This window comes from Canis lupus, chromosome 27, assembly GCF_011100685.1.
Source record: "Canis lupus familiaris isolate Mischka breed German Shepherd chromosome 27, alternate assembly UU_Cfam_GSD_1.0, whole genome shotgun sequence".
Lineage (NCBI taxonomy): Eukaryota > Metazoa > Chordata > Mammalia > Carnivora > Canidae > Canis > Canis lupus.
Window position 1 is genome coordinate 46,484,779 of NC_049248.1, and position 72,089 is coordinate 46,556,867.

The following is a 72,089-nucleotide window of genomic DNA, read 5'->3' on the forward strand; positions in this document are numbered from 1 at the left end:
AAAAAGCATAAAGGACTCAAGAGACTTCATGACTGCAGAATTTAGATCCAATCAGGCAGAAATTAAAAATCAATTGAATGAGATGCAATCCAAACTAGAAGTCCTAACGACGAGGGTTAACAAGGTGGAAGAATGAGTGAGTGACATAGAAGACAAGTTGATGCCAAAGAGGGAAACTGAGGAAAAAAAGAGACAGACAATTAAAAGACCATGAAGACAGATTAAGGGAAATAAACGACGGCCTGAGGAAGAAAAACCTACGTTTAATTGGGGTTCCCAAGGGCGCCGAAAGAGACAGAGGGCCAGAATACATATTTGAACAAATCCTAGCTAAAAACTTTCCTAATCTGGGAAGGGAAACAGGCATTCAGATCCAGGAAATAGAGAGATCCCCCCCCTAAAATCAATAAAAACCCTTCAACACCTCGACATTTAATAGTGAAACTTGCAAATTCCAAAGATAAAGAGAAGATCCTTAAAGCAGCAAGAGATAAGATATCACTAACATTTATGGAGAGAAGTATTAGGGTAACAGCAGACCTCTCCACAGAGACCTGGCAGGCCAGAAAGGGCTGGCAGGATATATTCAGGGTCCTAAATGAGAAGAACATGCAACCAAGAATACTTTATCCAGCAAGGCTCTCATTCAAAATGGAAGGAGAGATAAAGAGCTTCCAAGACAGGCAGGAACTGAAAGAATATGTGACCTCCAAACCAGCTCTGCAAGAAATTTTAAGGGGGACTCTTAAAATTCCCCTTTAAGAAGAAGTTCAGTGGAACAATCCACAAAAAGAAGGACTGAATAGATATCATGATGACACTAAACTCATATCTCATAATAGTAACTCTGAACGTGAACGGGCTTAATGACCCCATCAAAAGGCGCAGGGTTTCAGACTGGATAAAAAAGCAGGACCCATCTATTTGCTGTCTACAAGAGACGCATTTTAGACAGAAGGACACCTACAGCCTGAAAATAAAAGGTTGTAGAACCATTTACCATTCAAATGGTCCTCAAAAGAAAGCAAGGGTAGCCATACTTATATCAGATAAACTAAAATTTACCCCGAAAACTGTAGTGAGAGATGAAGAGGGACACTATATCATACTTAAAGGATCTATCCAGCAAGAGGACTTAACAATCCTCAATATATACGCCCCGAATGTGGGAGTTGCCAAATATATAAATCAATTAATAACCAAAGTGAAGAAATACTTAGATAATAATACACTTATAATTGGTGACTTCAATCTAGCTCTTTCTATACTCGATAGGTCTTCTAAGCACAACATCTCCAAAGAAACGAGAGCTTTAAATGATAGACTGGACCAGATGGATTTCACAGATATCTATAGAACTTTACATCCAAACTCTACTGTATACACATTCTTCTCAAATGCACATGGAACTTTCTCCAGAATAGACCACATACTGGGTAACAAATCGGGTCTGAACTGATACCAAAAGATTGGGATCGTCCCCTGCATATTCTCAGACCATAATGCCTTGAAATTAGAACTAAATCACAACAAGAAGTTTGGAAGGACCTCAAACACGTGGAGGTTAAGGACCATCCTGCTAAAAGATGAAAGGGTCAACCAGGAAATTAAGGAAGAATTAAAGAGATTCATGGAAACTAATGAGAATGAAGATACAAACGTTCAAAATCTTTGGCATGCAGCAAAAGCAGTCCTAAGGGGGAAATACATCGCAATACATGCATCCATTCAAAAACTGGAAAGAACTCAAATACAAAAGCTAACCTTACACATAAAGGAGCTAGAGAAAAAACAGCAAATAGATCCTACACCCAGGAGAAGAAGAGAGTTAATAAAGATTCGAGCAGAACTCAATGAAATCGAGACCAGAAGAACTGTGGAACAGATCAACAGAACCAGGAGTTGGTTCTTTGAAAGAATTAATAAGATAGATAAACCATTAGCCAGCCTTATTAAAAACAGGAGAGAGAGAACACTCAAATTAATAAAATCATGAATGAGAAAGGAGAGCTCACTACCAACAACAAGGAAATACAAACGATTTTAAAAACATGTTATGAGCAGCTATACGCCAATAAATTAGGCAATCTAGAAGAAATGGACGCATTCCTGGAAAGCCACAAACTACCAAAACTGGAACTAGAAAAGAAATAGAAAAGAAAGAAATAGAAAACCTGAACAGGCCAATAACCAGGGAGGAAATTGAAGCAGTCACCAAAAACCTCTCAAGACACAAGAGTCCAGGGCCAGATGGCTTCCCAGAGGAATTCTATCAAACGTTTAAAGAGGAAACCATACCTATTCTCCTAAAGCTGTTTGGAAAGATAGAAAGAGATGGAGTACTTCCAAATTCGTTCTATGAGGCCAGCATTACCTTAATTACAAAACCAGACAAAGACCCAACTAAAAAGGAGAATTACAGGCCAATATCCCTGATGAACATGGATGCAAAAATTCTCAACAAGATACTGGCCAATAGGATCCAACAATACATTAAGAAAATTATTCACCATGACCAAGTAGGATTTATCCCCGGGACACAAGGCTGGTTCAACACCCATAAAACAATCAATGTGATTCATCATATCAGCAAGAGAAAAACCAAGAACCATATGATCCTCTCATTAGATGCAGAGAAAGCATTTGACAAAATACAGCATCCATTTCTGATCAAAACTCTTCAGAGTATAAGGATAGAGGGAACATTCCTCAACATCTTAAAAGCCATTTACGAAAAGCCCACAGCAAATATCATCTCAATGGGGAAGCACTGGGAGCCTTTCCCCTAAGATCAGGAACACGACAGGGATGTCCACTCTCACCACTGCTGTTCAACATAGTACTGGAAGTCCTAGCCTCAGCAATCAGACAACAAAAAGACATTAAAGGCATTCAAATTGGCAAAGAAGAAGTCAAACTCTCCCTCTTCGCCGATGACATGATACTCTACATATTAAACCCAAAAGTCTCCTCCCCAAGATTGCTAGAACTCATACGGCAATTTGGTAGCATGGCAGGATATAAAATCAATGCCCAGAAATCAGTGGCATTTCTATACACTAACAATGAGACTGAAGAAAGAGAAATTAAGGAGTCAATCCCATTTACAATTGCACCCAAAAGCATAAGATACCTAGGAATAAACCTAACCAAGGAGGTAAAGGATCTATACTCTAAAAACTACAGAACACTTCTGAAAGAAATTGAGGAAGACACAAAGAGATGGAAAAATATTCCATGCTCATGGATTGGCAGAATTAATATTGTGAAAATGTCAACGTTTCCCAGGGCAATGTACACGTTTAATGCAATCCCTATCAAAATACCATGGACTTTCTTCAGAGAGTTAGAACAAATTATTTTAAGATTTGTGTGGAATCAGAAAAGACCCCGAAAAGCCAGGGGAATTTTAAAAAAGAAAACCATATCTGGGGGCATAACAATGCCAGATTTCAGGATGTACTACAAAGCTGTGGTCATCAAGACAGTGTGGTACTGGCACAAAAACAGACACATAGATCAATGGAACAGAATAGAGAACCCAGAAGTGGACCCTGAACTTTATGGTCAACTAATATTCAACAAAGGAGGAAAGACTATCCATTGGAAGAAAGACAGTCTCTTCAATAAATGGTGCTGGGAAAATTGGGCAGCCACATGCAGAAGAATGAAACTAGACCACTCTCTTTCACCATACACAAAGATAAACTCAAAATGGATGAAAGATCTAAATGTGAGACAAGATTCCATCAAAATCCTAGAGAAGAATACAGGCAACACCTTTTTGAACTCAGCCACAGTAACTTCTTGCAAGATACATCCATGAAGGCAAAAGAAACAAAAGCAAAAATGAACTATTGGGACTTCATCAAGATAAGACGCTTTTGCACAGCAAAGGATACAGTCAACAAAACTAAAAGACAACCTACAGAATGGGAGAAGATATTTGCAAATGACATATCAGATAAAGGGCTAGTTTCCAAGATCTATAAAGAACTTCTTAAACTCAACACCAAAGAGACAAACACTCCAATCATGAAATGGGCAAAAGACATGAAGAGAAATCTCACAGACGAAGACATAGACATGGCCAACAAGCACATGAGAAAATGCTCCGCATCACTTGCCATCAGGGAAATACAAATCAAAACCGCAATGAGATCCCACCTCACACCAGTGAGAATGGGGAAAATTAACAAGGCAGGAAACCACAAATGTTGGAGAGGATGTGGAGAAAGGGGAACCCTCTTAAACTGTCGGTGGGAATGTGAACTGGTGCAGCTACTCTGGAAAACTGTGTGGAGGTTCCTCAAAAGAGTTAAGAATAGACCTGCCCTACGACCCAGCAATTGCACTGTTGGGGATTTACCCCACAGATACAGATGCAGTGAAACGCAAGGACACCTGCACCCTGAAGTTTCTAGCAGCAATGTCCACAATAGCCAAACTGTGGAAGGAGCCTCGGTGTCCATCGAAAGATGATGGATAGAGAAGATGTGGTCTACGTATACAATGGAATATTCCTCAGCCATTAGAAACGACAAATACCCAGCATTTGCTTCAACGTGGATGGAACTGGAGGGTATTATGCTGAGTGAAGTATGTCAATCGGAGAAGGAAACATTATATGTTCTCATTCATTTGGGGAATATAAATAATAGTGAAAGGGAATAGAAGGGAAGGGAGAAGAAATGTGTGGGAAATATCAGAAAGGGAGACAGAACATAATGACTCCTAACTCTGCGAAATGAACTAGGGGTGGTAGAAGGGGAGGAGGGCGGGGGGTGGGAGTGAATGGGTGATGGGCACTGGGGGTTATTTTGTATGTTGTTAAATTGAACACCAATAAAAAATAAATTTTAAAAAAATAGAAAAAAAATGTTAAAAGTGGCAAAAAAAAAAAGATTAGTGCTACTGAGCATCTATTCATGTGATTCTCATTTGCATATTATCATTTGTATATGTCTTTGAACTCTTTGCCCATTTTTGAGGCATGTTTTTTGCTTTTGTTGTTGAATTTTAGGAGTTCTCTTTATAATCTGAGTACTAATCACTTATCAGATATGTAATTGGTTTTTTTTAATATTTTATTTATTTCTTCATGAGAGACACACAGAGAGAGACAGAGGCAGAGACATAGGCCGAGGGAGAAGCAGGCTCCATGCAGGGAGCCCGATGCGGGACTTGTCCCGGGACCCCAGGATCAGGCCCTTCGCTGAAGGCAGCGCTAAACCACTGAGCCACCCGGCTGCCCTGTAATTTGAAAATTTATTCAGCCACTTGGGGAACTGCCTTTTTATTCTGCTGATAATGTTTTTTGAAGCAAAAGATTTAAAAATTTTTATAAAGGTCATTTTGCCTATATTTACTTTTGCTCTCTATGCTTTTGGTATCATATCAATAAATATCAATAAATCATTGACAAATTCAATATACCTTTAGCTTCATCTCTGTTATCTTGAAGTTTTTTTCCCCAGTATCATTTAGTGTAAAAACATTCAGTTAATTTTTTTCTTTTTTTAAATTCTCACATTGATTCATGGATTTTTAGATGTTATTAACTCCGACTATTTGGAGATTTTCTAGATGTATTATTGTTGTGGATTTCTAACTGAATTACTACTTTCCTATTGTGAATTGAATCAAGAAATAGTGTGAAGAAGTAAACTATGGCAATTATTGAAGATTCACTTAAAATAATATGCCTTAGCATTATGCAGTAATGCTAACTTAGAAAATAGGATTGTGAAATTAAAATGAATAATTTAAAAGAATTAATGAATCTCTTATTTTAGATGTTTGTTTTATTTCCTCTAAAATATGATAGGTATCTGATGTTTTAAGTTGAATATAGTTCATCCTGGGAACAGGAAATGATGTATGCATTGTTTGCCTGAAGTTTTTAAATCAGTCTTTAAAAGAATCTGTGACAAAATAAATAAATAAAATATAAAATAAAATAAATAAAATAAATAAAATAAAATTAGTCTGTGACATAAGGCTGGAATTCTTATGGATTTTAACTAAGAAATATCCACAATGTAAAATGATAAGCCCATGTGCACACTTCTTTTTTGTCCCAATTACTACTAGAATCCAATTCCGTTTATTCCAAATTCTCAATTTTTTCCACAATACTTTACCTACATTTAGATTAGCTATTAGATAAGAGAAAAATAATTCTGGATACTAGATTCCCATCCTCCTGAGGGGGGAATTTCCTCAGGAAATTGGGGAATTGATGGGGAAATTTCCTGTTTGTTTGTTTATTTATTGTCCCATCTTAATTATGAGAGAAGACAAAATCCCTTTAAGGTACCCTTTTCACCTGAAGTGTTTAATGCACCTTCTGGGGTTTATAGTCAAAAGAAATTTACATCTTTGGAGCAGCAAACCCCAGAGACCAATCAGAAACTCACATAGCACTCCTCTATTGTTGCCATTAATCATCTTTGTCCTTGGTGAATATTTACGTAAATATTTTAAATTCAAGATGAAGTCATCCTCAGGATAGCGTGTTTGAAGCCAGCTCTGACGGTTTCTGAACAGCGTGATTCCCACTGGATGTCTAAAATAATACTCCATTTTCACAGTTAAGTGTACCAGTTAGAGGGATACCTATGAGAGGAAGATTGATGCCTTTAAGTTTAATGAGAAGATGGGACCCCACTGGTCTCAAGATACAATCGCGGTGTAGAGTAGATAATTCCTCAAACTTCCTCATACAAACTGATCTTGTTTTGGCATAATTAGCTATAGGTTACACCAGGGCAACCAGATGATTCCCACTGGTGGAATGAAGCTTTTATATCCTGCTATGAATTATTTTAACTAAAGTCCAGGCAAAATAACTCTTGATTTTAATCAGTCTCATTGGGCCCCATTAAAAAGTGCACTTAGTCAAAGAGCTAAATTAGAAAGAACCTTAGGAAATCCCTGAGTAGGTGATTACAGAGTAAGTCAAGCTTGAAATAGTTTTAAGTGATACATTAAATGTCAAAAAATAGAGCCAGAGACAAGTGTTTTCTTAAATGTTCATACTTGTCACACACACAGACACGACACACACAGGCATCGCAAGAATCTCTTGAGGAGATGCTGATGTTATTAGAGTAGTTCCCAAATAGTCTACATGTTAAAAATGACATATATATGTAAGCACTATTTTCTGACTCTTTCCATGAAAAATTACCTCTGCCCTTGACCACATATCTTTTTTTAAAGAAATCTATTTGAAGATCCAATTTATAGCGTTCGGTTTAAAATTATTTTACATTCTAAAAAAAAATTATTTTACATTCTTTAATCCCTGGAAGTCAGTTTAGAATTTTATATTTATTATCCCTTCAGTGGAAATATTGATCTTACGTTATTCATAATGTTTAATAAACATAACCTAGATAAATGTGAAAAAAAGAAATCTTTTTCTAAAACTGTTTCCTTTATTTATACACAAATTTGAACGTATTTCTCTCACTTCTAGTACACACATGTAAAATGATATTTTACTTAATTTTCCAAGAGTTAAAATATATTTTTCTTCTTTTAAGATCAGTTTGAATGACAAGATACAATTAAACAATTTCTCTTTAGATGCTGCAAAATTTTATGGGAGAGTTCAAAGAAGATATTTCTATTAGTCAAACATGTTACAATCTTTACTTTCCTTAATTAATATACTATTATTATTTGTAATTCCTCTAAGCTTTTATATACATATATCATATATATAACCTTTATATAATGTATAGATTCTTTATCTACATATTGCATATATATGATATATACTATATATATAACACCTCAGGGCTGTTGTTTGATTGATTAGATTGAATAGTTGTTTTGACCTACATTAGAAACTATGTGAGAATGATGCATTATTTTAACCTAACCCCTTTAACCAGAGCAGCCACAAAACAGAATGATGTTGAATTGATTTCCACATTAATGCTCCTAAGACTTGATATTACTTAAATATCAAAACCACATCACAAACAACCTGTAATAACATGTATACACGGAATTTTGAGGAATGGTATCAAAAACATCCTTATTCAAGTCTTCTCAAAGAGGTCTTATTATACTTGGTCATCTTAAAAGAGTTTTCCATTTGCCCCCGACCAGGAGTCGGGGATAACGCTGGGAAGATAATTATATGGAGGAATTCCATGACGGTAGTGACTGAAATTGGTAGATATGAAAGAAGAGAATGAAATGATGAGAATGATGAGTCTGTAATTTACCTAAAACAATGCAAAATGGACTGTCTCCAAAAATACAAAATTATCATTTGTTGAAACCGATCAAGTGTATCCTAACTGGCTATTGATTTAGGAAGTAACAACACACTCTGTTAACTGGTGGTGAAAAACAAAATATTTTATACCTTCTTTTTTAAAAAATTTATTATTTTTTTATTTTATACCTTCTGATTGACGCTAATCCCAGACACTAAATAATTAAGCTATAATTTAAATGTTTCTTTTACATTTCCTAGAATGTTCTATTACATAGAGACAGGAGATTTCTTATTCTACATAAGAGATATAGTTTCTAAAGCCTTAAAAACTTAGAGCTTTTGGGGCAGCTGGGTGGCACAGTCAGTTAGTGTGGGACTCTTGGATTCAGCGTGGCTCATGATCTCAGGGTCCTGAGATCGAGCCCTGACACCAGCTTGTGGTGGATGCCCAGGCATCCCTTTAAAAAAAAAAAAATTAAAGCTTTTCTCTAAAAGTGGATAGATATTCTTGTTATTGTTTTTAGTTAAATAAGAATTTGATGATAAGTTATCAGATGATTGTAGAACAAGAATTATTCTTAAAGAAACGTTTAATTTTAGGGACACCTGGGTGGCTCAGTGGTTGAGCATCTGCTTTCTGCTCAGGTGGTGACCCCAGGGTCCTTGGATCGAGACCCACATCGGGCTCCCCCGCAGTGAGCCTGCTTCTCCCTCTGCTTGGGTCTCTGGCTCTCTGTGTCTCTCATGAATAAATAAAATCTTTTAAAAAAAGTAATTTTTAATTTTACTTGTCTATCTTATAGTATTCATGCATATAAATAATTCTTCAAAAGATTAGAAACCATCTTCTACCTAAAGATAGAGGATAGAGGTCAGGAAGGAGGAAGACAATGGAGATTTAAATTTTAGGCACCCTCTTTTAGTATTTAATACTTTTAAATGCAAAATGTGTTATGCTTTGTTATGTCATAGTAGTGCCTTAAATAATTTAAACAGAATTCAAAGCAATTTTTTTCTATGCACTTCCTAAACCAATTACAAATTAAGATACACTTGAATATTTTTGTCGAGAATTTCACATTTTTGAAGGCAATCAATTTCATGTTCAAAAAGCTCTGCTTCTTGGAAAGATTTTCTTTATACTGAGCAGAAAGGTGCTTTCCTACAACTTCTTCCTATTGTTTTAAATTCTATGTTTTCTATCTTTAAGAATAAATCAAACCTCTTGTAAAAGTCCTTTAAATGTGTAGCAATGACTTTGTCTTGTTTAATATTCAGCTTCCCTAACGACTTCCAAAAGACCTTGTCATGGCAAAATGTGACATTTCTGTCCACCCCTAGGAACTTGCTCTATTACTTCATCTGGGTCTTTCAAATGTGAGAACAGTTAGAATTGAATAAAACACTCAATCATTTATTTATTTAAAATATTTATTTAGTGCTTTCCAGGTCCTCCTTGAAGGATGGAGATATAATCTTTGAACTTCTTGGATTGAAAATTATGAAAATAATTGCCATGACAATAGTCATCTCTCCTCTCAAGCAGCTTATAAGTTACTGTGGAGAGAGATGCCAGGGAAACAAATGCTTTTGAGAATAATAAGATTAGGTAACAAAAAAATGAGTCATTTGTGACAGGTTCTTTGGTATATACAAAAAACAGAGTGAAGGAACAAAAGATCAATGATCATATTTCTGTGGGTAAATTTTAAATAATTGTAACCAACCTAATAATTTTAATAAAATTGCATATATCTTGAGCTAAAATGTCACAAAGTATCAGATTTTTTTAAGTGTAAAAATGTTCAGGCAGGACATACATTCAGACACAATCAGTACAAATTATGGCCATCAGATGGCACTACTTGGGAGCTTTTCAAATGGCAGTCACTGTCCAAGTCCTACACCGGAAGGTAAACTGCCTCTGAGTGGATTCCTTTAACTTGTAGAGTGTGATAAAGTTATATGTAATTTCTTTTTGAATAGGAATTTATTCAACCGTTGTACCTTGAATTGATTGTATTGTTTATACTGAAGATGTATAACTTGATGAAAATTTATAAGTATATAAAATCGTATTCTGGGTTATTATTCTTGTTATCAGATTAATCAATGTTGTCAAATCAATCAATAATTATTAACAAATACTTGGCATCTGCTTCTCCCTAGTGGCAACCGTATATAGAAATTGAGAAGACATTTTTTTGTCTTACTCAAGCGTTATTTTTAAAAATTCAAAAATTAAAACATAATCACAATGGTGTGTATTTTTATTTTTGGAAAAAGCCAAAATTCTCTTGAGTCAGTTGATTTGGTCACAAAGATTACGTGTGCATTATCTAATTTGTTCAGCCCTTTCCTTTGAGGAAAATTGAAAAACCTCATAAAATTAAAATCCTCAGGATTCCTGCCAAACAAATGGCTAACTCTGAATTATTTATTCCATAATATTTGAATGATATTTATTGAATAAAATTGCACCATTCTGGAATTACTCAAAGGATATGTGAGTGCTAGATTTGTTTGAATAAATAATGGAATTATTAAAGGTATTTTAATTCATGAAATTTGTAGGGAAAACCATTGGACATTTTAACCACATAAAGAAATGCCAACCTAGAATGGATAGCAATAACTAATCTTTTCTAGAAGAGTGAAAAGATGGATTTAAAAAAATGGCTGTGTCTTAAGTTTCTAGAACATGAGTTAAAAGGATTTTTGACTTGTTGAGGATTTTTCAGTTGCTAGTAAGGAAATACCTGATCTCAGAATAATGTAAGAAATGATTTTTTAAAAAGGAGGAGGGCATTATTGTCTCATGCAACAGAAAAGTGCATTATTAAAACTGGCCTTGTAAGTGGTCCTGACTCAAGATTTATGCAGCTCTAGGCAGTGCTTTCCTTTCATTGACATTACAATCAAGTTCTCTTTCCTTGTGCTACAATCCCCAGAAATCCCAGAGTTTTGTATTTCCAAGCTCAAGTCCAATAGGAAAGATAGCACTTTCTTGTTTGCTTAAGTAAAACCTCAAAAGTCGGTTTGGATGGACCTTCCTGAGACCTCAGACTTGGAGCCACCGTCTTCCGTGAGGCTTGGGTCACAGGCCCACCCGTGTTCTGTGGTGCTGACGTGTAGTTTGAGAGTTGGGAAGACACGTTTCTGCAAAGAGAAACAAGGCAAAGGGACAATGGTTGCTAAGGAGGTGAAAAATTTAAAAAACATCACCTACGCATTAGGATTAATAAAAGATGTAAGAACAAAAGCATAAGGAAATGTATTTAGAATAGATTCCTTTCCTCCCACCACATTTTCGCAGAGTGTGCCCGCCTGTTTTGCCTTTCTACCCATTTTCCATTGCTTTGAAATGGCAGATTCTTCCAACAGAGATGTTTCCTGACCCATGCTCCCAGCATGACAAACACCTCCTTCTAAAAAGTGACGTTCGGGTTTAATATTTCTTTTTTTGGGGGGGGGTTAATATTTCTTGTATGCATTTGAGACTTTCCTACTAAAAGACTTTCTTACAAAAATTGTAAAAGAGTAGTGAAAGAGGAAGAACTCAAAGTGAATAAGTTCTATGTACCTTTTATTTGATTACTTTGTAGATCAGCATATTAGCTACCAAAGAGATGATCAATTTAATATTCACAAGGCGTTCATTGCTTTTGGTAAGTTCTCCCGCTTGGGAAATGGTGGGAGGATGGATGGTTCCAGTCATTCCACTCCACTTAGGCCGGAGCACCACATGCCTACCATGTGCCACTGACCTTCAGGCCATGAAATAAAACATCCGCAGCAGAAAGCTCGAGTCTCTAGGACACCACTGGCCATACCTTTGCCCAATGGCTCTTTGATCTTGCTGTTTTGACTTCCTCTTTTGTGATCCTGAAGTATCTCTGTCGGTTTCTACAACTTTCAGAGGTTGCCTTTCTTGTTATCAACGTTCAGTTAATTGGAATTCTCAATCTTTCATCTCCTGTCATTCCAAATCCAGCCAAAGCCTAACAGCGTGGAGATCCTGGGTTGACAAGACCCTGGGAGGAGAGAGAAGAAAAGGGCAGACGCCGTCACTGGGTGAGGCCCACTCAGGGATCCGAGGCAGTTGACAAGGTGGTTCTGTTGCTGATGCATACAAGGCAATTATCTTTCCATTTTTTTTTTAGTTCTTCTTTGATTTCTTCCATCAGGGTCTCGTCGTTGTCTTCACACAGACCTTACACACTTTCTGTTAGGTTGGTACCTGAGCTCTTTATTTTTTTTTTCCAACAAACTTCATTCCTGTCAAACCCTGCCTTGAAAGATTCCTATGGTGAACCTGCAAATTACACTATTGATTGGACACGAATGGTTCTCACCTTTATGAGCCCACCATCCCCCAAACTCCAGCAAATATAAACAGAATTTATGCATTTAGTCTGAAATATTTCATCAATTGAGGCTTCACTCGGATGCACAGGTGCCGCATTTCAGCAAGCGTCCAAACAGGGAACTATAGTCCGATTTCACCTTTTAAGAGGCATGCTGTTTTCTACAAATAATTCTCTATGAGGCCCCCAAATATAATTAGGGATACTTGCTGTTCCCCACGTCCCATGTGATATGTAGAGTAGAAGAAAAATCTCATGAACCTGACAGTTTTGCAAGTATAATAGTTCCAACTGCCTCATGTCCTCCTCTGCCTTCCTTACACACAGGGAGGTGGCTGGGGTGACTTTCTACCTTTTTATTAAACCCAATTATTATTGTTTCATTGGTACTTTATTTTTTTTTCTCATTAAACTTTTGTTTTAATGGGTCTCAACATTCTGTGACAGATTTTTGGTCAAGTTGTTTCCATTAAAAAGTGCTGATTTTAAAAACTCATAACTTAAAACTTTAGAATTTAAAGTTCCTCTTGCCTTCAGTTTTGTCTCCATCTGAAATTGCTAAACAGATGGAAAAATCTCCACTCATGTCAATCACATATTGAAAACAATAGTTCCAGTGAATATAATATGAAGTCTCTCACATGGTTTTAAAAATGCTTTAATATCTTAAAGACACAGAATAATAATTGTAGTGTCAGCTTTTATCATTTTGGACATCTCTTTACTACTGACTAAAGATCTTTGGTACTTAAAATCAGTTTGGGCTGCGGAAGCGACATCAGGCTGTCTTTACATGGGGGAGCTGGGTGTTGGGCAAGTCTCAGTGAAGAAGGCATGTGCGGGAAAGCATCGCTTTTATGTCCATAGCTTTTTATTACTTAAATTCAGAATCTATACATTTTACAATACGGTAATTTGTGAGGTTGTTTTTAGAATGTCTCCTCATTTTTCTTTCTTTTTTTTTAAATTTATTTATTCATGAGAGACAGAGAGAGGCAGAGACCCAGGCAGAGGGAGAAGCAGGCTCCCTGCAGGGAGCCCGACGCAGGACTCGATCCCAGGACCCCGGGATCATGCCCTGGACCCAAGGCACATGCTCAACCGCCGAGCCACCCAGGCGCCCCTCATTTTTCTAGACCAACAGTCAGTATTGATTTATCTTTCGTGGTATGCATGAAATACATTCTTTAAACTTTCAACTTGAGGATAAGCTGCTTTGCATTCAAGAAATAGAATGCCGCACAAGTTTACTAAAGAAATTTCTTTCACCTCTTTTTTTTCTGCAAGTTCAGCATCATTCTGAAATTCTAGGAAACTGGAGGTTGGGATATATCACTTCCAGGGAAAACATGGATGGATTTCCTAATAGTTTGGGAATCGGCAGCAAGAGCAATGCCTCTGTAAGTGGCCCTGCAGGGCAGGGAGTATTTGAAAATGAGAGATCAGAGCCGGGGCTGGGGGATGCACCTGTCAGGTACAGGTGAGCGCCTCGGGCACAACTAGGAGGCTGCTGGGAAGGGGGAGGCTCTGCTGCTGCGGGTCCGCTCGGCCTCCAGGCTCACCCCCCTTCTGACCCTTCCCTCCGGCTCACCACGGCATCCCTTGCACAACCACGACCACCCGCCACAGGGCAGAGCACACGTTCACGCTGTTCACACACGGGCCACACGTAGGTCTGGTCAGCTTCTACTTGCAGTCATGTCTCATTTCTGGCTGAAAATACCCCGCCGAATCCTTTCCAGTTGTAATTCGATTGATAAACCTCCAGGCTCTGATCATCATTATTCTAAAACTTAGGACCTGGGTGATAAAGTGACTACGGTGACAAGTCTGAGCAAGAGTGTATTGTGTGTTCAGTACAAAGGAAGACAGGAAAATGGGGGAGAAAGACGTTCACAATTTAAAAAAAAGTAGGAAACAGCTGGCCTGACAGTGCCACATTTTTATCATCCGCCCAACAAACACACACACGCACACACGCATTATATAATCTTTTTTTCCCAAAATAGTGAATGGAAGGTAACTGGGAGGACCAGTGACTGATGATGTAAGTGTCAGTTTTTCTCACATCCTGCAACGTGAAGTGAATTCTTGGTGGCTAAATATAGAGGCTTCGCTTTCTGTCCCCTCAACGTATTTCCTTACTGCTTGGCCTTTCTTGAACTCTTAATGGTAAGAGTAACGGAGAATTGCTCTTAAAAAAGAGTAGGATTGAATAATCAAAATAACTATTAAAACAAGAAAACACCATTGCTCAGTATGTGAAAGCCGAAACTAAGTATTTATGTCCACAGGACCTAACTTACTTCACAATGTTATTTTAATTAATTGATTTACCGGAGCTTGAGAAGCCAGAGCATGTGGAACAGTAAATGACGCCTGGAAGTAGACTCACAAACACAGTAAAATGTCTTGCAGAAAAATCAATTTCCGGGTGCAGAAGAATGTCTTAAAATAATTTACAATACAGTGATTTTCATAAAAGCTTATCAATTATTAATAAAGTTAACAGGAAGTATTAACAAAATGCCATATTATTGTATGGCTACTCAGTGTTGGGACATGAGCTAGGTGATTTTTTTTTTTTAAGATTTTACCCATTTAACCACCACAAACTATAAACACTACCAAAAAGGAGATAATTTGTTCTTTTGTTATTGCATTATGATAAACATATTAACAGGTGCAGTGTATTCACACGGAGTTCCATAGGCAAAAATCTCAATCCTATTTATGTTTATCATAAGGGGATGTTTTGTCCTGGGAGACACAGGAAGGAGTATTCGCGGCCCTCTAGCCAATGAGCCTGAGACCTAAAACAGTAGTGGAAGGGTCCACGAGGGGCCTGAGAGTATCCTTCAGCCTGCTAAAAAGGTGGATTTTGTTTTTATTTTTAACATAACTGGAGTATTTAAACCTAAATACAAACCAAGTGGTGTCACATTACCTTGTATAAAACATTATAAAATATTTATAATGGTGGATGCTCTGATGAACAAACTTAAATAATGGCTTCTTGCCTGTTTTGTTTTCCACTCATAGCACTAAGTGGATGCACATACAGAAAGAAATAGTAAAAATGACTAATTATATTCAGTTTAAGTAACGACCCTTGGAAATGTTTCTTTGGGTGATCGTGTGTTTGGGTCGCCTCACTCCTCCAAAGTTGCTATAAGAAACCAGCATGTGTTTAAAGGTTATTTAATCTCTTAAGGAAGTCTTATTCTTCATTATTTGGGGGCCAAAAATATAACAGTTAATTAGAATAAAGTGCAGTCCCTAAAAGAAGTTATATTCAAACCCATACATTCAGACAAGTTTTGCAGGGGGAGAAGCGAGGGTGAATGTCATATAGGAAAAGCTTTCTCTAAAACGTCATTCATATGAAAAACCAAAAACTAAGTAAATAAGAGCAAAGGAAGAGTGTAGTTTTGGGTAAAGAATCAGGGTTCCACGGGATTTCCAAGTTAGACGCACCTCAGCTCTTAGGTGGTTTCGGCCCTAAGGCTGCCTTAGATGTGCACCACGCAGCAGTGCGTGTTGACAGTGGGTTCTTCCAGACGCGTGGTTCTGCAGTGTAGACAGCTAAGGCACCAAGGGAGCACCCGCCGCTTACATTCCAACAGCCTGTATTTGACACCAAAAAGTGTACTGATTACTTCCCATTCATTTTCAACATTTTCCCACAAGAATCTTTCATGTTCCTCAGAAAAAATGGTGTAAGGGATACCAACCTTCGCCCGAGCGCCCATGAGGAGTGTCCAGGACACAAGAAACGCTTCGGAATTCATTGATTGAACAAAAGACAAATAGTTTAAAGATCGTACTGCACAGTTGCTTTTTGCTTAAACACCTTGAAAAATGTGCATTTGCAAGTGTTTCCCAGCCGGACGCTGTAAATGCTTTAAAGGCAATGAATAGGGGCGCCCCGGGGGGCTCGGTGGTGGAGCACCTGCCCCTGACCCAGGGCGTCACCCCAGGGTCCTGGGTTCCAGTCCTGCTGCGTGGAGCCTGCTTCTCCCTCTGCCTGGGTCTCGGCCTCTCTCTGTGTCTCATGAATAAATAAATAAAATCTTAAAAAAAAAAAAAGACAATGTGTATCGGAGGAGGGATCATAAAACCTTGGCCAACTTTTCTGTATGAACAGGGGGATCCCCCCGGGGACCCGTCTGTCTGGGAGCTCCGACCCGCTGCCCTCCGACGGGCTCCCCTCACGCCCTCGATCCTCCGGTATAGACAACAGGATTCGGAGCCAGGGCGGTCGCTGTGACCTGGGCGCCCTGCGTGTCCGTGGAGTGCGGTCCGTGTCGGGGTGAGGATCCGGGAGGGGCAGCCGGGGACAGCCGCCGAGGGGCTTCGCACCTGCCAGCTGCTATGGGGCCCGGGGGTTAGGGTAGGGGCCCAGGTGAGCTATCAGGAGTCCTAGGGCACCTGCCAGCTGCTGGGGGACCCCTGGAAGTGGGGGGGTCTCGGCTAGGGGCCCAGGTGAGCTAACGGGAGTCCTAAGGCACCTGCCAGCTGCTGGAGGACCCCTGGGTGTGGGGGGTTCTCGGCTGGGGACACAGGTGAGCTAACGGGAGTCCTAAGGCACCTGCCAGCTGCTGGGGGCCCCGGGGGGTTAAGGTAGGGGCCCAGGTGAGCTAACGGGAGTCCTAAGGCGGCGCCCAGAGACGCGAGCATCCCAGTCTCCGCGTGGGAAGGATCAGCCCCGGTGGTCGGGGACCTGCAGCAGCGCCGGGCCCAGGAGAGCAGAGCGCGGGGCGGCCCAGCATCGCAGGCAGAGGCAGCCCGGCAGACAGGTGCGCAGGTGCGCGGCAGGCCCCGAGGCTCCTGACAGGTGTGCAGGTGCGCGGCACGGCCCGGTGGTTACCGACAGGTGGACAGGTGCGCGGCACAGCCCGGTGGTGGACAGGTGCGCAGGTGCGTGGCAGGCCCCGAGGCTCCTGACAGGTGCACAGGTGCGCCGCCCGGCCCGCCGCCTCGAGCCACCCCACCCCCCCGCAGGTGCGCCAGCTTCCGAGGCACCGCACAGGTACCAGCGCTTCTCCAGGACGGAGCGGTGAGTCGGGGGTAGGGGGGTGACCAGGTGGGGACGGGATCAGGGAAGCTCCGAAGGCGAGGCTGCCGCGGGCTGGTTTCCACCTCCTGGGGCTCGTCTGCGGAGGCGGCAGGAGGACAGAGAACGCTGAAAGGCAGCCCAGGCCTTCCTGGGGTCCCTGCCCTATATGTGAACCAGACATGTGGGTTCCTTCTGCTAAATCTCTTTCTTTTTGCATATTTTCATTGCAGTTGGACTTGCGCACACAGAGTAGGACGCCCAGCGCTCATCCCACCTCAAGCCCCCCTCCCGCCCCTTTATTCCTCTTGACTTGGGGTGCTGGGTCTTAGGCATATTCAGGGAAATTTAAAGAAAACAACGGCATCAAGTTGCACAGGGATTCTGTTGTCGCCTTGCTGACACTAATGGTGCACACAGGGTGGGCTGTCAGTTCTGCGGGAGGCCCTCCAGTGTAAAGGGGTATGGAAAAAAGGGGGTAAACTCTTGGAAAACGTGAGTGTGTAGAGTGGAACATAAAGGAGCTATATTCAGGTTCTGGGTTTTGCACACTTTTTCTTAAAGCCACACTTAAGGGTTTGAAAGGGACTCTGTGTCCAGACATTCATCTATTTTCCAACCTATTTACTCATTTAGATTTGAAAAGAATAAGCCAAGGATTAGCAGCTAAAATCCATGGAAACCAAAACCAACAGAATATCCTTTCCGCACCCGCAGTGTGATTTTTACAGGAAATTAGGAAGAGGAGAGCATGCACATTCATCAGGTGAATTTTCTTTTCCTTGGGCTTCTAGACCTTCTAGGATTCCAAGCTGGTAATGGAATAGGCAGCATTTTTATTCTGACTGCAGACCAGAGGGCTTGCATTCGCTTACAGCTTAGTTAGATTTTTCTCAAGAGGAATTTCTTCAGAAATAACAACAACAAACATTCAATATAAATTTGCTTTTCGTTTTTTGAACACATTTTCCACAGACGATCTACGGCTGCTAGTTACATCACTTTAAGTTTCAATGCATGAAACAAGAAGCCTCCAGTGGATTTGCATCATGAAACTGAAATAATTATTGGATTTACGAATATTTGCTGGAGTAATCCTCTTTAAGCTCAAACAGACTCTTCAGGTCTTTGTGACAAAGGAGGCTCCATAAACACCACAGAGGGTTTCCACTTCATCTATTATTGATGTTTAAATTAACATAAATAAATAGGCTCAATCAGGAAATTCCAAATTTTTAATGTTTTGTTACTGGCTTATTTCACTTAGCATAATGCCCTCCAGGCCCACCCATGTTTCCTTCTTTTTTATGGCTAAATAATATCTCTTTGACGTTGGTCTTCGTGATGATTCTTTGGATATGACACTGAAAGCACAGGCAAGAAAAGCAAAAATAAACAAGTGGGACTACATCAGGTAAAAAAGTTTCTGCACAGGGACGCCTGGGTGGTTGGGACGCCTGGGTGGCTCAGCGGTTGAGCATCTGCCTTCAGCCCAGGGTGTGATCCTGGAGACCCAGGATCGAGTCCCACATCGGGCTTCCTGCATGGAGCCTGCTTCTCCCTCTGCCTCTGCCTCTCTTTCTGTGTGTCTCTCATGAGTAAATAAATAAATAAAATCTTTAAAAAATAAATAAAAAATAAAAAGTTTCTGCACAACAAAGCAAAGACAGCTAAGAGCATGAACCAGACCGAAGTTGTTTATAAGTAAATAGAAATGAAGAGGTGAGAAAACCCAGTGGGAACAACATGTTCCAGAAGTTTGGCCATGAAACGGAAGAGAAAGATAGGGGGATACCTAGAGAAAAACAAAGAGCAGGTAAGATTGTTTATTATTGCTATTCATTGTATTTTTAAGATGGAAAATCATGAGCCTCTTTGTGATGTAAAGGAACCATCTGAAATAAAGCTCTTCCGCCCTCATTTTGGAAATAAAATGGTATAACTTTTAATTTTTGAATTGAAGTATTAACTTAGAAAACTATGAACATCTCAAGGTAGAATAGTTGCAAACACATTTATCATAGTGAGATCTAAACCTCTAGTGCTTACAATGTTTGATTCGAGATAAAGATTAACGTACCAAAAAAAAAAAAAAAAAAAGATTAACGTACCACTTCCAACAAGATTAAGATGAAGCCGAGTGCAGGGGAATGAAAGTGGACCACTTTCTTATGCCATACAAGTAAATAAATTTAAAAATGCATGAAAGACCTAAATGTGAGACAGGAACCATCAAAATCTTAGAGGAGAACACAGGCAGCCACCTCTGGGGCCTCGGCTGCAGCAATCCTGAGGGAAGGGAAGCCAAAAGGAAAAAAAGCTATTGGGACTTCATCAAAATAAAAAGTTTCTGCACAGCAAAAGCAACAAACAACTAAAAGGCAACCTTTGGAATGGGAGAAGATATTTGCAAATGACGTATCAGATAAAGGGTTTGTGTCCAAGATCTAGAAGGAACTTATCAAACTTGACACCCCGAAAATGAATAACCCAGTTAAGATAATATTATAATAATAATAATCTTTTAATTTTTTCTTTCTTTTAATAATAATAATAATAATAATGACGATGATGATAATTGGCCATAATTGTAGCTAATATTTTGTGTTTACCATTGGTAGATAGGTCTGACGGTTCATATATATTGCCTCACTTAATTTTTATGACCGCTCTCTAAAAGAGTTAGTATTGGAATCCCCATTACAGACTTCTTGGAAACTCAAAAACAGACATATTAAATAATTCCCCGAGGTATTATGGGTACAAAGGTATGGAGTTGGGCTTTGAGGTCAGACTGCCCCACTTAATACCAACATATATAATATTTTCCCTTTCCTTTAATTGCCCTCTGCCCTCTTCTATAAATTGTGCTGAAATAGATGGTAGAAATTGTGCAAATAAACATTGTTTGGTTGGGAGAAAAGGAAATTAAATATCTAGAGATCTTTCTTTAAAGAGTGTCTTCGCTCATTCTGGTTATTCTTTTCATCTTCAAAGAACTATTTGAATGACTAAAATTTAAAAAATACAACAAATCAAATGGTGCTGAGAATGTAAAAAAAAATTGAATTCTTACAAATTTATAACCGTTGCAGAATAATTTGATAGTTTTTGGTAAGTTTAAACATACTTGTGACCCTTTTATACAGAAATTCTACTTTTAGATGTTTACCCAAGAAGAATGAAAATAAACAAAATACACAGCACACAACAAGAAATGTACGTGGATGTGTATAGAAGCTGTGGTCATCACGGTCTAACCTAGAAACGCGCCCGAAGCTCTTTAACATGCAAATAAACAGATTTTGGTTACTCATATGAGACCACTAAAAACAGAAGGAGCGACCGACTCCGCTGTGACAGACACCCAGCTGAGAGCAAGCACACCGACTCCAAGTCCCAGGCACCACCCGACTCCATTTACTGGGACTTTTATTTATTTTATTATTTTTTTATATAAATTTATTTTTTATTGGTGTTCAATTTGCCAACATACAGAATAACACCCAGTGCTGGGACTTTTAGAGCAGGGAGCGAACATCTATGGGGACAGAAATCAGAGAGTGGTCACCTTCGGGGAGGGAAGCAGACTATGAAAGCCATGAAGAAACTGGAAGAATTCAGTGTTTGTGTGTGTGTGTGTGTGTGTGTGAGTAATTTTACATAAGATTGTTAAAAAATCACTGAACTGAAAACCTGAGTTCTGTACCTTATATTCTTTGCTGACCTGTGTGCACCATGAGGCACAGCTACGGCTGCAGGCGACCCGCGGAGACGTGGTGGCCTTGGCTCCAGGCCCCTGCAGGGAGGTGGATGCTGCAACAGAGTGAGGCCCACGAATCTTTGGTGTCCCAGTGCTTACAAAAGTTCTGATTACACTATATTGTAGTCCACGAGGTGTGCAATAACATTATTTCTAAAAACAATGTCCGCCTCTTAATCAAAAAATACTTTGCTGCTAAAATATATTAACCATAATCCGAACTTTCAGCAAGTGGTAATCACTGGTCACAGATCACCATAGCAGTAATGATGAAAAAAATGTAAAATATTTTAAGAATCACTAAAAATGTGGTACAGAGAAATAAAGGAGCAAATGCTGTTGGAAAAATGACGCTGACAGACTTGCTCAAGGCAGGGTTACCACAACCTTCAATTTGTAAACAAAAAACAAAAAGCCCGGAGATGCTCAGGTGGCTCAGAGGTTGAGCGTCTGCCTTGGGCAACCCCAGGGTCCTGGGATCGAGTCCCACATCGGGCTTCCTGCATGGAGCCTGCTTCTCCCTCTGCCTGTGTCTCTGCCTCTCTCTGTGTGTCTCATGAATAAGAAAATAAATAAATAATAAAATGTTTTCTAAAAAATGCAAGGGCACTTGAGTGGCTCAGTCGGTTAAGCATCTGACTCTTGATTTTGGCTCCGATCATGATCTCAGGGTTGTGGGGCTGAGCCCCGCATCAGGCTGCATGCTGCGTATGAAGCCTGTTTAACGTTTTCTCTCTCCCTCTCCCTGCTTCCTGCTCACTCGCTCTAAAAAAAAAAATAAAAATAATGCAGTATCTGCAAAGTGCAGTAGAGCAAAGTACAGTGATCAATGGAGAGATAAATAATGAAAAAACAAAGTAGCTAGAATTATACTATTTTCTGCAGATATAGTATCCATTTTTCATTCTTTCTAGCCTTCTTAGCTTTTGGTGTTTTTAAACTTACATTATTGCATCACACAGAAAAAAATTCCAGAGTTTCCCTTAAAGCCTATGATTGCTTTAGTTTAGTTTTGTTTTTTTTTAATGTAGATACACTTTCTTGGATTTAGAAAGATGCCTTTTGTAGTAATCCACCTCCAAAATAGCCTCCAATAATTCTCATCTCATGCTGTTCAGTCATCACGTAGCTCCTTCTTTTTTTTTTTTTTTTTCACGTAGCTCCTTCTTACAAGGCAGAAATGGCATGATCTACAAGTTTGCAATAAAAAAAGGGATGGATATGTTAATTAGTTTGAATATGGTAATTATTTCACAATGTATATGCATATCAAATCGTACACCTTAAACATATACAATTCTTAATTGTCAAATATACCTCCATAAAAAAGCTCTTTTTAAAAAATACAAAAATTAAAAAGAAGATATTGGGTCTTGTGCCTTGTTCTTTTTTTTTTTTAGATTTTATTTATTTATTCATGAGATACAGAGAGAGGCAGAGACACAGGCAGAGGGAGAAGGGGGCTCCATGCAGGGAGCCCGATGTGGGACTCGACCCTGGGACCCCGGGATCAGGGCCTGAGCCAAAGGCAGATGCTCAACCGCTGAGCCCCCAGGAGCCCTGCACCGTGCTCTTTAGAATCACTGTTCCCACAGCCAACGTGCCCCGAGAACTCCAAGCAGCCCCATGGGGAGATTCACATGGCGAAGCTGCCAACAGTGGGACCAACGGGGCGGCGATGTGTGTCAGCATCAGGAGGCATCAGACTAGGACCAGCCCCAGCCTAGTCTTCAGAGGGCTGCAGTCTTCGCCTGTAACTTTTTTCCAGCTTTCCTGACACATAACGGACATACATCGTACAAATAAAGGGTGTGCAGTGTGATGACTTGATACACGCGTAGCTTGTGAGATGATGACTACAGGGTCAGTGAACACCTCCGTCACACACTCCGTTACCATTTTTGTGTGCATGCGGCGAAAACATTTAAGACCTACTCTCAGCAACTTGTTGAGAATGTTTGCATCCATGTTCCTCAGGGATATTGGTCTGTAATTCTCCTTTTTGGCAGAGTCTTTGTCTGGTTTTGGAATTAAGGTGACGCTGGCCTCATAGAACGAGTTGGCAAGTATTCCATCTCTTTCTCTCTTTCCGAACAGCTTTAGTAGAATATGGTTTCTTCTTTAAACGTTTGATAGAATTCCCCAAGGAAGCCATCTGGCCCTGGACTTTGGTGTCTTGGGAGGTTTTTGATGACTGCTTCCATTTCCTCCCTGGTTATTGGCCTGGTCAGGTTGGCAAATTGAACTCCAATAAATAATAAATAATAAATAAATAAATAAATAAATAAATAAATAAATAAATAAATAAATATCTACTCTCAGCAACTTTCTACTTATTGTTAGCTATAGTCGCCTTTAGGTCTCCAGAACTTATTCACCTTATACCTGGAAACTCACACCCTTTGACTAACGCCTTCCCTCCCCACCCAGCTCTGCCTCTGCCCCTGGCAACCACCAGGCTACTCTGTTTCCTTGAGCTCAGTTTCCTGAGATCCCACATACCAGCGAGGTATCTAAGTGCATATCTGAGTGCAACCTAATGAATGGCTCTGAGCCAAAAGCTCTCAGATAAACTGAAATTCAAAAACCATGGGAACTGTGAAGTAATCAATGTTTATTATTGTTGTAAATATTGAGTTAATTTGCGACATGGTAATAGAGAATTATAATCAATAGATTGCTGAGAGTTTTTATAAAGAATGACTGTGAAATAGTCAAACTCTTTGTATTCACCTAACAAAAAGATCACGTGATTTTCTGTTTTTATCTCTTAAAATGGTAAATTATATTGACTGGTTTTCTAATGTCAAATTTGATCACTATATGTCATCATTTTCATGCATTACTGAATTATTTCTCCTGACACCTAATTTGGGGTTTTTACACTGATGTTCAGTAATAAAATTGGTAATATCCCTTCCTACTAGAGAATTTATTGCAATTAGGTGTCAATAGTGATTCGATTATACAATAATTTTGGAATATTAACATCTCTTCTGTTACTTACACACAAAAACAGTTTGTGAAAGACTTGATTGTGTGTATGTATTTGTTTTCAATTGTTTGGTAGAATTTTCTGGTGAAGACATCTGGTTCTATAATTTGAAGGGGAAGTCTTTAGACTACTGATTCATTTTTTTTTCTTGAAGATTTATTGTTTGTTTGTTTGTTTATTTATTTATTTATTTATTTATTTATTTATTTAAAGAGAGACAGAGAGAGAGAGACCGAGCACTGGAAGGGAGGAGCAGAAGGAGAGGGAGAAACACCTCCCTACCGAGCCGGGAGCCCAGCACCGGGCTTGATTCCAGGACCCTGGGGTCATGACTCAAGCCGAAGGCAAATGCTTAACTGACTGAACCACCTGATTCATTCTTTAAAAATTGTTTGTCTGGACCAGTTATCTATTTCTTCTGGAATCAGCCTCAGAAAATTATATTTTTTTCCTTAGGGTTTTAAAATTTTATTCATCTACATTGTTATGTTTATTTGATGTTTATTCTTCTTTTACTGGATTACCTGAAGGGAGATACCACTTATTTATTATTTATTTTTGTAATGTATTATTCATTATTTATTTTTGTAATGTATTATTCATTATGCTTTTTAGAATATTATTCAGTTTATTTTCTGAGTATATCTTGACAGAGTACTACCAAATTTTAATTCTTTTCCAAGAATCGCTGTTGGCTTCACTAATACGCTCCTCTGTACATATATTTTGTTTCATTAATCTCTGATGTTTTCTTTGTAGGTTATTTCCTTCTGTTTTCATTTGATTTAATTTGCTAGTTTTCTTTTTAATTCTAGGGATGAATAGTTAAGTCATTATTTTTTGATGTTATTAAAAATAATTCTCAATGCACTTTAATTAGAAATTTTATGAATTCTGGATTACTTTTTGACAAATCAATATGTCAGGAAGAATAATGGCTCCCCAAAGATGTCCATACTCTAATACTCAAAATCTGTGAATATGTCACCTTATATGGAAAAAAGTCATTTTGTAGGTATAAAAATGCTAGGGACTTTAAGATGGAGAGATTATTCCGAGCAATCTGAGTTAGCTCAATCTAATCATGCGAATCCTTAGAAATGACTCTTGGAATGCTACTCTTACTACTCGTGACAGGTTCATGAGTTCAAATCCCAGGTTGGGAGGAGTTTACTTAAAAAAATAAAGCTTGTATGTCAACTATACTCAAATTTAAAAAAAAAAGTAAAAGATATATTCCTCAGTTTAAAGGACACAAATAGTATTTTACACACCTTTAGTGTTTACATAAGTTTCAAATTTACACAGCACTTTTAGATGAGTTTGTGTTTGTCGTCTTCTAAGAGCTTGATATTCTCTGAATTGAGTCATACATTAAAATCTGAAATCAAAATCTTTTTTTAAAGGTTTTATTTATTTATTTATTTATTTATTTATTTATTTATTTATGAGAGACACACAGAGAGAGGCAGAGACACAGGCAGAGGGAGAAGCAGGCTCCATGCAGGGAGCCTGATGTGGGACTCGATCCCGTGTCTCCAGAATCACACCCTGAGCCAAAGGCAGTCAACCGCTGAGCCACCCAAGCGTCCTTGAAATTGAAATCTATGTATCAAATCCTAGACAAAAGTAAGGTCATATTTTAACTTTATTTAAGAGGTACTAGACACTCTTTCTTGTTCACATATCTTCATTCTTCACACTTTCAAAATGAATTTCATCAAATGAGAATTACTATGTAATTTTTTGAAATGGGAATCTCTGTTTAACTTTCAAACTGTTACTTAGCACAGTGCCTGCCGCTTCATAGGTGAACAAAAAAATCTATAGGAAAAAAAACATTGATTTGTTTTCAGGCAAATTACTGGAAAAATTTTGGTCAAAATAGTATGATGAACTATCCACAAGATGGCAGTAGTATATACTCAGGGAATGCAGTGTACAATGTGACTTTAAAAAATTGGTAAGAAGTTAAACTATTGTAGAGTGGCATTTGGACACATACGATGAGCCTACATAGTGTATTTTACCTGAATTTTGTTTGCGTTGAGACAGTGTTACTCATTTAGGAACAGATAATTTAGAAAGAATTCCATTGAAATTCACCATATGGTTGGACAAGCTGATTTTCAGTTTTCTTATTGAGATCTTATAAAATATTTATTTATTTATTTATTTATTTATTTATTTATTTATTTATTTATTTTTAAAGAGGGGCTCCTGGTGGCTCAAGCCCAGGATTCAAACATAGAACTAGGGCATGTTACTCATTCTCTCTGTCTCTGTCTCCCCATCTACTAAGGTAGGCAAATACCTGTTACGTTTGTCTTGATAATTATGTTAATGTGTGTGAAATGCCAAAAACCATGCTTAGCATAGAGTAGGCACTCAGACGTCAGCATTTATTTCATAGTTCTTCCCAGTTACGAAAGCTATGGTAATTTAGTATGGTTTCAACAAATATATCTTGAACATAAAATTGAGAATGGTGATAAATAGAGTATTGGAAGTATGGTAAGTATGTTTGGGAGGAGTGAGAGCAAGTGGAGAGCAATCTACCCAGACTAATAAAGAGTATAATGGCAAAAAAAAAAAAAAAAAGTGAGTTAAGTGGGTTAAGTGGGTTAAGCATCCAAAAGCATCCAATTCTTGACTTTGGCTCAGGTCATGATCTCAGGGTCATGCTCAGCATGGTGCCCCTCCCTTTTTCTCTCCCTCTCTGTCTCTCAAATAAATAAATAAATCATTAAATATAATAAGATGTGGTCTATTTATACAATGGAATATTATTCACCCATCAGAAAGAATGAATACCTACCATTTACATTGATGTGGATGGAACTGGAGGGTATTATGCTGAGTGAAGTAAGTCAAGCATAGAAAGACAACAATCAGATATGGTTTCACTTGTATGTGGAATATAAGAAATAGTGAAAGGGATGATAAAAGAAGGGGGAAACTAAGTGGGAAAAATTAGAGAGGAAGACAAACCATGAGAGACTCCTAACTCTGGGAAACAAAGGGTTGCAGAAGGGGAGGTAGGTGGGAGGATAGGGTAACTGAGTAATGGGCATTAAGGAGGGCATGTGATGAGATGAGCACTGGGTGTTATACTATATTTGGCAAATTGAATTTAAATAAAATTAAATTTAAAACTAAATAAATAAATAACATTAAAAAAAACCCCACAAAAGCCTGATGCATAAATTTAGTAATGCACCATTTTCCACTGATTTTCTTAGCCAACTTCTAGCTATATCCTTTATATGATGCATGGTTACTTATTTGGTACAGGTATGAATTAAGATAGATCAAATACAAGACAAATATCATATGATTTCAGTCATATGTGGAATTTAAGAAAAAAAAAAACAAATGAACATAGGGGAAGGGAAAGAAAAATAAAATAAGACAAAATCAGAGAGGGAGAGAGACCATAATAGATTCTTCCCTATAGGAAACAAACTGTAGGTTGTTGGAGGGGAGGTGGATGGAGGACGGGGTGACTGGGTGATGGGCTTTAAGGAGGTACTTGATGTAATGAGCACTGGGTGTTATATGCAACTGATGAATCACTAAATTCTATCCCTGACTATCGTGGCCATTGCTGCTATAAACATCGGGGTGCAGGTGTCCCGGCGTTTCATTGCATCTGTATCTTTGGGGTAAATCCCCAACAGTGCAATTGCTGGGTCGTAGGGCAGGTCTATTTTTAACTGTTTGAGGAACCTCCACACAGTTTTCCAGAGTGGCTGCACCAGTTCACATTCCCACCAACAGTGTAAGAGGGTTCCCTTTTCTCCGCATCCTCTCCAACATTTGTGGTTTCCTGCCTTGTTAATTTTCCCCATTCTCACTGGTGTGAGGTGGTATCTCATTGTAGTTTTGATTTGTATTTCCCTGATGGCAAGTGATGCAGAACATTTTCTCATATGCATGTTGGCCATGTCTATGTCTTCCTCTGTGAGATTTCTGTTCATGTCTTTTGCCCATTTCATGATTGGATTGTTTGTTTCTTTGGTGTTGAGTTTAATAAGTTCTTTATACGAAAGATGAATGGATAAAGAAGATGTGGTTTATGTATACAATGGAATATTACTCAGCTATTAGAAATGACAAATACCCACCATTTGCTTCAACGTGGATGGAACTGGAGGGTATTATGCTGAGTGAAGTAAGTCAGTCGGAGAAGGACAAACATTATATGTTTTCATTCATTTGGGGAATATAAATAATAGTGAAAGGGAATATAAGGGAAGGGGGAAGAAATGTGTGGGAAATATCAGAAAGGGAGACAGAACGTAAAGACTGCTAACTCTGGGAAATGAACTAGGGGTGGTAGAAGGGGAGGAGGGCGGGGGGTGGGAGTGAATGGGTGACGGGCACTGGGTGTTATTCTGTATGTTAGTAAATTGAACACCAATAAAAAATAAATTTAAAAAAAAATTCTATCCCTGAAACTAAAAAAAAATGTTTAATAAATATTTCATATTGATAATGAAGTCTTAGCAATTCTAAGGATAAAACATTCCTGGTATTGAAAAAAAAGAAGAAGACTTACTTACTTCCTTATGGCATTAACCATGTTAGAGACTACAAGCTACTGCTTCCATGGAACAGTATGTGAATCTTGGTACTGTTTACAATGTTCTTCTATTAAAATAAACCAACAGCCAAACTATGTTTTTAACAGCTAAGCTATTTAGAATTTAAGACAATAAAATACATGCTGATTATTAGCTTAACTTGATGTGTTTAATCATTTGAAAAAGATTATTAGGAAAATTTATGTTTAAAATAAGATTTAAAAATGAAATAAAAATTGAAATTTAAAAAGTATGCAAGTTTTAAGGACATGGTATAAATATCTTTTATCAGTATTGGACCAAAATCTATTCCACAAAAAATACAAAAATCTTATGGGGAAAATTAAAATCCTGTTCCTCACATAGTCTTGGCATATTAATAATTATAATCCTGAGGGATTTGACCAGTGTGCTCAACAGACCCACCACAAATTTTCTATTATTGAGAAATACATATTGAATTGCAGTCATTATAACATAAGGAAAATATAAACAGTTCCATGAAAATTCTGTATTCTCCCCTATGAGATAAAAGGATTGTTTAATTAACAGTAGTTCCTTCTAATGTCCCTGGGATCATTTCCCCAAGGCCAGTCACATTTTAAATATTACCACTAAAATATATCAACCATTTAGTGCCAATGCAAAGTAGGTTAGTCTGCCTATGGTAATTGCTTAATTTTCTTAAAGATTTTATTTATTTACGAGAGAGAGAGAGAGAGAGAGAGAGAGAGAGAAGCAGACTCCCTTTTGAACAGATCCCTACATGGGGCTCAATCCCAGGACCCCGAGATCGTGACCTAAGCTGAAGGCAGATACTTAACTGACTGAGCCACCCTGGCACTCTCGTATTTGCTGAATTCTGAAGATTTGAACTAGTCAACAGAATTACTTATCTTTAAAAATATCATTGTTTCTAGTTAAAGAAGAAATATGGGGTTTTATTTGGTAAGATACATCACAATATTCTTTATGGCTTATTTCATTCCCAATTTTTAAGAAAAAAAGCTAGTTTTTCTGGATATCTGTGTGTAATAAAAACATTTTAAGAAAAGTAAATATGGGACTTTATTTTTGGAAAAAGGAGTGAGTTTATGCTTTATTAAAGTAAAGAAAACAAAAAGTAATCGGGCCTTTGTTTTCTCTCGGCTATAGAATGCTAAAGAAAAGAGTATTTTTTTTTTTACAGTTTTTATTTATTTATTCATGAAAGACAGAGAGAGAGGCAGAGACCCAGGCAGAGGGAGAAGCAGGCTCCATGCAGAGAGCCCGACGTGGGACTTGATCCTGGGAACCTGGGGTCACGCCCTGGGCTGAAGGCAGCGCTAAACCACTGAGCCCCCCGGGCTGCCCAAGAAAAGAGTATTAAGGGAAAAATGAGAGTTGTGTACTGAAGGAATGCTGTGGATTAGAACCATATAAAGTATTTCAATACTGATACTGGGTTCATTTGTTCTCCAGTTTACAGATTTATTTTGTGTTGCCCTGTTCCAGTTAGAGAAATTTAATAACGATAAGAGTGTTGGCTTGTATTCCAAATACTGATGATGTAATTGCATTGAATCGTAATTAACTTTTTTTTTAAAAAAAGAAAACATGTATTTGTGAGAAAGCTGGCCAGAAGGAAAGGTAAAGACTATTTCTTCAGAAACACTTAAGGTTGACCTGCTTAGTAAGTGAAGCAGCTCTTTAGCCTCATTAGACAGAGCCAACTACATTAGTAGACATAAGGAAATGGCATTAAATTATCAAAATGCCATGCAACAAGTAAAATAGTATATTCTCTAGAGCTACATAGTAATAATGGCAACTCAGTCACTGTTTGCAAATTAAAGAAAACAGATATTCATATAAATCGGGGGTAGTGACTGAAATCATTGCTGATGGATCTTTTTTTTTAAGAGGATATATGCAATGTAATGTGCCCAGGCAAGGTGAAAAGTGTACATTAATTATCAAGAAATCAAGAAACTGACAATTTTCTTGGACAGCCTTGTTCATATTTTATATTAGAGACCATGAATGGTACACTGTAGACCCTGACCTCTCAAAGTTTAGCCAATCTAGCCTTGCTCTCTGCCGTATCAGTATTAGAATTCTGAGAGACAGTGATGGTGTGGGCCCTTTAGGCTTACACTAAATATCGTAACATAATAAATATAAATGAATGAATATCATGAAATAGTGATACCTTCATCAACTCATATTCTTTTTTTTTCTCAAGACAAAAAAGTGGAGTATTTTTAGAGCCATAACAAGTTTAGAGTTGTTGCAAAATACTGGTAAGCATGGTAATACAAGTTTTTTTTAGTTTTGCTAAATGTGCCAGCAATAATGTTGTTGCTATTACTGAGGATGAGCATGGTATTGAAGTAGGTTTTGCAATTATGGTGAGAGAGTAATGGGCACAGTCACTGTAACATCTGTTACCTATTGTCCTGGGACTTCTAGAGGAATGGATAGCTGTCGGGTCACCAGAGCTCCTTTCCTTATGCTATTGAGGAATTGGCCCAGAACTTACAGAAAGCAAAAAACGCAGGTGAGATACTATCAAAGGTACATATGTTTGGGGTGGAATTAAAACAGAATTCTTTGATTGAGCTACTTGTTTCAGAATGGACCTATAGGCTCTGAGTTCCCCACAACTTACTCAGGGAGGGGAAACCCATTTTAAAGACAATTTTACTCTAAAATGAAGTAGTTAAACTTTCTTCTACATTAAACTTGAAATATGTATTGTGAACTAATAGGTCCAATATTCACCTAACTCCAATATTTGGAAAAAAAAAAGAAACATTGCTCATCTCAGCTTCCATGTAGCATCATGAATAACTGTTTTTTGGGATGACTAATGTTTGATATGCTATTGCCAAGTAAAATTTTTACAGAAAGTATTTTTATAATTCTTCTTTCAGCCAAAATATTTTACTCTAAATAAGATATAACGCTTGAGTTCAAAATAATTGAGTCGGTACTTTGACAACTAGATTTTTAGTGGACATACAATAGTGACTGAGTCTCACTTCTGACCATGCAGTTTTGGAAGTGATTGACCACTGTTGAGAGTTCGGCTAAACCACTTCATAAAGCTGCTGACTTGGCATCCATCTGGGGTCGCCACGATGCCTGAGGGACCTTGAGCCGACATTAACCCTTCCTTCAAGTGTACATCCTGGACAACAGCCCACAGAGTCATAAGTAAATGTAAGTTCTGGCTACAAACACCACCCCCCATGGGCCTTGTGATGAATAATAGGCTCCCTTATCTTCCAGGTCCTTCTTCTACACCCTTAGCTAAAACTACTGGGAAGCATATAGAAATCCTGTTCTTTTTGGCTTAAATTGACCAATCTGGCATCAGCCAGGGAACTCCGAAGTACTCCACCCTTGAGCCCTAATAAAAGCATGTGCCGTCAGCACCTGTTCCAGTCCCTCTGCCTGCCCTGAGTGTTGACTTCCCCATGTGGTCTTGAGCGGGCTGTGTTCTCCTCCACATCCAGCGAGTAATAAACTCTATTTTGCTTTCCCTTGTGGTCTTTTGCTGAACCATGTCCAACATCCTGCACTCCATCATTACTTGGTAAATGATGATTGATCAAAGTCACAGCTCAGTGGGAGGCAGGACTGTTTTGACGGATGAGGACTGAAATGAGTGTTGGAAGGAGGACATCTCTATTGAATACCATATTCAGTCAGAATATGGTGTTTTTTTACTACTCAGTGATTATGACGTTCAATACAGAAGTCTTCCTTCCAACACTCATTTCCATTCCCATCCATCAAAATAATTCTGCTTCCCACAACTCGAATAATATGGCTCTACTATGTGCATAATAAGAAATAGGGGCCCAGTGAAGTCAAATTATGATTCAAGAGACAATATAAAAAATCACATACAACTGATGAATCACTCTACCTCTGAAACTAATAATACATTAAATGTTAATTGATTTTAAATAAAATAAAAAAATTTTAAATCACATAAATTACCAGTCCCATGAAGATTACAGAAAAGCAGCAAAATCAAAAGTATATGTTATATATTTATTTTTTACTTCTGTTTATTTACTGATCTCATATATGTATATGCAGGTGTATATGTATGTACATAGTGAATGATGATGTGGAACACACTCCATTCAGGAGAAACGTGTCATTAATATTATAAAAGATTAGAAAAATAAAACTAGCCCATAATTTATCTTTTTGTACCCTGGACTTACTTTATATTTTTTAAAAAGTGGTAGATGATTCTATCATAATGATGACCTATCTAAGCTACTTCTACTTAATGATAATAGCATGTCTCTGATGAAAAATATGAGCTGCACGCTATGACCACTGACCAGACAAAAACCGCACCTAGGTGATAAGCATTAGTAAGATTCATGCAAAATATTTTTTCCTTAATTGTATCTTATTTTACACATTCTTTCTGTTTCAGAGAAATAGAATGGTGAGACACATGAGCACAGAGACACACTTAATGGCCTTTATTGATATTTTTGAAGTTATTTCTATATTTAAATGGTATCTTTTGATGCACATACTTTTATTCTTACAGGGAAACGATTCTAAAATATGATTTGTGAAAATCACACCAGAGTCACTGAATTTGTTCTTCTCGGTTTTACAAATAACCCTGAGATGCAAGTTTCCCTCTTTATTTTGTTCCTCATCATCTATACAGTCACTTTGTTGGGCAATTTCCTTATTATCACAGTTACCAGTGTGGATCCTGCTCTTCAAACACCCATGTACTTCTTTCTCCGAAACCTATCACTTCTTGAAGTCTGTTTTACCTTGGTCATGGTGCCGAAGATGCTGGTGGATCTAGTGTCCCTAAGGAAGATCATCTCTTTTGTGGGCTGTGGTATCCAGATGTACTTTTTCTTTTTCTTCGGCAGCTCCGAATGTTTTCTCCTGTCTATGATGGCATATGATCGCTTTGTGGCCATTGGTAACCCTCTCCGTTATTCAGTCATAATGAATAGGTCCCTATGTTTATGGATGGCTGTCGGCTCTTGGATGTCTGGGGTTCCTGTCTCTATGCTACAAACAGCTTGGTTGATGGCCCTTCCTTTCTGTGGACCAAATACCATAGACCACTTTTTTTGTGATGGTCCCCCAGTGCTGAAACTAGTCACTCAAGATACAACCATGTATGAAATGCAAGCACTTGCTTCCACACTACTGTTTATCATGTTTCCCTTTTCCCTCATTTTGGTCTCCTACACCCGCATTATCATAACCATCCTGAAGATGCCCTCTGCTACCGGTCGTCAGAAGGCATTCTCCACTTGTTCATCACACCTCATTGTGGTATCCCTTTTCTATGGAACAGCCAGCTTGACCTACCTGCGACCCAAATCCAACCAGTCCCCAGAGAGCAAGAAGCTAGTGTCATTGTCCTACACTGTCATCACTCCTATGTTAAACCCCATCATCTACAGCCTAAGGAACAATGAAGTGAAGGGGGCAGTCAAGAGGACAGTTACCCGAAAAGTCTTGAAGTTAGATGCGTTTTGACTTCTATTGCATAGAATGTTTCTAAACAAAGTAGGGACAACAGAACCCACAGACAAAAGCTTAAAAGGAGTGCAAGATTCGCTCTGAGTTTTTTAGTGGCACTTACTGTGAGGGGTGGGTCTCAGGGTATCAGTCAGAGTCCCAGCAAAAGACAGATCGTATTCTTAGGATAATTGAGACAATCTTTATGAGGGGGGTATTTATGAATTGGGGAGTTGGGGGGGCAAATATAGTTAATTGTCCCACAGCTCATATGATGGAAATTCCACATGTCTTGATCTGAAGAGGCAAGGGGAAGAAGTAAGACCTGGAACTTGGACGATGCTACAACTATAAGTAAAAGCCAGCCAAGAGAGGCTCTGTTCTTTAGTAGAAGAAGGCAGCCACCCCAGCCTTAATTTATTCTGACTCGCTCAAATCTGCTGATGCCTGTCCTTCATCAAACCAAATCTGAGAGAGATGGCAAGAATTGCTGTCAAAGCAGTAGATGAAGGTCAGCTTTGTGGGGCACAGATAAGAATAGAAAAGTTATGAAGCATAAATGAAAATATTCACCCACAAGCCCCTATATATTCTGCAATATGATGCAAATATAATCTTGTAATGTGTATTAACTTTTTATTTATTTTTTATTTTTTTAAAGATTTATTTATTTATTTATTTATTCATGGTAGGCACACACACACACAGAGAGAGAGAGAGAGAGAGAGAGAGGCAGAGACACAGGCAGAGGGAGAAGCAGGCTCCCTGCAAGGAGCCCGATGTGGGACTCGATCCCGGGACCCCAGGATCGCGCCCTGGGCCAAAGGCAGGCACCAAACCACTGAGCCACCCAGGGATCCCTTAAGTAACTTTTTAAAAGATGTATTGAAAAGTGGAAACTTGTAGTTGCCAAGAATTCATGGTTCAGATTCTTTATATGGGTTGCTGTTTTAAATGAGGTTATATAATAAGATTACCTTCGTATTAACTATTTGATGACATGGTTCTGGACTGCTTTGGTTATTGGCTTAATCATCTATTAATTTTTATTTTATTTTTTTAGGATTATTTGAGAGAGAGAATGGGAGAAGGGTGAGGGAGAGCGAATCTCAAACAGACTCCACGTTGAGCACAGAGCCCAACACAGGGCTCAATCTCATGACCCTGAGATCATGACTTGAGCAAAAACCAAGAGTCCTACACTCAACTGACTGAGCCACTCAGGCTCCTATATTAATTTTTATTAATTAGCTATTACTTCTTAGAATTTAAACAAGAGATACTTGCTTGCCACTATAATGAAAGCAAGAGTAGTGATAATAATAACCAATGTGATCTATCAAGGCACAGTCTTTCATAAATGGCCTTGCAACAACCCAAAAGGTAGATCCTATTATACATTATTTCTCATAGAAGATGAATTAGGACCAGAAAGTTTAAGTATCTTTACAGGGCAAAGAGTTTTGAGAGGTAACCACAAAAATTCAAATTCAGACCTTTCTGCATTTGAAATTCAATATGTTGACTTCTTAAAAATATCAGGATATTTTCATCCTGATAAAACACCACTTATATGTGGTGATTTTGCCTTTAAGGCCATAAATATCTTAAATTAATATCTTAATTCTTAATTCAACTAAGAAGACAAAAGGAAACCGAGTCAAATGTAATTTGGGAAAATTTCATATTTCCACACTCATAAAGATATATTGGCTTTGAATATGCAATTTATGCCTGATACTATCTGTTGCTCTAAGTCTTCATTAGCCAATGCTTTTCTTAATCGTACAGATTTTTCTTTAAGCAGAAACTACCCTCTATCATTCTTGTTCAGTATCCCAGAAAAATTTAAAATCATCACAAATTTGCAACTTGTGATGACTTTTAATTTAATTGTAATTTCCTGAGGTATGTATCCATTGAGTATAATGGGAGTTTGGGATAGGGAATGTCGGTTCCTTTAAATCTTTCTCCTTCAGTGGCTTTTTAATTGTTTAAACCTAACTCACATACTCCAAATTAATGTTGCTAAGTTCAGTGATCATCTGGTAAGACTGTTACAATAGTTTTCTTTTTTAAAAAAATATTCATTTATTTGAGAGCAATATAGTGCAGTGGGAGGGGTAAAGGGAGAGGGAGAGAATCTCAAGAAGACTCCCCACTAAGAGTGGAGCCCAACATCGGCCTTGATCCCACAACACTCAGATCATGACCTGAGCCAAAATCAAGGGTAGACACTTGACTGACTGAGCCACTCAAGTACCCTTGGTTTCCTACTATTTGAATGTGACTCATGAGTAGACTGTGAGATTATAAAATCAGTTTAGTAGTGTATATGTATGTGTTTAATAAGCTAGCATAATAAAATCAAGAATAGATTAACATAACAACTTATGAAAAGAGTTTATGGGAGCATCTGATTCATAGTAAACCCTATCTGAGTGTCTCATAGTATTATTGTTAGAATAAGAGAAAATATAGGGACATCTGGGGGCTCAGCAGTTGAGTGTCTGCCTTTGACTCAGGCTGTGATCTTGGGGTCTGGGATCGAGTCCCATATCAGGCCGCTGCATGGAGCCTGCTTCTCCCTCTGTGTGTGTCTCTCTCTCTCCTTCTGTCTCTCTCTCTCTCTGTCTTTCATGAATAAATAAATAAAACCATTAAAAAGAGAGAGAAAATATAAATTGGATCCCACATATGAAAAAGTATGTTTTAGCTATGCATGTATTATGTTTTGAGTGAAATGTAAAATTAATTTCTTCTTGTAAGATGTAAGCAAAAATTTTTATAAGGCATTCACTTATTGCATATTTTGTGTGATTTATATCCCATGGCTTTTTGCAGGGAATTTAAAATACAATTATGATGTTTCATATAGTTTTATTTAAATTAATATAAGCCACAGAGCCACAAAACCCTTGAGGAGACTTTTTAAGCCTGTCATCCTTAATTTACAAATTGATTTTTTTGTTAGAGTTCCAAAAGCTAATTAATGGAGTCATCATTATATCTGGAGAGATGATTAAAAGGACACATTGGATGAGTTGTTCACACACAAAAATGCTAAGATTTTTCATCACTTAACAGCAATTCCAGAATTTTCTATGGACAAATATTTTCATCACTTTTTTAATGATGATATGATTGATTTTTTTCAGTTATCGTGCAAAAAACATTCTGTAAGGAGTTTTTCTTAAGTTTACAATTCCACAAATCACTGCCCTATATGTGCCTCTACTGTTATTTAGAAACATTTCAGGTTGTATGTCCTCCAAATATCTGTAAGTTTAAGTGTCAGAGGATATCCTCAACGGCCAACCCCGGTATCCCTAAGATAAGAATTGGTTAGATCAGTTACTTTACATATTATCCAATCCTGTCACATGTATGAGAGCTGAGGTAAGAAGAGCAGTCAACATGGTTGACATTTCAATGTAGCTTAAAAAGCCTATCTTTGCTCTATTTCAATGGCAGTCAAGTCAAATTAGTGAATCCAATCCAATGTGTAACATTGGTTTATATTTATATTTAACATCAGGAAATAACCCTGCCCCAAGAGACTTTTATTTTGGTTAGGAGACAAAACTTAAGAGCAATTAGTAAAAATACAATTATATAATGAGGTGACAAAGCAAAATTCTCAATTGTTAAAATCAATGCTATAAAATGACCATACATTCACATTTATAAACTCTTATAAAATAATATTGATAGTGAGTGCGTGATATTTAGGTTGTAGAGAGGATAAAATATACTTAAAATGCTGATTCATTATGGAATGAAACTTACATACTTGGTAGTCAGATAATCACAATTTTGAATTCCAGATCCAATAATCAGTAACTATTTATTCCCCATGAACCATCATCTATGCCACAGGCTTGTGGCAAAGTCATGTGAGTTTTCATTGTGCTACTACAATTCAGTATATTTGGAAAGGAGGGAGCAGTGATGATTTACTGACCACTTAGCCTCTGGACTCCTCATTTTGAGTCTTAGGGAAGGCAAAAACCATTTCCCATGGAGAAGTGAAGTCCGGATATATATTTTACCAGACTCCCTTAGAGCTCGTTTGCAAATTTGTAAGCTAAGCTCAACTAATCAGATTTTAAATACTGATTTAAGGATGCAAAGAAATGGGGACAGTGGGGTTCACAGAAGCCAGTGGTTCCCGGTGTCCAAGGGCAGAGGAGACTGCAGTGGCGGTGGCCGTCCCCAGAGTCTAGTACTGGTAGTGCAAAATTAAGCTGTGGCGTCCACGTTTTCACTGTGGTCACACCAATGTGTCTACACAACTAAATCTGGAGTATTAATTTAGATTTTCACTGTGGCCCTGACTGCTGCTTATCTTTGTGTTTCCTTTCCATTTTATACGTGGTATACTTCTCAACATCTTTTCAATATTTTTCCTGTGTAAATCATGAAAAATCAATTTCAGGTTTTTTGGTTTTCTGTTTTTGTTTCTTTTTTATTTTATTTTTTAATTTTTTTTTCAATGAACAAGTCTACTGGATAAAAAAATAAATCAGAAAAGAAATAAACAAATGTCATTTGACTGAATTAATTTGTAAGTTCCAGCAAAATGGCTCACACAGACACATTATGAAAGGAACATTCTAAATCTAGAAGAAACAAATTACACATGCATATGTATATATGGGATATATTGATATATAGAGACAGAAATCCCTCTTCATCATAAATTAGTTGGTAATAACCTTATGTGTATTTCAAGGTCATCTGGAGATGGTGCAGAAATAATTTTAAATGGGCCTTTTAGGATACCTTGGTGACTTAGTTGGTTAAACATCTGCCTTCAGCTCAGGTCATGGTCCCAGGGTCTGGGATCAAGCTCTGCACCGGACACCCTGCTCAGTGTGGAGTCTCCCTCTCTCTTTCCCTCTCTCTCCCTCTGTCCCCACCCTTCAGGATCTCTATCATGCTCTCTCTCTCAAATAAATAAAATCTTTAAAAAACAAAACAAGTCCTTGGATATAGCCTTAAAAGTTATAATATTAATTTTCAGATTTGTTGGATGTATTTTCTCTATCTACAACCATTGATAAATTTGGGTAGAAATATTTGATAGAAAAAATTGATAATTTGTTTAATCAATTTTTAAATTTTTAATTGAACAAAAACCATACATGAGGAAAACAAAAGCAAACATGTGGTAGAAAAAACAGTAATCTTACTTTTTGAAACCTAGATGCATATACATCAAGTAATACTTGAGAAGGGAGAAAAGACGGTCATTTCAATAAATTGTGCTAGGAAAATTGGATATTCACACATAAAAGAATGAAACTAGGCCCTTATCTTATGCCACTCATAAAAATTAACTCAAATTAAACACTTAACTGTTAGACCTGAAACCATAAAACTCTCAGAAGAAAACAGGGAAAATAATTCTTGACATGGGTCTTAGCAATGATTTTGGATGTAATACCTTAAGCAAAAGTAATAAAATAAAAAATAAACAAGTGAGACTGCATCAACCTGAAAAGCTTCTGCACAGCAAAAGAAACAACCAGCAAAATGCAAAACCATCTATGGAATGGGAGACTATATTTGCAAATTATATACCTGACAAGGGATTAATAACCAAAATATATAAAGAACTCATACAACTCAATAGCCTAAACCCCCAAATAATCTAGTTTAAAAATAGGCAGATGATCTGAATAGATTTTTCCAAAAAAAGATATTCAAATGCCCAAGAGGTATGAGAAAGGGTGCTCAAAGCCACTAATCATCAGGAAAACGCAAATTAAAGCTACAGTGAAATATCCCCTTGGACTTCTTGAAGTGACTGGCATCAAAAAAGACAAGAGATAACAGTGGAAAAGATGTAGAAAAAAAGGAACTGTTGTGCACTGTTTGTGGAAATGTAAATTGGAAAACCCACTAAGGAACATAGTATGAAGTACTCTTAAAAAAAAATAAAGGGGAAGGAGGGGCAAGATGGCAGAAGAGTAGGGTCCCCAAATCACCTGTCTCCACCAAATTACCTAGATAATCTTCAAATCATCCTGAAAATCTACGAATTCGGCCTGAGATTTAAAGAGAGACCAGCTGGAACACTACAGTGAGAAGAGTTCGCGCTTCTATCAAGTACAACTTGTTTTTGGCCATTCTGCACTGAGCAAAATGACTAGAAGGAAAACCTCACCTCAAAAGAAAGAATCAGAAACAGTCCTCTCTCCCATACAGTTACAAAATCTGGATTACAATTCAATGTCAGAAAGCCAATTCAGAAGCACTATCATACAGCTACTGGTGGCTCTAGAAAAAAGCATAAAGGACTCAAGAGACTTCATGACTGCAGAATTTAGATCCAATCAGGCAGAAATTAAAAATCAATTGAATGAGATGCAATCCAAACTAGAAGTCCTAATGACGAGGGTTAACGAGGTGGAAGAACGAGTGAGTGACATAGAAGACAAGTTGATAGCAAAGAGGGAAATGGAGGAAAAAAGAGACAATTAAAAGACCATGAGGTTAGATTAAGGGAAATTAACGACAGCCTGAGGAAGAAAAACCTACGTTTAATTGGGGTTCCCGAGGGCGCCGAAAGGGACAGAGGGCCAGAATATGTATTTGAACAAATCCTAGCTGAAAACTTTCCTAATCTGGGAAGGGAAACAGGCATTCAGATCCAGGAAATAGAGAGATCCCCCCCTAAAATCAATAAAAACCGTTCAACACCTCGACATTTAATAGTGAAGCTTGCAAATTCCAAAGATAGAAGATCCTTAAAGCAGCAAGAGACAAGAAATCCCTGACTGTTATGGGGAGGAGCATTAGGGTAACAGTAGACCTCTCCACAGAGACCTGGCAGGCCAGAAAGGGCTGGCAGGATATATTCAGGGTCCTAAATGAGAAGAACATGCAACCAAGAATACTTTATCCAGCAAGGCTCTCATTCAAAATGGAAGGAGAGGTAAAGAAAGAGCTTCCAAGACAGGCAGGAACTGAAAGAATATGTGACCTCCAAACCAGCTCTGCAAGAAATTTTAAGGGGGACTCTTAAAATTCCCCTTTAAGAAGAAGTTCAGTGGAACAATCCACAAAAAGAAGGACTGAATAGATATCATGATGACACTAAACTCATATCTCATAATAGTAACTCTGAACGTGAACGGGCTTAATGACCCCATCAAAAGGCGCAGGGTTTCAGACTGGATAAAAAAGCAGGACCCATCTATTTGCTGTCTACAAGAGACTCATTTTAGACAGAAGGACACCTACAGCCTGAAAATAAAAGGTTGTAGAACCATTTACCATTCAAATGGTCCTCAAAAGAAAGCAGGGGTAGCCATCCTTATATCAGATAAACTAAAATTTACCCTGAGGACTGTAGTGAGAGATGAAGAGGGACACTATCTCATACTTAAAGGATCTATCCAACAAGAGGAATTAACAATCCTGAATATATATGCCCCGAATATGGGAGCTGCCAAATATTTAAACCAATTAACAACCATAGTGAAGAAATACTTAGATAATAATACACTTATACTTGGTGACTTCAATCTAGCTCTTTCTACCCTCGATAGGTCTTCTAAGCACAACATCTCCAAAGAAACGAGAGCTTTAAATGATACACTGGACCAGTTGGATTTCACAGATATCTACAGATGTTACATCCAAACTCAACTGAATACACATTCTTCTCAAGTGCACATGGAACTTTCTCCAGAATAGATCACATACTGGGTCACAAATCGGGTCTGAACCGATACCAAAAGTTTGGGATCGTCCCCTGCATATTCTCAGACCACAATGCCTTGAAATTAGAACTAAATCACAACAAGAAGCTTGGAAGGACCTCAAACACGTGGAGGTTAAGGACCATCCTGCTAAAAGATGAAAGGGTCAACCAGGAAATTAAGGAAGAATTAAAAAGATTCATGGAAACTAATGAGAATGAAGATACAACAGTTCAAAATCTTTGGCATGCAGCAAAAGCAGTCCTAAGGGGGAAATACATCGCAATACAAGCATCCATTCAAAAACTGGAAAGAACTCAAATACAAAAGCTAACCTTACACATAAAGAAGCTAGAGAAAAAACAGCAGATGGACCCCACGCCCAGCAGAAGAAGAGAGTTAATTAAAATTCAAGCAGAACTCAACGAAATCGAGACCAGAAGAACTGTGGAACAGATCAACAGAACCAGGAGTTGGTTCTTTGAAAGAATTAATAAGATAGATAAACCATTAGCCAACCTTATTAAAAAGAAGAGAGAGGAGACACAAATTAATAAAATCATGAGTGAGAAAGGAGAGATCATTACCAACACCAAGGAAATACAAACGATTTTAAAAACATATTATGAACAGCTATACGCCAATAAATTAGGCAATCTAGAAGAAATGGACGCATTCCTGGAAAGCCACAAACTACCAAAACTGGAACAGGAAGAAATAGAAAACCTGAACAGGCCAATAACCAGGGAGGAAATTGAAGCAGTCACCAAAAACCTCCCAAGACACAAGAGTCCAGGGCCAGATGGCTTCCCAGGGGAATTCTATCAAACGTTTAAAGAGGAAACCATACCTATTCTCCTAAAGCTGTTTGGAAAGATAGAAAGAGATGGAGTACTTCCAAATTCATTCTATGAGGCCAGCATCACCTTAATTCCAAAACCAGACAAAGACCCCACCAAAAAGAATTACAGACCAATATCCCTGATGAACATGGATGCAAAAATTCTCAACAAGATACTAGCCAATAGGATCCAACAGCACATTAAGAAAATTATTCACCACGACCAAGTAGGATTTATTCCTGGGACACAAGCCTGGTTCAACACCCGTAAAATAATCAATGTGATTCATCATATCAACAAGAGAAAAAACAAGAACCATATGATCCTCTCATTAGATGCAGAGAAAGCATTTGACAAAATACAGCATCCATTTCTGATCAAAACTCTTCAGAGTGTAGGGATAGAGGGAACACCCCTCGACATCTTAAAAGCCATCTACGAAAAGCCAAGAGCAAATATCATTCTCAATGGGGAAGCACTTGGAGCCTTTCCCCTAAGATCAGGAACAAGACAGGGATGTCCACTCTCACCACTGCTATTCAACATAGTACTAGAAGTCCTAGCCTCAGCAATCAGGCAACAAAAAGACATTAAAGGCATTCAAATTGGCAAAGAAGAAGTCAAACTCTCCCTCTTCGCAGATGACATGATACTCTACATAGAAAACCCAAAAGACTCCACCCCAAGATTGCTAGAACTCATACAGCAATTTGGTAGCATGGCAGGATATAAAATCAATGCCCAGAAATCAATGGCATTTCTATACACTAACAATGAGACTGAAGAAAGAGAAATTAAGGAGTCAATCCCATTTACAATTGCACCCAAAAGCATAAGATACCTAGGAATAAACCTCACCAAAGAGGTAAAGGATCTATACCCTAAAAACTATAGAACACTTCTGAAAGAAATTGAGGAAGACACAAAGAAATGGAAAAATATTCCATGCTCATGGATTGGCAGAATTAATATTGTGAAAATGTCAATGTTACCCAGGGCAATGTACACGTTTAATGCAATCCCTATCAAAATACCACGGACTTTCTTCAGAGAGTTAGAACAAATTATTTTAAGATTTGTGTGGAATCAGAAAAGACCCTGAATAGCCAGGGGAATTTTAAAAAAGAAAACCATAGCTGTGGGCATCACAATGCCAGATTTCAGGTTGTACTACAAAGCTGTGTTCATCAAGACAGTGTGGTACTGGCACAAAAACAGACACATAGATCAATGGAACAGAATAGAGAACCCAGAAGTGGACCCTGAACTTTATGGCCAACTAATATTCGAAAAGGAGGAAAGACTATCCATTGGAAGAAAGACAGTCTCTTCAATAAATGGTGCTGGGAAAATTGGACAGCCACATGCAGAAGAATGAAACTAAACCACTCTCTTTCACCAGACAGAAAGATAAACTCAAAATGGATGAAAGATCTAAATGTGAGACAAGATTCCATCAAAATCCTAGAGGAGAACACAGGCAACACCCTTTCTGAACTCGGGCACAGTAACCTTGCAAGATACATCCATGAAGGCAAAAGAAACAAAAGCAAAAATTACTATTGGGACTTCATCAAGATAAGAAGCTTTTGCACAGCAAAGGATACAGTCAACAAAACTAAAAGACAACCTACAAAATGGGAGAAGATATTTGCAAATGACATATCAGATAAAGGGCTAGTTTCCAAGATCTATAAAGAACTTATTAAAATCAACACCAAAGAGACAAACAATCCAATCATGAAATGGGCAAAAGACATGAAGAGAAATCTCACAGAGGAAGACATAGACATGGCCAACACGCACATGAGAAAATGCTCTGCATCACTTGCCATCAGGGAAATACAAATCAAAACCACGATGAGATACCACCTCACACCAGTGAGAATGGGGAAAATTTACAAGGCAGGAAACCACAAATGTTGGAGAGGATGCGGAGAAAGGGGAAGCCTGCACTGTTGGTGGGAATGTGAACTGGTGCAGCCACTCTGGAAAACTGTGTGGAGGTTCCTCAAAGACTTAAAAATAGATCTGCCCTACGACCCAGCAATTGCACTGTTGGGGATTTACCCCAAAGATACAGATGCAATGAAACGCCGGAACACCTGCACCCCGATGTTTCTAGCAGCAATGTCCACAGTAGCCAAACTGTGGAAGGAGACTCGGTGTCCATCGAAAGATGATGGATAAAGAAGATGTAGTCTATGTATACAATGGAATATTACTCAGCCATTAGAAACGACAAATACCCACCATTTGCTTCAACGTGGATGGAACTGGAGGGTATTATGCTGAGTGAAGTAAGTCAATCGGAGAAGGACAAACAATGTATGTTCTCATTCATTTGGGGAATATAAATAATAGTGAAAGGGAATAGAAGGGAAGGGAGAAGAAATGTGTGGGAAATATCAGAAAGGGAGACAGAACATAAAGACTCCTAACTCTGGGAAACGAACTAGGGGTGGTGGAAGGGGAGGAGGGCAGGGGGTGGTAGTGAGTGGGTGACGGGCACTGAGGGGGACACTGATGGGATGAGCACTGCGTGTTATTCTGTATGTTGGTAAATTGAATACCAATAAAAATTATTTTATTAAAAAAATAAAAATAATTTAAAAAAATAAAGGGAGGGGCACCTGGGTGGCTCAGTTGGTTAAGCATCTGCTTTCAGCTTGGGTCGTGATCCCAGGGCCCTGAGATCGAGCCCCACATCAGGCTCCCTGCTCATGGGAAGCCTGCTTCTCTCTATCCTCCTTGCTCAAGCTCTCTCTCTCTCTCTCGGTCTCTTTAATTAATTAATTAATTAATTAATTAATTAATTAATTAAAAATAAAGGGAGAACTACTATATGACCTAACAATTCCACTTCTGGGTATATATACACAGGAAATGAAATCACAATGTTTTATATATATATATATACACACACTCTCATGTTCACTGCAGCATTATTTACAATTATATTAACAACACATATATATGCAATGGAATACTATTGAGCCCTAAAAAAGAAGCAAATCCTGCCATTTGTGACAACATGGATGGACCTGAGGACATCATGCTAAGTAAAATAAGTTAGGCAGATAAAGCCATGTACTGTATGATCTCACTTATATATGGAATCTAAAAAACATAGAAAAAAAAAAAGATCAGATTTGTGGTTACCAGAGGCAAGGCATATGGGTAGAGAATACGTGAAGTTGGTTAAAAGGTACAAACTTCCAGTTATAAGATAAATAAGTACTGGGGATGCAATATACAACAGCACGACTCCAGTAAATGCCGCTGTATGGTAAATTTGAGAGTTGCTAAGAGAGTATATCCTAAAAGTTATCACAAGGAAAAAAAATTGTAATTATGTGAGGTTGTGGATGTTAACTGAACTTACTGTTGTGATCATTTTGTAATATACATATGTCAAGACATTATACCCTACGCCTTAAGCTTATATGGTGTTATACGTCAATTTTATCGCAATAAAATGGAAAAAAATAAAATTAGTGAAATCTGAAAATAAAATAAATAAAAACCAAGATGCTATTTCTGGATCTTTCATTAACTATCGTGTTGACCTTGATCAAGATAGAAAGTCTTGAGACTCACTTTGATCATCTATAAAGGAGCAAGTTCTAAAATTCTATAAAACAAAAATTTGAAACAATAAATAATGTTTGGATTATAAATGGCAAAGAGGTTGAGAGACGGCGTAGGAATTGTCATGGACAAATTTGCAAAAATAACTTTAAGTTGAAAAAGAAGAATGCCTTGTGTTTGCAAGGGAACACAGGCAGTGAAGGGCAAAAAGAAATGAAGGAAGCTGTTTGCATGTTAATTGGCATTTTCTCTTTTTTAATACACTTGTTTATAGGTTGGGTATTTATTTATTTATTTATTTATTTATTTATTTATTTATTTTACAGGCTTATGTTTTTAATGATAATCAGGATATTTGTATTCCATACAACATCTGTGATCACTGTTGTCAATTGAGTTGTGTCCTCCCAGATAAGCTGAAGTCCAAATAGTGGATATGTGTGAATGTGACTTTATTTAGAAATAGGACATTTACACGTGTAATCAGTGAAGATAAGGATATACTAGATTTGGCCCTAATCAACCCATTGGTTGATACCAGATACCAGATACCAGTACTCTCAGAATAGTCCTAATAAATTACCTTTTATTTTTTATTTTATTTTTTTACCTTTTATTTTTAATTAATTAATTTATTTATTATTTATTTATTTATATTTTTAATTTTTTATTTTTCATAAAATAAAACATGCATTTGCTCACTGGGGTTTATGACAAAAAGATGATTAGAAATAGCTATTTAAAAAAGAGTAGAAAAAATAAAAATAAAAAAAGAATAGCTATAAATAACATTTGCTATTTACTGTATCATCTACAGAAAAGATGATAATGACATGATGTTGAATATTTGTGGAAAATATGCAAAGGAAACAATATCTGAATATATTTATGCTTATAATGCTTAATTAGAGAAATTAGAGTGGCAGTTGGTAAAAATAGGCTCTTTATTTTTTCATCTTTGGAATAACACCCCGCAGTTGCAAAGTTAATAAAGCCTTTCCCAGCGAATTTGTCTACTGTGTGAGAACATAGAGTGGGTTACAAGGCATGAGAAAATTTTAGGGTTGGATGGGTATATTTATTTTCTTGATTGTGGTGAAGTTTTCATACATTTGTGACATATCTTAAAACTTATCAAACTATATATTTTAAACATGTAAAATTCATTATATATTTATAATGAATTTATACCTCAATAAAACAGAGTATCTGTTTTAGACATCTAATTTGGCTTAAATAAATCCTCAACAAATATTTACTCAGCAAAGGTATAATGCTGTTTTTCCCTCTTGTAGGACAAGAAATTATATATATATATATACATATATACATTTTTGATATATATATATTTGTATATATCTTATACCAAATCTGTATGATTTTCTGGTCTCTGTATAAAATATATATACTTATGTATATATATTTATACACATATATAATACCCTGCTGTATCATAAAGAATCTAGTAGTTGCCCAAAACTTCTACAGGCATACAGAGAAGCTAGTACATGGAGTCCTTCACTTAGTGGAGATGCTAGACAATAAACACACAGCAAATAAAGAACTAATAGAATTCAAGAGAGGTGTGAACAACAAAAAAACATACTCTTCATAAAATATCAAGCCAGTTAAGGTGTTCGACAGGGATTGAGCAGTGGCTGTCTTGGGTAGTATGATCGGGAAGCCTCCCCTGAGGCCTGTCCCATTCTGAGTTCTCAGTGACATGAGAGAGCTAAACATGCGACGCCTGGAGAAAAAACATCACAGAAAGAGGGAAAAGCCATTGCAAAGGCTTTGAGCTGACAATGGGCTTGGCTGGCAGAGAAATAGCAAGATATCGATTCACATAAACCAGAATGAATAAGAAAACTACTGATAGATCAATCCTACCAGTGGAACGGCCAGGGAGGCTTGGCCGAGGATTTCAATCTGCTTATATGCACTCTGTTTCTTCTTTTTACCTGTTACCTTGACCTATCTTTGTTGGGACAGAAAGCCAGGTATTCCTGAGCATTTATTTTTTAAAAATTTTATTTATTTATGCATGAGAGACACACACCGGGGTTGAGGGGGCAGAGACTCAGGCAGAGGGAGAAGCAGGCTCCATGCAGGGAGCCCAAAGTGAGACTCGATCCCGGGTCTCCAGGATCAGGCCCTGGGCTGAACCGCTGAGCCACCCGGGCTGCCCTCCTGAGCATTTTGAAGCTGACAAATTCTAATGACTCAGGGACCATTTCCCAGTGGGTCCTAGACCTTTATATTCTCTTTTTTTAGCCATGGAAGGAGCTCATTTGAAACTGAGGCAGAACTGACTCACTTGGAGGTAGGAGAGGATTGTTGGTGGCTGTATTGAATTAGAGGTGTAAAGTCTCTTTACTGTTTTGTCCACCTTTCACGTTTGCTTGTTGACACAACTATGTACTCATTCTAAATAAAATTTTGATCGATCTAAGCAAATACAGGTAAAAAATTCAAAATACGATAGTTTAGCATATATACATATTTTCAGGCAGAAAATGTTACACCACACTCACAGAATAGAGCTTAAAGTCAAATTACACTTTCTTCTGTTTTACCACGATGCCCATTTCTACTTCTCATGGATTCAATATTCTTCACTTTCCTCCTAAATGCTTCTTAAACTAGCAAAGAGGTCCGCCACAGAAGGAGACAAAGGCTAAATATGAAAGTTATATACAATTCATCATAGAGATGATTTTACTTTAGGTGGAGATAACTGAAGCTATCCAGAAAAGATTGGGAAAGCTCTTCCACATTCTTTTTTCGTTTTAAGATTTTATTTATTTATTCATGATAGAGACAGGGAGAGAAGCAGAGACACAGGCAGAGGGAGAAGCAGGCTCCGTGCAAGGAGCCTGATGTGGGACTCGATCCCAGGACCCGGGGATCAAGCCCTGGGCCAAAGGCAGTTTTTAAACCACTGAGCCACCCAGGGATCCCTCTTCCACATTCTTTTAATTAAAAATAAACTTTTTTCTTTTTTTAGAAAAAAAAGCAGTGTTCTAGTAGTAAATCTTTTAAGTAAATATATTTTTGCCAAGTAAATCTTGTTTGGGTCATATGTTTATTATTTGATCATATATACATACATATGACTATGTGTATATCACATATAGCATATATATTATTTTTCTAGGAATATTTATTATAAAGGATTATCATCTTTTATTTTGATGAAAGAAATTTGATTGATATAAGTTTTTCTTCAAATATAAAAATTCTCATTTTGTTCTTTTATTCAGTAGATGGTGATGTCACTTACTAATATATAAATGTTTTTGCTCTCATTCTTGGACACTTATTTACTCAGTAAAGTGTTTCTATGATGTGAGAATCATTTACAAAGTTTTAACTGTGTCAAAAATGATTATTTAAACAATAGAAATTTTGAGATATTAATGTTCTTTAGTGAATGCAATTGCAAGAGTACTTTCTAAGTTAGAATTTTCAGTCTTCATTAATAGTTAAAATCTCAAATGAGAAGATTAACATCAATATATCCAAATTATCTGACACTAGTTATTTTCGTGTAGAGACAGAACGTCATTACCAATTGTTCAAATCCCCAAGATTTATTGCAACTAGCTTTGGCAATATTACAATTTAATGAGCTATTTTGTGAAAGAGGTGAAAGTGAAAGAGGTGTGCCCTAATATTTTTCTGCATATAAAATATTGCTGTAAAGCTCATTGTGCATGATTTTTTAATTTCCTACGTTTATTTATCTGTACTCATTACAAAGTAGTAAAGATAATACATTCAGACATAGGTAAGCCATTATTTCTACTAATATTTAAATTTACATTTTTGATATGTTAATCTAATTATCATTAACAAAACAGAATTTTTAATAACCCTGATAAGCGCATAGCATATTATACTTTTAAAATATGTTGATATAGAGGTATTTAACAAAAGAGACAATTATCTACAAGAGTACAAATTGATTGAAATTATGTTAGGAACTCTGAAATTTTCCAGATATAATTCTTCTAGACAATTGGCCTTTCTAAGTTGGCAAAATTGCTGTTTTGTATTTATTAAATACTTCTGGAGTTTTCACCTTGATAAGAATATATTATGTGTAGCTATTACTAACTTATTACATAGTGTAATATGAAAACATGTCAGTTGTTAAAATGAAAAGAATTTTATAGTTTTTTTGAGTAGAGAAAAGCCAGATAAAGAGATATCCTTAATATCTCTTTGTGTCTGATGTTGAAAAATATTAAAAGAAAATTTTAAGGGGCTTATGCATACCCTTAATTGGAAGTTTTACTTGCATAAAAACCACAGCATTTAATAAAATAGGGGTATGAATCTAAAAAAAGTCAAAAAAATATTTCACATTAAATTTTTACCAAATCTGTACAATTTTCTGGCCTCTGTATAAAATATATAGAGAAATAAGACCTTATTCTAAGGGGTAACTCATTTATGTTAAAGTTGACAGGTAAAATGTACATACTTGATATAACTGGAAAATAATTTGACTTTATTTTTTTTTATTTTTTTTTTAAATTTTATTTATTTATGATAGTCACACAGAGAGAGAGAGAGAGAGGGGCAGAGACACAGGCAGAGGGAGAAGCAGGCTCCATGCACCGGGAGCCTGACATGGGATTCGATCCTGGGTCTCCAGGATCGCGCCCTGGGCCAAAGGCAGGCGCCAAACCGCTGCGCCACCCAGGGATCCTTAATTTGACTTTATTACCAAGTGTTATGCTGTGGTCAAGTTTAATAAAGGAGAGGAGACAAAATTATTGTTGATTGTGATTATTAGATAAAATTTATGAAAAGCTGAGATTGAGCTGACATTTAAGGAACTATAATTTGCTGATGGGACCTGCGTTCAGCCAGAAAGCACCATCAGTGAGATTATTTTGAGTTTTGCCAAGTACTGACCAATCCACCCATGTATCTATATTAAATGGTGATAGTGTTTATGGAGCCTTTGCCATGAGCCAGGAAAGGTAAGTAGTATGATTCCTAACATTTTATTAACAATTTCGGGGCTGAAGGGCGGGGGCTGGGGGGCTGTAGTGAACACCACAGCCCATGCAGTCTCCAGCCCCAAGGCCCGGCCACAGGTGCAGCACTGAGCCCCCAGGTCTGGCCACAGGTGCAGCCCCCAGCTCCCAGGCCCAGGCACAGGTGCAGCCCCCAGCCCAAGGCCCGGCCACAGGTGCAGCCCACAGCCTGAGGCCCGGCCACAGGTGCAGCCCACAGCCCCGAAGCCCAGGCACAGGTGCAGGCCCCAGCCCTGAGGCCTGGCCACAGGTGCAGCCCCCAGCATGAGGCCCAGGCACAGGTGCAGCCCCCAGCCCGAGGCCCAAGCACAGGTGCAGCCTGTAGCCCGCACCACCTCCTCCACGACCATGCTGTATTTCTCAGACTCATCCTCTAGGAGGGTCTGGTATTTGTGCTGTGTGGGCGCCTATGTTCTTGTCACTTGAGATGCCTGTGGCCGTTTCCTTGAGGACGAGCCTGCCTTCCGCACTCCGAGCTCAGCTGTGAGGGGGCTGCTTTCACCCTCGGCCTGGCTCCCGGGAGCTGCCTGCACCTGCACCTGCACCTGCACACCTGCCCCCCCTCCCCCCGCGGAGGGCTGCAGGGATGGGGGCCGAGGGGCCGGGCCCTTCCAGCCCCAGGGTGGAGAACTCGGCCCAAAGGCTCTCGCCAGAGGAGGAAACGAGCTGCAGTTGAAGTGGGCATCAGACGGTGCCCTCCTCAGCGTCCTTTTAAAAACCATATACTGTAGTCCAATAAGATAGCAACTGTATAGATTTGCTAAAATAGATTTTAGAATCATAAAAAAAAAGAATTAGGGAAAAAATCGATCCAAATGTAGAGCTTTAATAAGTGCACAGAATTATTTTTCAAAATGAGAAAATTGAAATAAAAAATACAAAACAGCAAAAAGAAGAAAATAACCAAGTTCATTTTTTTTATTCGCAAGTTCAGTTTTATTCCTGTAGTTCATACCTTGATTTATTTTTACTCCATTGGCCAGAAACTGAGAATTACGAGGTTGATTTAAGAAATCTATTTAATCAAATAAAACCTAGTCTCTAAAGTTGTTTTAGGTTTGTCTACATACATATGACAGCATCCAATGCCTTTTTTTAAAAAAGATTTTATTTATTCATGAGAGACAGAGAGAGAGGCAGAGACACAGGCAGAGGGAGAAGCAGACTCCACGTGGGGAGCCCAGTGCGGGACTCGGGGTCACGCCCTGGGCCCAAGGCACCCGCTCAACCGCTGAGCCACCCAGGCGTCCCAACAACATCCAATAACTTAAAGAAAAATCAAAATACAAAGATTAAGAAGAAAAACATAAATGAACGAAAAAAATGGTGAGAATAATTGAAAATGTTCGTAAGAAGCAAGACCTCTGATAATTATAAAGTAAAATAAGAAAACGAGGATGGAACTACAGGGTATTTTTTTTAAATTTTTATTTATTTATGATAGTCACAGAGAGAGAGAGAGAGAGAGGCAGAGACACAGGCAGAGGGAGAAGCAGGCTCCATGCACCGGGATCCCGACGTGGGACTCGATCCCGGGTCTCCAGGATCGCGCCCTGGGCCAAAGGCAGGCGCCAAACCGCTGCGCCACCCAGGGATCCCCGGAACTAGAGGGTATTATGCTGAACAGAATAAGTCAATCAGAGAAAGACACCATGTGGTATCCCTTATAGGTGGAATATAAGAAATAGCACAGAGGACCATGGAGTAAGGGAGGGAAAACTGAATGGGAAGTCATCAAAGAGGGAGGAAAACCATGAGACTCTTAACTATAGGAAACAAACAGCATTGCTGAAGGGAAGAAGGGTGGGGGGAATAGGGTACCTGGGTGACGGGCATTAAGGAGGACACATGATGGGATGAGCACTGGGTGTCATACACAACTGATGGATTACTGAATATTACATCAGAAACGGAGTATGTACTATGTGTTGGCTAATTGAATTTAGAAAAATAAGAAAATATGTTGATCGCTTCATGTTATTATCATTTTCTGTCTTCTTTGTCTGAAGTTAATGATGGGAAACCAGACATCGGTGATAGAATTCATTCTTCTTGGACTGACGAATGACGCTGAGCTTCAAGCTGTGCTTTTCCCTTTTCTGCTGCTAACTTACGTCTTGAGCATCATGGGAAACTTGACCATCATCATTCTGACCCTGTTGGATTATCGCCTGCAGACTCCTATGTATTTCTTTCTCCGGAATTTTTCTGTTTTGGAAATATCTTTTACTTCTGTCTTTGTTCCCAAAATGCTAGTCAACATTGCAACTGGAGACAAGACTATCTCCTTCGCTGGTTGTTTCACTCAGTATTTTTTTGCCATCCTTCTGGGGGCAACTGAATTTTATCTTTTAGCTGCCATGTCCTACGATCGCTATGTTGCCATTTGTAAACCCCTGCACTATACAACTGTAATGAGCAGGAAACTCTGCATTCAGCTTGTTCTGTGTTCCTGGTTCTCTGGTTTTTTGGTTGTCGTTGTGCCACATGCAATGACTCTCCAGCTGCCTTTCTGTGCCTCCAATGTCATCAACCATTATTGCTGTGACTATACCGTTCTGCTGCATCTGTCCTGTTCAGACACACAGTTCATAGAAGTGATGGAGTTTATCTTTGCAGCAGTTACCCTCATCTTGACTTTGGTGCCGGTGACTCTTTCCTACACGTACATCATCAGGACAATTCTGAGAATCCCCTCTGTTCAACAAAGAAAAAAAGCCTTTTCTACATGCTCCTCTCATATGATTGTGGTCTCACTTTCTTATGGAAGTTGTATCTTTATGTACATAAATCCTTCTGTTAAGGATGCAGAAACGTTTAATAAGAGAGTGGCTGTTTTAAATACCTCAGTTGCCCCTCTGTTGAACCCTTTCATCTATACCCTAAGGAACAAGCAGGTGAAAATAGCCTTCAAAGACATGGTCAGCAAGATAACGATGTTTTCAGGAAAACGAAAGTGAGGTTCATAATAATAAAAAAATAATAAATAAATGGAAAACTATAGATGTACATTATTATAACATTGAAGTGTTTGCTATTATTTATCATCAATATTCCTAACTGGACACCAAAACAGTAAAGCTACTTATTTAATGAAGCTTATTTTGCAATCACTTTATTTATTTTCTTTTTTTTTTTTGCCATCACTTTCTTTCTTTTTATTGCCATCACTTTATTTCTTTTTTTTTGCCATCACGTTATTTCTTTTTTTTTTTTGCCATCACTTTATTTATTAAAATTTTACAGACCTGTGTGTATATCTGTGTGTATCTTCAAACATTTTCATGCTACTTTTCCTTATCTTACCTCACTTTTAAGGAAAAGATTTGGGAGAAAGGCAGATTGAGAATATGACTTCCAATAGTTTACTTATTTACTACTGAGTTTTGCTTACTCACTGCTGTATGGTGTTCAATTGCTGCAGTTGATAACTAAATAATCAAATATACACCCAGAAGAAATCTACTTTGGTTTGTTAATAATAGCTCAAATAATATATTTTTTTTGTGATTTTTTTAAATTTATTTTTTATTGGTGTTCAATTTACTAACATACAGAATAACCAATATATTAGGGAGTTAATAGAAAGTTGGTTATTTTCGAATTATATTATTCATATTTAAATTTAGTGTTTCACTTACTGAGAACTTAATCTATTAAATATTTGAGATAAAGCTCTGAAGAAGGGAAAATCAATACGTTTGTTTTTTTTTAATAATAAATTTATTTTTATTTTTATTTTTTTAATTTTTTTTATTTATTTATGACAGTCACACACACAGAGAGAGAGAGAGAGAGGCAGAGACAGAAGCAGGCTCCATGCACCGGGAGCCTGATGCGGGATTCGGTCCCGGGTCTCCAGGATCACGCCCTGGGCCAAAGGCAGGCGCCAAACCGCTGCGCCACCCAGGGATCCCAATAAATTTATTTTTAATTGGTGTTCAATTTGCCAACATACAAAATAACACCCAGTGCTCATCCCGTCAAGTGCCCCCCTCAGTGCCGGTCACCCAGTCACCCCCACCCCCCACCCTCCTCCCCTTCCACCACCCCTAGTTCCTTTCCCAGAGTTAGGAGTCTTTATGTTCTGTCTCTCTTTCTGATATTTCCTACCCATTTCTTCTCCCTTCCCTTCTATTCCCTTTCACTATTATTTATATTCCCCAAATGAATGAGAACATATAATGTTTGTCCTTCTCCCATTGACTCATTTCACACAGCATAATACCCTCCAGTTCCATCCACATTGAAGAAAATGGTGGGTATTTGTCATTTCTAATGGCTGAGTAATATTCCATTGTATACATAAACCACATCTTCTTTATCCATTCATCTTTCGATGGACACCGAGGCTCCTTCCACAGTTTGGCTACTGTGGACATTGCTGCTAGAAACATCGGGGTGCAGGTGTCCCGGCGTTTCACTGCATCTGTGTCTTTGGGGTAAATCCCTAGCGGTGCAAATGCTGGGTGGTAGGGCAGGTCTATTTTTAAGTCTTTGAGGAACCTCCACACAGTTTTCCAGAGTGGCTGCACCAGTTCACATTCCCACCAACAGTGCAAGAGGGTTCCCCTTTCTCCACATCCTCTCCAACATTTGTGGTTTCCTGTCTTGTTAATTTTTCCCATTCTCACTGGTGTGAGGTGGGATCTCATTGTGGTTTTGATTTGTATTTCCCTGATGGCAAGTGATGCAGAGCATTTTCTCATGTGCATGTTGGCCATGTCTATGTCTTCCTCTGTGAGATTTCTGTTCATGTCTTTTGCCTATTTCATGATTGGATTGTTTATTTCCTGTTGAGTTTAATAAGTTCTTTATAGATCTTGGAAACTAGCCCTTTATCTGATACGTCATTTGCAAATATCTTCTCCCATTTTGTAGGTTGTCTTTGAGTTTTGTTGACTGTATCCTTTGCTGTGCAAAAGCTTCTTATCTTGATGAAGTCCCAATAGTTCATTTTTGCTTTTGTTTCTTTTGCCTTCATGGATGTATCTTGCAAGAAGTTACTGTGGCCGAGTTCAGAAAGGGTGTTGCCTGTGTTCTCCTCTAGGATTTTGATGGAATCTTGTCTCACATTTAGATCTCTCATCCATTTTGAGTTTATCTTTGTGTCTGGTGAAAGAGAGTGGTCTAGTTTCATTCTTCTGCATGTGGATGTCCAATTTTCCCAACACCATTTATTGAAGAGACTGTCTTTCTTCCAGTGGATAGTCTTTCTTCCTTTGTTGAATATTAGTTGACCATAAAGTTCAGGGTCCACTTCTGGATTCTCTATTCTGTTCCATTGATCTATGTGTCTGTTTTTGTGCCAGTACCACACTGTCTTGATGACCACAGCTTTGTAGCACAACCTGAAATCTGGCATTGTGATGCCCCCAGCTATGGTTTTCTTTTTTAAAATTCCCCTGGCTATTCGGTGTCTTTTCTGATTCCACACGAATCTTAAAATAATTTGCTCTAACTCTCTGAAAAAAGTCCATGGTATTTTGATAGGGATTGCATTAAATGTGAAAATTGCCTTGGGTAACATTGACATTTTTCACAATATTAATTCTGCCAATGCATGAGTATGGAATATTTTTCCACTCTTTCTTTCTCAATTTCTTTCAGAAGTATTCTATAGTTTTTAGGGTATAGATCCTTTACCTGTTTGGTTAGGTTTATTCCTAGGTATCTTATGCTTTTGGGTGCAATTGTAAATGGGATTGACTCCTTAATTTCTCTTTCTTCAGTCTCAATGTTAGTGTATAGAAATGCCACTGATTTCTGGGCATGGATTTTGTATCCTGCCACACTGCCAAATTGCTGTGTGAGTTCTAGCAATCTTGGGGTGGAGTCTTTTGGGTTTTCTATGTAGAGTATCATGTCATCGGCAAGAGGGAGAGTTTGACTTCTTCTTTGCCAATTCAAATGCCTTTAATGTCTTTTTGTTGTCTGATTGCTGAGGCTAGGACTTCCAGTACTATGTTGAACAGCAGTGGTGAGAGTGGACATCCCTGTCTTGTTCCTGATCTTAGGGGAAAGGCTCCCAGTGCTTCCCCATTGAGAATTATACCTGTTTGTTTTCAAACTGACAGGAAATTGATTAATAATGATTTATACACACATTAAACTCTGAGTGAATCCAGAAAAGAGGTAAAGGGATGATTCAAATTCAGGTTAATTAGCAACATATCATTATGGCAAATTCTTACAATTTAGTGATGTACCTAATCATTGTTCTGGTTCTCTTTAACAAGCGTATGAAAAAAAAACTATATTAACAGTATCTATGGTGATAATAATCTTGTAAGCTTAAATCATATTCTTTCTAAATTTCATGCTAAACTTTACATTTTTGTAATCTGTACTCCTCAGGCAGAATGCCCATCAGAAGCTGATTTTTCTGAACATTGTTTGTTCATATTTAAAGAAGCCAAATAATGAATTAAAGAAGCTATAAATGTTTCTACTTTAATCCTTTCAATGTACAGATGAAGAAAATTGAATCCTTCATATATTAACAAACTTTTATTAAAGCATATAGTTAAATTTGTACTCTTGAATTCTTTACTCACCCATCATTAGATGCAGATTCTATTAAGTAGCAGAAATACTAAAACAGTGCCCTGCGAAGCCATGGGGAAAGACGATTGAAAATGTAGAACTTGTTAGTTTTTATACACCTGCCATAATTTCATCGATCAGAAAAAAAAACACCTAAGTACCTGACACATGGCTGATGTTAACAGGTGAGTAAGTTACATACTGTGTTAGTTATTTAGATTGACAGGTAACTGACTCATTAGTTCACTTGATTATTTGTTTTCCACATCATCAGTACATCAATCGTAGTTATCCAAAACATTATGTCACATTATGGTGGCTGCTCAATTTCAGAAGACAGATCACATAATGATACGTAGCTGAACACTGTTGACATAGGCGACTGCTTTTCAAACAGACAAAATTCTGTTAATCACTGATTAAATTAAAACACAAAAGTAAATCAATCAACCAACCAACCAATCAAAAATCCAGGAACATTATGTTGAAGTAGTTGAAAATCTGCAGAAGATAGGGGGAAAAAATTAGTCAGGATGGAGGAACCCTAGGACCTCCAGGAGAATAATAAGAGGGAATAATAACTGTGTCTCTTAATTCAATTAGAATCTGAGTTAAGTTCAGGCTGGGTTGCAGGTTTTGTTGCTGTTGTTTTATTTTCCCTTGTTTAATTATTTTTACAATTTTATGGAGTTACAATTTGTGCAAAATAAAATGCATCCAATAAAGTTTATAACTTGAGATTTGATACCTATATATACCTGTGAAACCATTGCTGAAATCAAGATAATGAACTTCAAAAGTTTCCTTAGGCACTCTGGCAATATATCTCTGAAGGCGTTGTAATGTTTCAATGTGGCTAGGCTGAACTATTTCTCTAGAATGTCCCTTCCCTGTTTGTTTCCTGTTACGGTGAACCACCAGAGAGATTATTTGGGATATTTGGAGAACAGAATAAAGCAGAAGCCATTTGGTAGCTCACACAGGTTGTGTTTATCTGCTGGTTTACCTTGTTGGTGGGAGATGGTTGGGTTTATTTTGTTGGTAATTGTTCCATTTTCACCTAGATCTTTTTTCATCTTCTCCAACTCCAAATCCGGTTATCAATGTTTAGCTCTGTGGCAAAATGTCCAAGCTTTTATAGGACACCAGTAAACCTGAGCTCAGAAGTGACAACAGCTAACACATTTCAATTCTTCCTCATGCCATGTTAGACACAGGCTTTACATTCATCACTTAAATGAACTCAAAATTGAGAGTGGACCTATATGCACAAGGCAAAACTTTAAAACTCCGAATGTAACATAGAGAAAATCTAGATGACTTTGGGTTTAGTAATGATCTTTTAGATACAACATCAAAGGCACACTCCATGAAAGAAATAACGGATAAGCTGGACTTCATTAAAATTAAAAACCTCTGCTCTCCAAAAGATAATGTCAAGGAAATGAGAAGACAAGGCACATACAGGGAGACAAGATTTGAGAAAACACATCTAAATAGGATTGTCAACTCAAATACACAAAAATTTAGAATTCAACAATCTGAAAAAGAACAATATTAAAAAATGGGCCAAAGATCTTGACAGACACCTCACCCAAGATACTACAGAGATGGCAAATAAGCACGCAAAAAGATGATCCACATCATGTGTAATCAGGAAAATGTAAATCAAAACAATAAGGAGATACCACCACTACACACAATCCTGGAACATGACAACACCCAACGCTGATGAGGATGTGCAGCAAAATGAACTCTCATCTGTTGCTGGTAGAATGCTAGATGGTATAGCAACTTTGGAAGACAGTTTGGCGGTTTCTTGCAAAATTAAACACATTCTTACTATACGATCCAGCAATCACTCATCTTGGTATTTACCCAAATGAGATGAAAACATGTCCACGCAAAAACTTGCACACGGATCTTTATAGCAACTTTATTCATAATTGCCCAAACTTAGAAGCCGCTTAGATACCCGTTAGTAGGTAAATGGATAATCTATGATACTTCTAGAAAATAGAATATTATTCAGTGCTAAAAATAAATGAGCTATCAAGCCATGAAAATACACAGAGGAAACTTGGATGCACGTCACTAAGTGAAAAAAACAATCTGAAATTTTACCATTCCAACTACATGGCATTCTGGAAAAGGAAAACAATGAAGACAGTAAAATCCATGGTTTTCAGAGGCTGAGGGATAGGGAGTGATGAGAAGGCAGGCCACAGAGGATTTATGTCTACATATCATCAATATCTGTATTATTATCAACCATCTATATCATCTACGTAGCTATATATTTATATGTCTATCAATCATTATACATTTTTTCCAAATCTATAGAATGAACACTCACTGAGAGTGAACCATAATGCAAAATATGGATTTGGGGTAATTATGATGTGTCAATATAGGTTCATCAGTTGTAACAAACATACCACTCTGCTGGAGGAGGTTGTAAATAGGGAAGGCTGTGTGTGTACGAGGTCCATGGGTTTATAGGAAATCTCTGTACCTTCCTTTCAATTTTGTTGTATACCTAAAAGTGCTCAATTTTGTTGTATACCTAACACCTTAAATATTGTCCCTTTCTGAAACAGATTTCTAGGACTATCTGGCCTGATGGTATTTGCATAAACATTAAGTAAAATGTAGTAGACAAAAAAAATAGGGAGTAAAAGTTTTCTTAGTTTTCATTTTCTCTTGCTTTCTACCTGAGGACAAAGCCACCAAGGGCCAACGGGTAGAGAGAACATTTAGTAGATAAGACAATTAGATAGATTCGCCTTGGTTATGAGTATAGAGAGTCCCACCTGAAATTCCAAGGGATGAGCTTTCATATTATTGGTTACGGAGAATCAAATTAAGTTATTGGCATTCATATTCTTTCAGTTTATTTCTTGGCTCTGCTTTTCTTTACCCTAGTTTCATAGTGAAGTAAACATGCTCTATTTAATGAACTCCTGAAAGTTCTGGGTTTATTTTTATAGCTGTAATTATAACAGAAAAGAATATTCTAACATTTACAAATTTTTTTATCACATCGAGTTTTACTGAACTGACTAGTTTCATGCCCAACACTAATTGAGTTCTTATTTGTAGAGAGAATATGATCATTTGTAAAGCACAGGGTAGAAGTGTAGTCTTGATCTAATCAGGGAGTCCAAAGCCTTGATTAGCTAACTATGGTTTATAGATCCGCATATGACTTACAGAAGTCATTCTACCAAAAGAAGATAATGAAAAAAAGAAAAAAAAGAAAAGAGAAGAAATGGAAGAAGAAAGAAAAATTTATTGAAATAGAGAAAGGTGTGTATGTGTGGATGTGAGAGAGAGGGAGAAAGAGAGAAAAAGAAAAGACAGTGAGAGAGAGGGAGATTATTTGGGGTATACAAAAGCAATTATCTACTTCAAGACAATTTGACTGTATACCAGGCCATATGGTAAAACTGTAGGAAGCATCCTCTAAGTACAGAACTGCTATATTACAGAGTCTTCCAGATTTTTAAGTAGCATATCACATATATAAAATGACAAAGCACTACAATAAACTACATTAGCAGGCAATGGAATCAGCGTGAGAATCTCTTATTGCATCTCTACACCCAACCCCAAAACTGAATCCATCATCATTTCAGAATACATGTAGACGAGTCTTTGCTACAAACTGGGGATTGCTGGTACTGGATAGACATAGCCTCTGGAATCAAGCAGAAATGAATTTGAATTCTGTTTCTCTGACTAGCTATGTGACGAGAGTAACTTATCATACCTCTCTAAAGTGCATTTTTTTTTTACAAGATAAAATCAGGATAATTTATTCTACAAGTTTTCATTTTATTTTGTTTTTTTAGTCTGGAGAATACTGATTTTACACTTTCAAAGTAGCCTAAAAATATCTCAAAATTTAAAAAAAAACTGGTTATTGCTATATTATAGATGTATAATCTAAGAAACACAGTCAGTTCCAAGAAGAATAAGGAATAGCTGATAAAGCATCAAATGTGATCTCTCTCTCTCCAGGATGCATTTTATTCTTATTCAAAGTTACTTGATTTAGTACACATACATGAGTCAGTATTTATTTACTTATTTATATGGCATAAAATGTAAAATAAAAATTATATACCATATGATATTTTATTACACTAGCATAGTGGGGTTTTTTTCAATTCTCAAGACAAAGGATGATATTGATATTTTAATCTCAACTTCCCACTTTTAAATATCTTTATTTAAAAACTATAGAGAATGTGTATCAGGACACAAAAGCCAAGGAAAGGTAAAATCCCAAGGAAGATATCATATAATTGTTTTGAACTTAACAAGATTTTGTAGAAAATCAAATATAAGAACACAATATACCGCATAGATATAAATATAATTAAGTCTCCATGAACTAATATATAAAGTTGACTAAAATAATCTTTGAAGTGTTTGCTACATTTAAATGGAAGAAGCAGAGAGAAGAAATGAGTCAAATTTGAGGATGTTGGGACACCTGGGTGTCTCAGTGGTTGGGTGTCTGCTTTCAGCTCAGAGGGTGATCCTGGGGTCCTGGGATCCAGTCCCGAATCAGACTCCCGAAGGGGAGCCTGCTTCTCCCTCTGCCTGTGTCTTTGCCCTCTCTCTGTGTCTCTCATGAATAAATAAGAAAAATCTTTTTTAAAAATGTTTTTAAAAAATTGACAATGCTTACAATGGAACAGAAAAATAAAGTTTTAGTATTTTGAAATGGAAGCCATTATTGAGAAACAGGAGCTAATGTAAACATCATGACACTTCAGAAAGAAGTGAAAGGAAAAATATGATTATATTTTGGATGGTGCAATAGTAAAATTGGGACCCAATCTAACCACATCCTTTGCAATTTTCCCTATTAACCTTCCTTATATATCTCATTATGATTCTATTTGAATAAAGACAGAACTCTTTGTAGCAAGTTCTTAAATGCTTGCTTCACCTGCTGGTTCCTTAGAGTATAGATAAAGGGATTCAAAAGTGGAGCAACAGAAGTATTGAGAACTGCCACCCCCTTCATCAAGGATATCCTCTGTTTGACCGAGGGTTTAATGTACATAAAGATGCAGCTGCCGTATGAGAGGGAGATGACAATCATGTGAGAAGAACAGGTGGAGAAAGCCTTTTTTCTCTGGTTGGCAGAAGGAATTTTTAAAATTGTCAGGGCGATATATGTGTACGATAGAATCACTAAGGCCAAAGTGACCAGCAGAGTCACCAAAGCTAAGATGAAACTCATCATTTCCAACACGTGTGTGTCTGTGCAGGAGATCTGCAGGAGGGGAGCCGTGTCACAGTAGAAATGATCAATGACATTGGAATCACAGAAGTCCAGGCTTAAGCCTAAAATGAGTCCTGGAAAGATGATGAGGAAACCAGTGATCCAAGAGCTAAGGACTAGCTGGATACAGATTTTGCTGCTCATAATGGTTGTGTAATGCAGGGGCTTGCAGATGGCGACATAACGATCATAGGACATGACAGCCAGGAGGTAAAATTCAGATGCTCCAAGAAGGAAGGCAAAAAATAACTGAGTTGCACAACAGTTATAGGAAATGGTTTTGTCACCGGTTGCCATGCTTACAAGCAATTTGGGGATGCAGACTGTCGTATAAGAAATTTCTAAGAAAGAAAAATTTCGAAGAAAGAAATACATAGGGGTCTTGAGATGGGAGTCCAGCAAAGTGAGGGTAATAATGACTAAGTTGCCTGAGATGCTTAGCAAATAGGTGAGGAGCAGGAAGACAAATAGCACAATCTTCAGTTTTGGGTCCTCCGTCAATCCTGCTAAGATAAATACTGTCACAGTTGTATGGTTTTCCATCTTGACCTCTTGATACGCTTCTGCTCTGGTAAAAATATTGAGAAAACAATATGCACAGGAACCAATGGTAAATTATGAAGATAATGATGTCAGAATATTAGTAGTTGCTATTGATTATACATACTAATAGGGCACATTTTTGAAATGATTAATGTAAGATAAACTAACAAAAACTAGTACTTATATTTTTTATTATTTTGTTATTACTTTATTTTTGAGGAAAGACAAATATTTTCTACAAATCTGATGAATAAAAAACTACCTTATACATCATCTTTGTAGTCTGGCTTAGATTTATGGTAATGAGGTAAAGAAATGAACAGGCATGTGAAAAAATTATTTTTCTTTCTTTTTTTAATATAAATTTATTTTTTTATTGGTGTTCAGTTTGCCAACATACAGAATAACACCCAGTGCTCATCCCATCAAGTGCCCACCTCAGTGCCCGTCACCCAGTCACCCCCACCCCCCCCCGCCCACCTCCCCTTCCACCATCCCTTGTTATTTCCCAGAGTTAGGAGTCTCTCATGTTCTGTCTCCCTTTCTGATATTTCCATTCATTTTTCCTCCTTTCCCTTTTATTCCCTTTCACTAGAAAAAATTATTTCTACTTTTCTCAGTATGTAAGCGCTAAGATGTCACAGTACTACTCAGCCTGATGACTGTCATTGCCTCAAGGAACTGACCAGGAGTGTAACAGAGAAACAAGGTGATACTTACGATGGTTGAAAGTAGAAATCAAGCTTAGATTTAAGTTTAATTCCAGAAGTAATTACGGGTAACAACTGTAGCTCTTCCCTGGTTTGACCTGCGCTGCCTCTACTTAGATAATGAACACTCTTTCTTGGTCCTGATTTTTTTATTCTATAAATCAGTGCAGTGTGTTTTGTCCCTATTCCATCTCTTTATTTCTTCACTTTTACCGCCTCCTATGCCAATATTAAACTTATCTGATCACATAGAAAAACTGACTTGAACAGAATCAAACAAATTCAGTGTTTCTTCTGGTTATAGTTCTGAAAACAGGAAGAGAATAAGAATAATTAAGTGAAATGCAAAATAAAGTGAATAAGGGTTCAAAGAGAAAGGAAATAGAGAAGAAAAAGAAAAACAAAGAGAAGGAAGACAAAAGAAGTAGAAAAGAGGTAAGACAGTAAGGGAAGACCATAAAGAGAAAAACTTACCATTAAGATTGGATTTTTCTTCAGATGTGACAGTGACTGGTATTTAGCTCTGGGCCTTTTACCTGATAGATAGAAATGAGTTCCAGCAAAGCTGTCATTTACCTCCACCAAGGGGAATACAGAGAAGAAACTCTGGCAAATTTTACTCAGATGATCAGTCACTTGGCAAGTGTTTTTCGACACTTGCAAGTAATGCTGACCGCCCCCAAATAATGTGGTAAGTCCACAGCTAAGCCCGTGCAAATGGAGTTGACTGTGTGGTTGAAAATTACATAAGCTCTCATTAAGCTAAATGTCATGAAAACTCCTAGGTATAAACATTGCATCCCTTCAGGGCAAGTTTCTTGTTTGATGACTTCATCATCAGTTATGCTTCTCTAAGGAGTTCATCATCAATATGAAACACTTATTAAACATTTTTTTTAGTTTCAGTGGTAGAATTTAGTGTATTCATGTGTTGCATACAGCACCTGATGCTCATTAACATCAAGTGCCCTCTTGGTACCCATCAGCCAATTACCCCATCCCCCCACCCATCTTCCCTCCAGAAATCCTGTTTGCTCCCTGTATTTAAAAGTTTCTTATGGTTTGCCTCTCTCTAAGTTTTTATCTTATTTTATTTTTCCCTCTACTCCCCTATGTTCATTTGTTTTGTTTCTTAAATTCCACATGAGTGAAATCATATGATAAATGTCTTTCTCTGACGGACTTATTGTGCTTAGCATAATACCCTCTAGTTCCATCCACATCATTGCAAATGGCAAGATTTCATTATATTTGATGGCTAGGTAATATTCCATTGTATATAGATACCAGGTATGTTTTATCCTTTCATCCCTCGATGGACATCTGGGCTCTACAGTTTGGCTATTATGGATATTGCTGCTATAAACATATAAACATTGGGGGGCAAGTGTTTGCATCCTTTGGATAAATACCTAGTAGTGCAATTGCTGGGTCATAGAGTAGTTCTATTCTTAACTTTTGAGACACCTCCATGCTGTTTTCCAAAATGGCTGTACCAGTTTGCATTCCCAGTTGTTTTATAGGTCCAAGGAGACCGCGTTGCTATACACCAAGGAGTCAAGGAAGTATATGTCAATGTCCCTGCCTATTGTGGCTTACCAACGTATTGAGGAGACAAAATCTGTGCATGAATACAGCAATGTACAATGTGCCATAAACTTAATGGTAAATGAGATTCACTCTTACTATGGGGCTTATGGATGGAAGATTAATAAGAATGGATGTTTTTTGTTTTTGTTTTTGTTTTCGTTTTTTAAACAAAAGATGGATCCAAAGCTAAGCATTGAAAATAGCTTAGGAAACAGAGGAAGGCATTTTAGGTAGGATAAACACTATGAAAAAGGTGTTTAAGAATGAAAACTCATAAATTAACAAAAATTTATCAGAGAGAATATAATAACAGTTTTCTCCACGGAATACTGAAGGTTCTAGAGATCCTGGCTATTAGTGCCAAAGTATAATAGCATCTTCCTAGTAGTAATACACATTCTCCCAAACCTAAGGAACAATTCCTGAGGCAACTAATTGTATTACAATGGCTACAGTCATTTGAGTCAAAAACAGATCCATCACCCCCACAAGTAAGAATTTTATCGAACCAGACCTATTTTTACACGTGCTCCCCAATTCCCTAGATATACTGGGACAGTGTGCTATAATGTTTAGCAAGTCTATTACTTTTATTTATGTTTACATTAAAAACTGCAAGAAAATTTTCCCTGACTTCAAAATCATGAACACTTTTAGTCAAAAATGGTGTCATTTAACAAATCAATTTCAGATCCTCTACAATTAAAATGAATCAGAATAACAAATTTATTAATATAAATTAAGTACTCAGAGTTTGATTTGTTTTCAGTATGTGAACTATAAATCAGTCTACAAAACACTAAAACTTACAAACTGTTATTCTTAAAGCCATAGAAACAGAATTATTCAGGCAAAGGATTTTGCTTGTTGATGTTCACACTTTTTATATTCCCATTGCAGGATAAGGCACTTAGGTTTACTTTTTTTCCTTCTTCCCAGACATCACACTGAAATGTGTAATTCTTAAAATAAGTTTTAACACTTATAGACATCTCATGATTACCTATTAAGTTAATACAATACGGTACTAAAATTAAACAGTTATTTATCCTATCAAAGGATTATGGTTTATTCCCAGGGAATGCTGTAAACTGTGTGCATATTTCTCCAAGGAATTCAGATTCAGAAGCAATATTTCCCTGAGGATCTTTGGCTTGTTTACTATACAAGAGATGCCAAAATATACAGACTCCTTCCTATGTCCTTCAACTGTGTTCTCAGGAGATGCTGTACAAAATATACTATAGTAAAGCACCATGTACCCCCTTTACCTTCATTAATTTATTAATTCATCTATTCCTTCCTAAAATACCTATTTATTTTGTGTTTGAAATGTAACAAGCACTTCTGTGTATCTAGGGCATATGTCCTGAGAGCTCCCCTACCCCTTCTGCCCTGTGAGAACCTGGCCACAAGTCTATGAAATCTATGAAGGGAGCTTTTACAGATACCTCATCTTTCAGCATGATAAAATGCCCATACACATAATCATCAAACTGCTAAACACCAAAGAAATGAGAAACTCTTAAGTGTGGCTGGAGAAAGAGGCTACATTACATACCATGAATATTAGAGAACAATGGCTCAAACAATTTCTAACTTCTTTTCAGAAGTTATGGAGGCCAGAAAACAGGGGAATCTTTAGAATGCTGGGGAAAAAAAAAAAAAGCTAAGTTAGAATTCTATACAGTGAAACTATCCTTCAAACATGAAAGGGAAATAAAGACATTTTCAGATAAAAATCAAACTAAGAGCATTTTTCAGTAACACATTTGTACTACAGGAAATGCTGCAGGAAGTTCTTTAGCTCAGGAAAACAGAATCCAGCTGGAAAACTGGAATTTCAGGGAGCAATTAAAAATATCAAACATTGTAAATATGGAGGTAAATATCAGAGACTAAGTTTTTTCAATGAAAAAAAAATTTTTTCAATGAAAATTGAAATAAATAAGAATTCTTTACAAAAATTTAAATATATGTACATTAAATAATTTTTTAAATACTATAACAAAAATGCTATGTAGAGTAAAAGAAAAGTGGATGGGCTGAACAGCAGAAAGGTGATTATGAAACAAAAGAGTCAGTGAACCTAATGATTAATAGAGACCACTCATTTTGAAAAACAAAAAAAAGTAAATTATATATATTTAATGAACAGAGTCTTTGTGACCTAGGAACAATATCAAAGGCTCTAACATATATATTAGACCTTTAACATGCATATAGATACATAATGTGAATTTTAAAAAGCAGAGGATATTATAAATCAGCATTGTCCAATAGAAATATAATGCAAAATACAAACGTAAGATGCTTTTGTAACTTCAAATTTTCTAGTAGCCTTATTTTTTAAAAGTGAAAGAAAACATATGAAATTAATTTTAATAAGATATTTTAACTCAATTATTCTCCAAATTATTCTCATCCAAATTATTCTCATTTCAACATCTAATACATATTTAAAAATTAATGAGATCTATTATTATTTTGTACTAAGTCTTTGAGATATGATGTATGTTTATATTTACAGCACATCTCAGTTTCAACTAGCCACATTTCAATTTTTAGTGGCTACCAAATTGAATAATGTAAACATAGTTAGACAATATAAACTATTTGTGGTTTATTTCTTCATTTTGCCTTCTCAGTGGCTTTGGACCAAATTCATTGTTGTATGAAAAAACTTGTGGTAATAAACAACTAATGGGTCAAAGAATAAATCACAAAGAAAATTAGAAAACACTGGGAACAAATGAAAACAGACACATAAGATACCAAAACCTATGAAATACAGTGAAAGCAGTGTTCAAAAGGAAATTTATAGCTTTAAATATCTGCTTTAACAAAAGAGATAGATCTCATATGAATAATATAACTTCAGACTTACAGATACAGAGAAAAAGAGCAAAAGAAACCCAAAGCCAGCAGAAAGAAAGTAAATAATAAATACTAGTAAAGATAAATGAAATAGAGGAGAAGGGAAAAAATAGAGAAAATCAATAAAACCCAAAGTTGGTTCTTTTGAAAGGTCAACAAAAGTTGACAAACCCTTAGCTAGATTAACCAAGAAAAAAAGAGAGAAGGCTCAAATTGCAAAATTCGGGAATCAAAATTGGTTCATGACTATTGACCTTGTAGAAGTAGAAGTGGATACCAAAATAAATTATGAGTAATTGTGTATCAACAAATTAGATGACCACAAATTACCACTTACTCAGGTGAAATAGAATATCTAATAGACCTATGGTTTTTAAAGAAATTGAATCAGTAATCCAAAATCTATGAATAAGACTATCTAAGGCCAGATGAATTTTCCCAAAGCTTTAAAGAGTTAAGACCAATCTCTTTCAAACTCTTCTAAACACGGAAATTATGATACCCTTCCTATTTGATTTATGAGGACAGCATTACTCTGATACTAAAACTAGATAAACACATCACAAAAAAAATAATACAGATCTATATCCCTTATAAATATAGATTCAAAAATCCTCAAAAAATACTAGGAAAGCAAATTTAGCTGCATTTAAAAGTAAGATTCCATGATCAAGTGGGATAGAATGTAAGGTGATTCAACATAAAAAAAAAAGTCAATTTATATAATACATCAATGATGGAAGATGAAATATAAGGGGGAAAAACTTGAATATTGCAATTGATGCAGGAAAAGTCAACCTTTGACAAAATTCAAAACCCTTTCATGATAAAAATACAGTAAACTCAGAGTAGAAAGGAACTTCCTAACTGCTAACAAATGTTCATGAGAACCCCACAGCTAATGTCACTCTCCCCTAAACATCAGGAACATGACAAGGATGTCCAGTTTCCCAACTGCTATTCTTCATTGTTCTTGAAGTTCTAGCCAGAAAGGTTAGACAAAAATAAATAAATAAATAAAAGACACTTGAATTGAAAAGAACTCTCAGTTCTTTATGGGAAAAAATGCATGGAATTGTTAAGTCTAGAATAATCCCATACATACTATAGAGAAAATATGGAAAAAATATTTTCAAATCACATATCTGATAAGATTCTAGTATCCAGACTATATAAAGACTGTTAAAAATCAGCCACAACAAAAACATGAAAACAATCACAAATAACCCAATTTTAAAATGTGCAAAAGATTTGAACAGACATTTCTCCAAATGGCCAACTAGGACATTCAATGATGTTCCACATCATTAGTTATCATAAAAATGCATATTAAAACCATAGTGAATTACACTTCAATTATGGCAGATGTGGCTATAGAGAAATTGGAAACCCAGTACATTGTTAGGGGGAATGTAAAATGACCTAGCCACAGTGGAAAGTTCCAGAGATCCATTAAAAAAAAGTTAAACAAAACAAAACAAAACAAAACAAAACAAAAAACAAAAAACAAACAAACAAAAAGTTAAACATAAAATTGCCATGATTCAATAACACCATTTCTAGGTATTGACCTAAATAACTGAAAGGAGGTTTGCAAATGCTTGTATACTATTGTTTATAGCAGCATTATTTGCAATAGCCAAAAAATAAAGTGGGACACCTCAAATATCCATTGACGGATGGATACAGAAAATGTGGTATATATGCATAATGGAATATTATCCAACCAATGAAGTATTAATACATGCTTCAATGTGGATGAACCCTGATATCACCATCCTAAGGAAAGAAGCCAGACATAAGAGGTCACACATGGTATGATTTCACTTACATGAAATTTCTAAAATTGGTAAATCCACAGGGATAGAAAACAGATTAGTATTTGTCAGGGTCTCAGGAAAGAAGAGATGGGAAATGACTGCTAAATGGGTAGAGTTTTCTTTTGAGTGAGCAATGTTTGGAACTTAATATGAGTGGTGGTTGTAGAACAGTGTGGATGGACTAAACACCGCTAAACTGTACACTTTAAAATGGTCTACTAAAAAAAACCTATGGAAACATCATCAAAAATACAATTAAAAATTTTAAGGAAGGAGAGTATTAGAGAATTATATCACATAGTTAATGCAAATTTTATTTTCTGGACTTTATGATTTTAATAGCTTAATTAAATGTGTGACTGGTTATCATTGTCTTCATCCTAAATAAATCTCATGTTTGTTCCTAATTCTATGTTTATACATGTGCATTCATAATTTGGGGACTGTTTTCTTAAAAAAGAGCACTGCAATGTGAAGAAACTTAAATATCCTCAAACTATCCACACTTGGGAATAGGAGAAAGGTAAAATGAATCTCCATGTTGCCATCTTGGAAACAAGCATTTCAATACAAGGTAAGTTGTGCATCAGGCCTTGAAAGCAATGAATTCCGATAAGGCTGGAAGGAAAAAAAAATCAGAAACTGTTAGAGCTGAGAAAAAAGAAAACAAAAAAGGGAGAGTTTGCCAAACGTATTTGAGTCTACTGCATTTTGGGAGGTTACCTGAACAAAGAATACTGAATTTTTACATTATGCAATTTTTAACAATTGAGGTATAGTTGACATATAGTATTATATTAGTTTTAGGTGCCCAACATAGTAATGTGACACTTAGATACATTACTAAATGCTTGCAACAATACGTGTAGTTACCATCTGCAATGCAATTATTTTAATGAGAAATGAAACCCAGTGGAAACAGAACATTGTTTAAAAAAAGACAGAGTACAGACCAACATGTGGCTCAGACGGAAGAAAAATTCCACTG

The 72,089-nt window shown here is 37.2% G+C and overlaps 3 protein-coding genes across 3 annotated transcripts; 2 read left to right on the forward strand and 1 right to left on the reverse strand.

Moving 5' to 3' along the window:
* The first annotated feature begins 33,587 nt into the window (after positions 1-33,587).
* Positions 33,588-34,535, forward strand: OR10A7 (olfactory receptor family 10 subfamily A member 7). Its single transcript, NM_001388753.1, has one exon. The coding sequence runs from the start codon at positions 33,588-33,590 to the stop codon at positions 34,533-34,535; it is 948 nt and encodes a 315-aa protein (NP_001375682.1).
* A 19,190-nt stretch (positions 34,536-53,725) lies between these two features.
* OR6C33 (olfactory receptor family 6 subfamily C member 33) lies at positions 53,726-54,673 on the forward strand. The gene has a single exon (NM_001388752.1). It carries the CDS (start codon positions 53,726-53,728, stop codon positions 54,671-54,673), a length of 948 nt encoding a protein of 315 aa, NP_001375681.1.
* Positions 54,674-63,168: 8,495 nt separating this feature from the next.
* Positions 63,169-64,104, reverse strand: OR6C69G (olfactory receptor family 6 subfamily C member 69G). Its single transcript, NM_001256498.1, has one exon. The coding sequence runs from the start codon at positions 64,102-64,104 to the stop codon at positions 63,169-63,171; it is 936 nt and encodes a 311-aa protein (NP_001243427.1).
* Positions 64,105-72,089: the final 7,985 nt, after the last annotated feature.

Bases quoted from the DNA above. Each gene is read 5' to 3' on its own strand.
- OR10A7 (NM_001388753.1), top strand. From the start codon at position 33,588: ATGATTTGTGAAAATCACACCAGAGTCACTGAATTTGTTCTTCTCGGT.
- OR6C33 (NM_001388752.1), top strand. From the start codon at position 53,726: ATGATGGGAAACCAGACATCGGTGATAGAATTCATTCTTCTTGGACTG.
- OR6C69G (NM_001256498.1), bottom strand. From the start codon at position 64,104: ATGGAAAACCATACAACTGTGACAGTATTTATCTTAGCAGGATTGACG.